At 36.9% G+C, this 72,089-nt stretch overlaps 2 protein-coding genes across 2 annotated transcripts; one reads left to right on the forward strand and one right to left on the reverse strand.

The window, feature by feature from the left end:
* The first annotated feature begins 6,084 nt into the window (after nt 1-6,084).
* On the forward strand, nt 6,085-28,137 carry LOC131874376 (period clock protein-like). Its single transcript, XM_059217719.1, has 2 exons — nt 6,085-6,262; nt 27,980-28,137. The coding sequence occupies exons 1-2, from the start codon at nt 6,085-6,087 to the stop codon at nt 28,135-28,137; spliced, it is 336 nt and encodes a 111-aa protein (XP_059073702.1).
* A 16,813-nt stretch (nt 28,138-44,950) lies between these two features.
* LOC131063301 (uncharacterized) lies at nt 44,951-45,340 on the reverse strand. Its single transcript, XM_057997082.2, has one exon. It carries the CDS (start codon nt 45,338-45,340, stop codon nt 44,951-44,953), a length of 390 nt encoding a protein of 129 aa, XP_057853065.2.
* Between the last annotated feature and the right edge of the window lie 26,749 nt (nt 45,341-72,089).

Raw genomic sequence — 72,089 nt, forward strand, 5'->3', positions numbered from 1 at the left:
TTATCAAAGAATGATGAATCTACATCTGTTGATGAGACACTCTACCGATCCATGATTGGAAAGCTACAATATGTTGTTCACATCAGACCAGACATAGCACATGCAGTAGGTATAGTTGCAAGATTCTCTGCAAATCCTAAGGAAACACACATGACAACAGTCAAAAAAAATTTTAGATACTTGAAAGGCACAGAGGATTATGGCCTAGTATACCAGAAAGGAAATGATTTTGATTTAAAAGTTTATACTGATACTGATTGGGCAAGCAACATTGATGACAGAAAAAGCACAAGTGGTGGAGCTTTCTTTTTAGGAGAAAGAGTAGTGAGTTGGCTTAGCAAGAAACAAGGATGTGTTTCACAGTTAACAACAGAAGTTGAATATGTTGTTGCAGCATTGAATTGTACCAACATTGCATAGATCAAACAACTATTGGAAGGTATAAATGAGAAAGCTACCGAGCCAGCAACTATATTCTGTGACAATACTAGTGCTATTAATATTTCAAAAAATCATGTTATGCACTCTAAGACAAAGCACATATCTATCAAATATCATTACCTTAGAGAAGAAGCTCAAGAGAAGATAGTGGTGTTGGAATATGTTAGCACAAAAGAGCAAATAGCAGATATCTTCACCAAGCCACTACTAAAAGACACTTTTAAATATCTCAGAAGTAAGTTAGGGGTCCTACCCCTATCTTCTACTCACTCACCAAGTTCGGTGAAAGCATCAATCCGATGACTCTATTGAATATCTTTTGGCAGTTGATGCTGGAGTTATACACTTTAGGATGTTTTCTAAAAGTGTACTGGAATTAATACTAGAAATAATACAGAGAATATTACAGGGAATAGGAATTGAAGACCAATGCTCTAACCGAGACTTAGTTGATACACAACAGTAGGAAATCACGTCTTAGAGAAACAAATTATGTTTTAGTTCTTTTCTTTTTGGCATTGTTGTCAAAGGGGGAGAATACCTATGAAAAAGGGTAGAATACCTATGAAAAAGGGAGAATACATATGAAAGGGGAGAAGAGCAGACTACAGATTGGAAAGAAGACTAAGAAAATAGGAGAAGTCTAATGTATGAGGGAGAGCATTTCCGCATTTCAGCAATCCGAATCTATTAAGGTCAAATCAATTGGTTTTGCCATCAATGCCAAAGGGGGAGATTGTTGGCAATATTGCATTATAACAAACAATGAAAGATTGTTGGCATTTCAATAAGGATATTGAGAAGGTTGTTGATGATTATGGATATAACTGATTAAAGATGTTTTACTATCTTGATATTATTATTTGTCATTGATGTCAAGAAATTGATTTTCTAATTCAGTATGATGTTGCCATATCTTTAGAAGTATGATATGAAGATTATAAAGAAGTCAGTAAAAGACACAGGAAAGAATATGATGAATAAAGGAATGAATAATGTATTCAATGGGCAACTACTGCCGAGTCAGACAATGATGAGATCATGAAGTTTTAGATTGTTTTAACATCATACATATGTTGTAAAATGTAAAGGTTAATACTATACTATGTTATCAGGCAAGGAACCTAGTCGGTAAACCCTAAGGAACCTAGTCGATAAACCCTAAGGTTATCGCTATCGGTTAATGAAGGCGGAATGTCTATCGAGTGAAGTTTAGTATTCACCGAGTTGTTACCAAGTTGTAACCGAGCTATAACAGAATGCATTAAATGTTTGCATGCGATATTTAATGAAAGAAGCTGATGAGCTGGAGCGGATCAATGATTGGTAAGCTGTGGAAGAAGTTTGTTAACGAATCTAAGGCAATGGAAAGTTGACATGAAGATCTACAGCTCAGATTGAACCGCAATACCCTGGCACAAGTTCTAAGACTATTATGCAAGTTCCAAGGCAGGGTAAAACATTTTCAGATCAAAAGATGCATTGAACCTGGACAAGATTGAAGATCTAATGGCTATGATTGATCATGGGAAATGTGATCAAGGAGATTAAGCAGTTACCTAATTGTTTATAAATAGGAAACTGTTGATAAACAATGTATGCGGGCAAGTGTATGCATAAGGATGCTACATAGTGATTACTGAGCACAAAAGCTTGAAGACCTGTTAGAATAACAGAGTATAGAAGCCCATCAGATAGACAAGATTAGTTCTATGTCTAGATTGTATTGAACAAATAAGAATCTGCTTTAGCATTTTAGATGTGAAGTTGCAGATAAATTTTTATTACTGTTATTTTGTGAAAGTGACAGAAAATCTCTTAACCGAGTGGACTTAACAGTCTTATATGTAAATCCTCTAACAAGGTCACATTCTGATTGAGTGCTTGAAATCCTTTGAGAAGGTCACTTCTAACAAAGTGAAGATCCTAACAGATTTGAGGGAAATCCCTTAACCGAGTCACATCTAGGAATGTGTTTGTAATCTTTAATAGGATTTGCTTTTAACCGAGCATACTCTAGAAGAGTATATTTCTTAGTGGGTCCGAAATCCCACAGTGGTTTTTACCTATTTGGGTTTCCACGTTAAATCTGGTGTTATGAGGTTTATATTGTTCATATGCTTTTGAGTTTGCATGTTTGATAATTTTGGTTATATGACTGATATATATGTTACCGAGGTTGAATCTGATGTATTTATGGATGATTAAGTTTGTATGATTCACCCCCCCCCTCTCATCTTGTTGGCTATTGGATCTGTACTTATATTAAGTATCAGAACTATCAGAAAGTGTATGCGGTGAAAATGGATAACAACAATAATTGAAAGGCTATAATGAATTCAACCACAAAACCCTAGCCTAACAACAACAAAGATCCACCATAACATATGAAGATTACCTAAGACAATGCAAATCAAATGAAATCACAAAGATTATACCATCACATGTCCAATAGGATTTGGATCTCCATTCTTCCTATCTCCATTGATCTTGCTTGATATATTTGCTCTCAGATTTTATATGTGCACAAGAGCTCAACAAAGAATGAAAATGTGGTTGCAAGTAGGATTGCATATGAAAGTTCAAAAGCGTAGTGTAGTCAATTGACCAATCAGTTAGTTAGGGTTCGATAATGAAGGAAGCATCTCCTTATATAGAAGACACTATATGAAATGGAGGGATAAGATTGAGAGGTGTAAAAGATAAATGGTCGGCTATGATTAGAGGGTAGGTAGAGGAAATAAGAAAATAATGAGAGGGTAGGTAGTGTAGGAATTAAGAGATGAATGACATGTGTCATAGGTAGAAAAGGCTAATGAATTAATTAAATAAATAAAGATTTATTTAATCAATAGAGGAAGTGAGATCAATTAAATAAATAAGATTATTTATTTAATTCAGGAAAAGGGGAATTTAAATAAATAAATGTATTTATTTAATGAGAAATAAGGCTAGAAGAGGGTAAATGAATTAATTAAATAAATAAAGATTTATTCAATTAATAGAAGAATTAGGCTAAAATAATTAAATAAATAAAGATATTTGTTTAATTAGACTGGACAATTTTAGGTGTCTACATTTTGCCCCTCTTTGAGACAATGCAGCTTGTCACGTTGTTTCAAAGAAGATAATATGAACTGATACAAAGTTGCCCCAAGATGGGAATGGTATGCCCCCTCAAGAGATTGGATGAAAATGTCTGAAAAGATCACAAACGATATCTCAATAAGAAAGAAAAGGTAGAATGGACTGACAAGATAAGATAGGGTGACAGAGTCACGAGATAATGAAGACTGACTCAGGAAACGAGGGCTAGGGCTAGGGCTAGGGCAGTCTATAAAATAGACCATGAGGGGAATACATCCTCATTGTCATCCACACATCCAAGAGATCAGAGTGGAGAGAGAGAATATAGCATCAACAGTGAGCAGCGATGGCATCGGTTCACAGATTTGATCACGTTCGCCAATTTCAGAGGCCAGCAGATGCAGGAGAGCTGGTGAGTACCACAAAACCTCCTTGTACTTTGTCATTAATGCATGTTAGATAATGCATTTAATGCATTTTAGAATATGTCAAACAAGGTCAAAAAATGTCGAGGCACGTCTGTGTTGGTGCCAAGCGCATCTAGGTTAGCTAGGTGCGTTTGTGTTTGTGCCAGGCGTGTTTGTGCAAGAAAAGGTGTCTATGTCAAATGTGAGCGTGTTTGCATTGTGCAGGTGCGTTTGTGCTATGTGGGCATGTCTGTGTAGAGTAGGCACGTCTATGTATTTCAGGCGCATCTGTGCAGAGCAAGCATGTTTATGCAATATGTAAGCGCATTTATGTCGTGAAGGCGAGTTTATGTCAAAAATGTGCATTTATGTCTTCTACAGCAAATCGACAGTTTTGTGATGAACATACGTTGTCAATTGGATAAGCTGCTGAGAGGATACACTCAAGCAGGTCCTCTAGGGAAGACTAGGATAGATCAAGGCACTTTGTGATGAACAGGGAGTACCAAGATATAGTACTTTGTGATGAACAGGGAGTACTAATATGAGCAGCACTTTGTGATGAACAGGGAGTGCAAATATGAGCAGCACTTTGTGATGAACAGGGAGTGCAAAAACACGTAGTACTTTGTGATGAACAGGGAGTACCACTAGGATAGAAGCAACACTTTGTGATGAACAGTGAGTGTCACTAGGATAGAAGAAACACTTTGTGATGAACAGTGAGTGTCACTAGGATAGAAGCAACACTTTGTGATGAACAGTGAGTGTCACTAGGATAGAGTATCATATGATAGATATAAGCACTAGGATAATAAGCAGCATTGTGATGAACAGTGAATATCACTTTAACTGACACAGTTGATTTGCTTGACTGCAGGAGTATCTACCTATGCTGGAGTCATGGGAGAGATTCCCATTGACTCAGAGGTTACGACCGGAGCTGACATTTGAGGACAGAGCCGCAATTGAGGTTATGGGTTTGCGATTCATTCTGTATGTGCCTGAGTTTCGGGTGAACATGGGGTTGCTGACTATGCTAGCTGAGAGATGGAACTTAGAGACGTGCACTTTCCATTTGACGATGGGTGAGATGATAGTCACCTTGGAAGATGTGTACAGGATTCTGAGGTAATCAATCGATGGGGAATTGATACCCTATGATCGAGATGGAGACAGGGATGCCCTAAAATGAGTGTTTCAGGATCCAGGACTAGAGATGAGGGCTGGACATGTGGCTTGGGATACCATGATAGCGGCAGGACTGGCGCTACCAGTGGTGCTAGGAGGAGTGATCTATGGGTTCCTGTATCTAGATAGGGCGACACAAGGGTTGGCTGTGGACTGGGGGAGCACATTGGAGACACTGGTGAAACAGCATACCAGATATGCCTGGGGACCGTGCATGCTGGCAAACTTATATTATGAGCTTCATCAGTTCGTATACCATGGATCCGTAGGATTGGGTTGTGGAGTGACACTATTGCAGGTATGGGCTTATGAGCATCTGTCGGACCCAATCGATACATTTCAGAGGCAGGGGCCATGGGCGTAGTTTTGTTCATTTATATGACATGATTACATCTCAGCCACAGATCAGGAGACTGGAGCACTGGCGCAGGGTCATTGATGAGATTGACACCATAGTATGGAGGTCGTACTGAGAGTGCGAGGAGTGGGAGGATGACGCAGAGGAGCTGCCATACACTTTCAGGAGTAGGTATCTAATTGGGTGAACGCCCTATGTACTGGAGAGGTAGTTGGTGGACAGAGTATGCAGGCAGTTTGATAGGATTCAGCGGATGCCACGGGGTTCCGGGATGTATTCTCGGATAGTCAGGGATCAGGCACACTTTGGGCCGTTGTTATCATATGATCAGGCAGTGATGCAGCTGGTAGAGATGGTGCCCATGCCTTGGGATATGTGGCTAGAGATAGAGGATGCCAAGATGGATGTAAAGTATACTACATATTTGGCTGAGCATCCATTTCCATGACTGACAGACCCAGGGGAGCAACTAGATGGACATGGTGGGGGTGATGAGGATGATGATGGAGATGGTGGAGGTAGAGGCCAACGAAGGAGGTGGGGTGTGATAGGGGAGAGTAGAGTGGCTCTGTAGAGAGAGGGTGGGGAGGAGAGATAGGCATGGGCGGTGAGAGGCCGAGGCAGATTGCCATTACAAGTGCCAGCAGCACAGGGTCCCAAACAGGTACAGGGAGAGGGACATGGACAAAGGCAGCCACAGGAGCAGCCACAGGTACATGGACAGGGGCAGCCACAAGAGCAACCATAGGTACAGCCACCAGTATAGGGGCAGCCACAGGTGCAGGGGGGAGGAGGAGGATGAGCTATTGGAGTTGAGGGAGATCTACCAGGGATAGGCAGATGAGATCTAGGATCTGGAGAGGGAGACAACTAGGCTTAGGCGACAGCTGAGGGACATAGAGTTGGAGCGGGATCAAGCCATCCAACGCTATACTGAGACTGAGATAGAATTGAGGGCTAGGAGGCAGGAAACATAGGACACAGGGGCTAGATACGCCTATGTTCTGCAGGTAGAGGAGGAGATAGGCTACTGGCGAGACCTATACTACGGGGCAGTGCCACCAGATCAGCGGGCTAGGAGCTTTCACAGACCATTGCGAACAGCGACAACCACTGGAGGGAGTCAGAGGAGACAGGTGTCTAGTGGTGGGGCTATGGGTCCTCCACCACCACCAAATAGGGGGGGCAGGAGAGATGATCCTGGGATGGGTCCTTCCAGGGCTCAGACTCCGTCGAGGCCAGGCGGCTCTGAGGGAGGGAGTTCATCATAGCCTTAGAGGGCTCCCTATGTATTAGTTTTGTACCATTTTGTATGATGATGTAGACACCTTCAGGTGATTGTAGCCATATGATTTTGACATCATTGTATCATGACACTTATTATTATATATATATGAGATTCATCCTTGTGGTAGCTATATGCATGTGTACCTATGTGATGAGATGTTTCATGATGTATGTTTCTATGTATATGATATGGATGCAAATATGTATATCATGCAATGCAATATTTTTGTTCTTTTATATTTTTATGTGTATGCATGATGCAAATGTGAATGTATGAAATGTTAATGAATATGATGAGAATGTAGAATGTAGGATGTGATGCAATTGTGATATTTATATGTATGTACGAAATGCTTAATATGTGGTAATGTAGGTGAAACTACATGAGATGCAAATGTTTTTGGTGTGTCATTATACTCAGTCGTGTGATATTAGGCTACATGGACTCAAGAAGGATGATGGAAGTCAATCAAGAAAGGGGGATGAAAGGTAGAAGATATGAAAGTGAAAGAGCTTCTTGTGCATTATCATCATTGAGCTTTATTATGGCAAAATAGGTGATGCTCTGCAAAAAGGATTAGAAAATCTGTTTGATGGCAACACACACAAGAGCACAAGAAACAAACGTTAGTGTTAGCAACAAAAGATTATCCTAAACAGGCATATCAAGAGAGATATTAAGCATGAAATAGAAAGCATATAAACATAAAATGAAATAGCTAATCAAGATGCTCATAGTTGCTCCTCCCTTGTTCCTCTCCTCTCCAAGTCCCAAATGAGTGTAGCTCTCAGCAGCTTTTTGCACTATGGATGCTTATGGAGGATTGAGATTTAATACTAAGCTTCAAATATGAAATGAAAAGCTAAATACTATGCTAGAGTAGATAGTGATGCTATGAAAAAGCTCTATGCTAATGCCAGTATAACAACAATACTCTAAAATGCTTCTCTTTTGCTTGAGGAGAAGGGTTCTATTTATAGAAGAAATGGGGAAATGAAGGGTTAAGATTGAATGGTTTAATCAAGGGCCAAGTTTGAAAGTTGGGGATCCATGTGCACAATTGGCACCAATAAAATGGTGACAAGTGTCAACATAGGATTGGGTTGAGAGAAGAGGTTGGAGGCATTAAAGGCCTGAGGAGACCTCATGGTTATCTAGAAGGCAAGGGTCAAGTCTAAATTAAGATTACCCACTGGATTAAGAGTTAATCCAAGGATAAACCTTTGTGCAAATGTTTAAGAGATAATCATGGTCAAAGCATTAATGGCCTGATGAGACCTTTGGGTTGGGTAGAGGTTGAGTCAAAACAAATGTTTTAACCATGTGGGAGGGTTGAATTAACCATTAATGGTTATTGGAGACTTTGGGGATTAAGTGGTTGAAGGTTGAAAGCTTTCAAAGGTTATCCAAGACTTTGAGCCATTTAGTGGTTGAAGGTTGGAAGCTTTCAAAGGTTATCCAAGACTTTGAGGGTTAATTTGTTGAACACACAAAGCATTAATTGCTTTTCAAAGACTTTGGAGTCTTTGAGAAGTGACTCCAATTTGCTTAGGAATGTGACAATATTTAGGGGATGGATTAGGCTAATTAGGAAGGGTTTAGAAGAATTTAGAAGGGGTTTAGGCATGCAAGTGGATTTTGTAGGAAAATGCAAGTGGGAGAAATTTTGGTATTTTCAATTAAAATAAAATCATTTATTTCAATTAAATGGTGTAATTTGCATTTGGATAAATATTCAAATAAATATTAATTTATTTAAATGAGAAAATGAAGATAAAGCATTTAAATGCTTGAAGACTTTGAGGGAAACCATTAAAGGCTTGAAGACTTTAAGGAAAACCATTAAAGTCTTAAGAAGACTATAGAAGGAAGCCATCAAGTTTGAAGACTTTAAAGCCATCAAGTTTGACTACTTTAAGGGAAACCATTAAAGGTTTCAAGTGGGTGAGGATAAATAGGATTTTAAATAAATAATTTATTTAAAATAGTTGTGCAACTTGCTTTTGTAGGAAAATGCAAGTGGGTGGAGGATAAAGGTGATTTAAATAAATGTTAATTTATTTAAATGTGAGAGGTGGGATTTTTGGGGGATTTAAATAAATATTAATTTATTTAAATGTGAGAGAATATTTAATTAAATAAATATGATTTATTTATTTAATTAATGGTCTGAATTTGGTTAAGTGAATTAAATCAAATAAATTGAATAATTTATTTAATTAATAGGAGAAGAGGGTTAAGATGAATTAATTAAATATTAATTTAATTAATTATTAATTGATGGTTAAATAATCAAATAAATACTAAATATTCATTTAATTAAGTGGACAGATTTATGTGACTACATTTGCCCCTCTTTGAGACGGTGCAGTTTATCGCATCGTTTCAAAGAAAGAAAAATAGGTGTGAAGAAATGCCCCATAAAATGTAAATTTAATGGGTGGTATGCCCCCTCGAGAGATGGGCCGAATTTTTTTTTGAAAAATTGGGCGATCTCTCGAAAAAGAATGAAAAGTGGAGGGGAAGTAGAATAAAAGAAATTAGAACTAATGATTAAAGAATGGGAGAAAATGGAGTGAATATGAAGAAACAACAAGCCAGCAAGTACCCTGAGGTCATGCAAGAGATACATAGCAGATGTAGTGTGGGGTTTGGATTGATGCTATACAATTGATCAAAATTGGTTGGACAATCTGGTGCAATCGGTTTAATTGCCCCGGTCAAGTCAAAGCGTGACAGTTGATGTCAGTTGGTCGCTTGGACATGATAAAGTCTGAGTAAGTGAATCAAAGTGACCTGATGGTGACTTAGACAATTGATGTAATTGTCCGATGAAGTCAAGGTATATGAAGCAAAATACTCGTTGAGACGTAGACAATTGATGTAATTGTCCGTTGGATTGTGTTTGATTGGTTGATCAATTGATAGTGTGTGCGTGTGATGGATGATTGTGGTGAATCATAGCAGCCCCGTTGAGACTAGGTCATTATGATAAATGCCTGATGTAGTCTAGGATTACCATAATCGATTACCTGTTGAGACCCGAAGATACTTGATCAGAGTATCTGTTGATAGTCTAGGTGTGTGGGAGTCGATGTATCTGTGTAGATAGAGTAACTGGCTTAATTTATTGGATGACTTATGATAGGAAACACAATCCCTCCTATTTAGAGATGGATGGTGATGAACGTGGCTTGATTAGGTTGATTGGGACACGATGTAGGGTATGTGATGCTGATTATTGAGATGGGGAGGGTGGGGGGGGTTCAATTTTAAATAGAAGAAATGGAGGACCTATGACTCATTCCTATGGAAGAAGAGGAAAATAGAGTATGCATTATTATGACTACGTATGCATGATATGCAGCTATTATGAATGTATGGATGGATGGAATGCAACGAAATGCAATATATATAGATGAGATGGAATGACGATCCATGGTGCTTTATTTTTCATCATTGAGCTTTAAAATGTTGGAAGAAAATACAAGCAACTTGACATAAAGATTCAAGATGACCAGAGTATTTCTTACATGGATTTTGATATAGCAAGTTAATACAAGCAACTTGATATAATGGATCAAGTTGACCTGAGTATTGCTTGCGGAACAGACAAGGATTATCTCCGTTCATGCATGACTTGGATCGTCCTCCTTGATCTTAGGCTGATCAGATCCTGAGACAAGTGCATACCGTACTAAGAAAATAAAACCTTTATCCAAATTGGATGAGAAGGAACCAAAGAATGAGCATTGTACCTGTAAACAAACAATATATACATAAAGAATAAAAGAATATGGATCCTTGGTAATGGTTCATGCTCATATGGTCAAGGTATACGCTGTAGTCAGCAAGCCGTAATGATCTATGACTGCATTTGGCATAAGATCACGTAGCTTAGTGAACTTCCCACGTAGACACCATTAGTACATGCCCCAGAACTTCATCGGAAATAATGCACAAACGATACAAAACAATGTTGAAAAGATCCCGATACAGATAAACAAATGAATTACTCACAAATCAACCAAGTATTTGACAGCCTAACAGAATTTTCTTGTCAAAGAAAACATCATCTTGTCTTTGTTTTGGTAAGGAAGGATGCATCCTTGTTTTAAAGACAGTTTTGGATTGTTGATGTGGATTGTGTGGTTGTTTGGTAAATGGTCATTGTGTGAGTAGTTTGTCGCAATGTTTGTTTTGGTATCTGCATGGATGAGTATGTACAAGGTGTTGCCATGTTTTTGTGTGATTTTTCAATGGTTTTGTCGATGTTTTTGGATTTTGAATTATTTTGAATGTTTTTGGTATTTTTGCGAGATATTTTTGAATGTTTTTGGATTTTTGATGATTGTTTGAATGAAGAACTTAATGAATCATAAGATAATGTAGAATCCACTTCCATCAATAGGTTAAAGGCATTGCCCCCGGTTTTAGACATGACTATGAAAAAGCGGGATGCAAGATGTATGGAGTACTATCATAATTGCAGAGGAATAACAAGCCATGGTTGATGGATGGATGGATGTATGTATGAAGTAGATGTGATCGCCACAAGTCTGAAAGATAATGGAGCCATAGCCTTTACGAGTGGTGCCTGTTTGCCAGGTTTTCACCATCGTTCTTACCCAAGGTGCCACCGGAGTGGTTGTTCACCGTTTGGATGCATGATTTTTCTTTACTTTTTTGAATGTTTTTATATTTTCTTCAGGACATTTTTCTGAATGTTTTTTGGTATTTTCTGATAGGCAGGGGAGCCTGATGCTCTGTACAGCTTATGTGTAAAACCGTTTGAGGTGCATGCTGTTGATTGGATCTGCGAGCGGTTCTCCGTCTGATGTAGCCAACTGATATGCCCCGGACCCGAATACAGCAGTGACAACATATGGGCCCAACCAGTTTGATTCAAACTTGCCTTGATGTTCTCTGTTTGGTTGGTTGCGAGGATTTTCTCGAAGAACAAGATCACCTACCTCAAATGTACGAGATCTAACTCGGTGATTGTAGCTTCTACTCATGCGCTGCTGATAGGCTTTGAGATGGTTGTATGCAGCTTGTCGCTTCTCATCAAGTAGCTCCAAGTCCTGAAGGCGTGAGACTCTGTATGCGTCATCATCAATGAGATTGTGCAAGGAAACCCTTAATGATGGTATCTTGACCTCAATAGGCAAGATAGCTTCTGCACCATAGACCAATGAATAAGGAGTTGCACCTGTAGGGGTTCGAATGCTAGTTCGATATGCCCATAGCGCTGGATTCAATTGAACATGCCAATCACGACCGGCATCATTGACTGTCTTCTTTAGGATCCTCAATATGTTTTTATTGGATGCTTCGGCCTGACCATTGCCTTGTGGGTAATAGGGAGTGGAAAAGCGGTGTTGGATATGAAATTTCTCACAAAGCTCACGGACATCCTGATTTTTGAAAGGAAGACCGTTATCTGTGACAATGGACATGGGCACACCATACCGACAGATGATGTAATTGAGGATGAATGAGGCGATCTGCTTGCCGGTGACTTGGGTAAGTGGAACAGCTTCGATCCACTTGGTGAAATATTCGGTGGCGGTAATAATGAATTTATGGCCATTGGATGAAGATGGATGGATTTTACCCACAAGGTCAAGGCCCCATTGACAAAAAGGCCATGGTGTTGTGATTGGTTGTAGTTCCTGTGCTGGTGCATGTATCAGGTCGCCATGAACTTGACATTTCTTGCATTTCCTGACAAAGTAGTAGGAATCCTTTTCCATAGATGGCCAATAGTATCCAGCTCGCATGAGTTTCTTGGCTAGTGACCAAGCCAGTTTGGTACAAATTTGCCCTTCTTCTCTCTGTCTTGCTGATTTTTAGGATTTTCTCTGAGAACCAAATCACCTACCTCAAATGTGCAAGGCTTGACTTTATGATTGTAGCTGCGACTCATTCATTGTTGATAAGCCTTGAGATGATTAAAAGTAGTTTGTCTTCGTTCGTCCAATAGTTCAAGTTCTTGTAAGCGAGAGACCCTGTAGTCTTCGTCACTAATAATGTTTTGCAAGGAGACTCATAAAGAGGGTAACTCAACCTCAATAGGCAAGATAGATTCAACACCGTAGACAAGCGAATAGGGTGTAGCTCTTGTAGGTGTGCGGATGCTTGTGCAGTAGGCCCAAAGTGCAGGATTAAGTTGGCTATGCCAATTGCAGCCAGCGTCGTCGACTGTCTTTTTTAAGATTTTAAAGATTGTTTTATTAGACGCCTCAGCTTGACTGTTACCTTGGGGGTAATAAGGTGTGGAGAAACGATGGGTAATATGGAAGCGATCACAGAGTTCATGAACATCCTGATTTTTGAAGGGAGGCCCATTATCGGTGATGATGGAAGCAGGAATACCGTATCGACAAATGATATAGTTGAGAATGAATGTAGCAATTTGTTTTCCAGTGACTTGTGTGAGAGGCACAGCTTCGATCCATTTTGTGAAATACTTTGTCGTAGTGATAATGAATTTATGACCATTGGAAGAAGGAGGGTGAATCTTGCCTATGAGATCGAGTCCCCACTGACAAAAGGGGCAAGAAGTCGCAATTTGTTGAAGTTCTTGTGTTGGCGCATGGATGAGGTCTCCATGAAGTTGACACTGCTTATATTTCTTGACAAACTGATATGAGTCTTTTTCCATATTGGGCCAGTAATATCCAATCCTGATGAGTTTCTTGGCTAAGGTAGGACCACTAGAATGTGGACCACATATCCCTTCATACACTTCACATAACGCAATCTGAGCTTCATCTCTTTCTAAACATCTAAGAAGAGTGCCATCTAGACTTCGATGATATAGGATATCGGCTAAAATGATGTATCGAGAAGATTGGCGAATGAAAGTGTGATGTTGGTTATTGGATAGATCAGGAGGAAGGGTATTGTCATGAAGGTATGTGAAAATGGGACCATATAACTGGGACTCAGGACTGATGACACATATCATCTCAGTAGGAGTGATCTCATACGAGGGAACCAAAAGGTTATCTACCAAGAACTCATAGCGGGTCTCATTCTGTGGTAGATCGATTAGTGAAGCAATTGTAGCCATGGCATCTACGGCTCGATTCTGCTCTCTTGGTATCTACTCAAAGTCTAACTTCGTGAAATGTTGTTTCAGGTCATCCACCATTCTTTTGTAAGGCATTAATTTATCATCCTTTGTTTGGTAGTCTTCAGTTGCTTGACGAATTACAAGTTGAGAGTCCCCAAAAACATGAAGTTCCTAGATCTTCCACTGAACTGCAATCCGTAATCTAGTTGTTAATGCCTCATGTTCCGCTATGCTATTAGTGTAGGGAAATGATAATCTATATGATTTTGGTATAGAACCCCCTTGAGGAGTTATGAAGAGGATGCCAGGTCCTGCCCCATGCTGTGTGTATGAGCCGTCAAAGTATAGCTGCCAAGGCTTTGCATGTGACACTGTTAAGATGGCTTCATCTGGAAATTTTGAAGTTAGAGGAACATCATCTATCATGGGAGCATCTACTAACTGATCTATGATAGCTTGTCCTTTTATTGCTTTTCTGTCCACATACTCAATGTCAAATTCACTCAGGAGCATCACACATTTGGCTAGTCGACTAGTAAGCGTTGCCTTATTGAGAAGGTATTTCAATGGATCGATCCTTGCGACCAACTTAGTTTTATGAGTTAGCATGTAATGTCACAATTTCTATGAAGCAAAGACCACAGCAAGACACGCACACTCGATTGGTGTGTAGTTTAGCTCATATCCCACCAATGTGCGACTGATGTAGTAGACTACCTTTTCTTTGCCCTTAGCGACCTATTGTGCTAAGAGTGCCCCTAGTGTTGTTGAAGTAGCTAATATGTATAGTAATAGAGGTTGATCTGGAACTGGTGGCATCAAAACTAGTGGATTTAGAAGATAATCTTTGAGTGCCTGGAAAGCTTGTTGACAATTATCATCCCATTTGAATTTGATGTTTTTATGTAGCAAGTGCTGAAAAGGATTACATTTATCTGCAAGTTGTGCTATGAATCTTCATATGGACTGGAGTCTCCCTTGCAAAGATCGAAGTTGACTGATATTTCTTGGTGGTTGCATCTCTAGGATGGCCTTGACTTTTGTTGGATCGGCTTCGATTCCTCTTTTTGAGACAATGAATCCCAGGAGCTTCCCGGAGGTTACTCCAAAGACACGTAATTTGTCTTTTTCCAACCGATCAAAAATGACTGAAAGTATGTCCAAATGTGTATCTCTATCTATTGATCTGCCCAAGAGGTCATCAACATAATCTTCCACAGTAACGTGCATGAGATCATGAAAGATAGTAGTCATGGCTCTTTGATATGTAGCGCCTGCATTTTTTAGCCCAAAGGGCATTACATTCCAACAGAAATTTCCCCTAGGACAAGTGAATGTTGTTTTGTTCTGATCCTTGGATGTGTTTTTTATTTGATTATAACCAGAGAATCCATCCATCCCAGATAACATTGCATGACCTGCTGTGAGATCTACAATCAGGTCAATGTTTGGTAATGGAAAGTCATCCTTAGGATAAGCTTTGTTGATGTCTCTGAAGTTTGTACATATTCTGATGCTACGATCTAGTTTACCGATAGGCACTAAGTTTGAGATCCATTCAGGATAATCAATTGGGTGTATGAATCTGACATCCAATAATTTTTTAAGCTCTGCCTTGACTAATAATGCCACTTGTGGATGCATCTTTCTTAACTTTTGTTTCACTAGTTTTGCCCCCAGTTTAATTGTCAAATGATGCATTACCAAATCCAAATCTAATCCAGGCATATCAGCATATGACCATGCAAAATTGATTTTTCGTTCTGTGAAGGAACTTATGAATTTTGATCTTTCTGTCTCTATCAGAGATTGAGCCAGGAATATGCTATGTGGACTTTCTTCTGTACCAATGTTTGTTTTGATGGTTTCCTCTACCAACATAGATGATTTTTCTTCATATGATGCTGGGACAATGTCAAGCCTTCCATCCTCGGGTTCCTCAGAGAGGTTTTCGCCCTTAAATACATCCTTTCTTTTTACTTTTTTGGGGTCAGACAGTGCCACAATGTGGTTTTTGCCATAAAACCCTTGATTTGTTTTTATTTTTATGTTTTTACGACTAGAAGTTCCGACACCCTCACCAAAATATGCCATGCTGTTGAGTTCTATAGTTTATCCTGCTTTATGGTCCCCAGGGGGAAGATCATCTCGTATGCCTAGATAATTAATAAAGGCTTCATCATTTTGGAATGTGTCGAACTGTGCAGGTCCTTCATTGTCCCAGTCAATAAGTTGGTGGTGAACAAGGGGAAGGCCTTTGATGTCTTCAAAGTTAGTGGGGCTAAGAGTAAAAATGCAGTTATATTCAAGTATGTCGAGGTAATCATCGAGGTTGTCGTTGGCACTCCCCTCATCTATCTCGATCGTGAACAAATCCAAATTAACATTACTAGTAGCACATTCTAGGACAGGTGTTCTCATTCTATGTGATTTCGACCTAGAACCTAGAAGCAAGGATTGTGTGGGATCCTCAGGGGTTGTTTCTTGACCAACCTTGAATTTTCTATAAAATTCCTCTTCTTCTGTGGGTTCACCTGGTTCTCTGAATGTCTCGGCGAGCTCATAGTCATTGAAGGATTTGTTTGAATCCCATTCCCATTCATTGGAGTTTGTGGAATAGCGATTCTTTTGTTGAATTCTGGCAACTTTGATTTGTAATGCTTCTCCTGTCTTTTGAGTGTTTACCTTGGAAGTCATGAAACCAAGTCCTTTAGAGCGTTCTTTTTTGAATGTCAATTCAGGTTGCAAAGGTCCAATGATGCCTTCCTTTCTTAAGCCAAGAGGACTTTTGCCATCATACCCAAATTTTTGCAGGATCTTGAACCCTTTGCCATATTTTTCACATGGTAGGCTAATGTGATCTTGTGTATCCTTTTCAGGGTCCTTGTAAAGCATTTTGTATAAGCTTTCTTCTTCCAGTTCACCCCATCTTTGAAAGATAGTAGGGTCCCATTTGAGTATAATGATAGATACCTGCTTATTAGGATGTGGTCTTCCATATTCTTTTGGTGAACTCATAACTTGTTGTAAGCACATGGTTTGATCCAAGGTGTATTCACCCATGCTCTTGTCCTGAAATTTCCCTTTAAGTTCACCTTGTTTTGATGTCGAAGGTTTTAATGATTCAGGATCAATGTATGCAGAAGAAGGGACAACTTCCCTATTACTTGGAATGATCATCTTAGTTTTCGGTCTCAAGTTATTGCAGTATATGAATGGATTAGGATCACCATTAACTGTTATTTCAACTCCGTTGTGAGGAAACTTAATGCATTGGTGATATGTAGATGGGACTGCCCTCATTTCATGAATCCAAGGACATCCTAGTAATATATTATATGTGAGATCTAGGTCTAGGACTTGACAAGCCACATCCTTTGTAACTGGCCCAACTCTGAGGGGAAAGGTGACTATGCCTTTGGATGAACGCTCTTCATCATCATATGCCTTGATGGCAATTTTGTTTGTAGAGTTCACATCTTTATCAGAATATCCCAATTGTTTAACAGTGCTCAATGTACAAATGTTTAGACCTTCTCCTCTATCTATCAGGACTCATTTTATTTGATGTTTGTGTATGAAGGCCTCAATGTGTAACGGTGCATTATGTGGTTGACTTACGGAGGTGTCATCAACTTCTGTGAATGTAAGGGAGTGTGGAACAGAAAGGTATCCCACCATGGCTTGAAACTGGTCCACGTTCAGATCAGTAGGGACAGAAGTGTCTCTCAAGATTTTGTCAAGAAAATCTTTATGTGCGGGGGATATGTGTAAGATCTCAAGGATTGAGATAAGCATAGGTGTCTTCCCCAACTATTCTACAAGGTCATACTCAGGCTTAGTTGATGAGGAAGCAATTTTTTTAGTTGGAGCACCCTGCAAAGTAAATTTACCTTGACGAGTTGTAACATGACATTCAGAGGTAGGTTCAAAAGAAGATCCAATTCCTTTTAGGATGATTTTGGGTCTTTGGGTAGAATTCTCAGGCGTTTTGTCCTTGATGATAATGGTAGAGACACAATTATCCATTAAAATGTGATTGATAGTTTCATCGTAGTTATAGGATGCTCTGGTATAGTTGGTTTGGTCATCTATGGCTGTAGCTTTTCCCTTGTCATGTTTTGGGAATGGTTCCTTAAACATCTCATGTTCTTGATTGGATGAGTGTCCTTCAATCTCAATGTCACCTCTATCAATGAGATCTTTTTTGATGTTCTTCAGTTGATGACAATTACCTATTTTATGACCTTTGCTCTTATGAAATTCACAATATTCATCATCATTCCACCAATTTGGTTTGACCTTTGGCTCATACGAAGGAAAATCTGGAATTGTGATTATCTTGTTTGCCACTAGCTTTTTGAAAATAGACTCAAGTGGTTCTCCCAATGAAGTGTACTTCCTTCATGACTTGGAAGTTGTTGGAGTATTCACTTGATTGTTTGTAGAGCTTGATCCAAAAAAAATGATTTTGGATCGTACTGTATTGGCATCCACAACACCATCATTGACTACGTTCTTGTTTTTATTCCAAAATCTTGGCTTATCTTTTCCTTTAAAGTCATCTTTGTTTTCCTTGAATATTTTGATGACTCCTTGTTCAATTAGGACCTTCTCTGTTGCTAAGCCTTTTTCAATGACATCCTTGAAGGTGGAAAAACAAGATTTTCTTAGGTCATAACCAATGTCTTTGTTGACATTCTGGGTGAACATCTCTACCATTTGTTTTTGTGGAATTTTACAAGAGCTCTGCTGGTTAGATTTCTCCATCTTTGTAAAAATGATGAAAAAGATTCTCCATCCTTTTGCTTGGTATTGCACAAGGTAGTTACTGATATGTTTGTCTCTATGTTGTATGAGAAATGTTGGATAAATGCATCTGCTAAGTCACCCCATGACTTAATTCCATGTGGAAGTTGGGAGAACCATTCCATAGCTTGATCACCTAAGCTTTGTGGGAATAATCTCGTCTGACATGTCTCTTCTGCTGCTACCTCAATGCAAGCTATGAAAAACTGTCATATGTGTGCCTTAGGATCCCCTTTTCCTCTATACTTATCAAACTTAGGTTTCACAAAGTGTGTAGGAAATGGAGGCATTGGAATGCTTTTGTCAAATGGATAGGGACATATGTCTCTCATTGTGTAAGTTGGCTTCGGTGTATTTATGTCCTCCATTTTCTTTTACAAGTCCTTGATTTGCTATTCCAAATTGTTCTTAGGTGGAGACCAACTTCTTGGACCATACCCCATGCCTGAACCACCGGGTGGAGGAGGAGCATGTTGCATATATGGATGATATTGATCATATACATGTTCATATGGAGGAGGTTTATAATGATGCTGCGTATATGGACCACTTGGTATAGAGTCATGATGAGGAACAGAATATCAGCTTTGTCCATGTATACCATACTCTATAGGAATGTCATGAGTTTGTTCTAGTGTGTTGGCCCCAAATTTGACATGGGGTTTCCTTGTGTCCAAATTTTGAACATGCCTTTGAATATCCAATTGCTTTGGTGGTTGATCATTAGCATTGGTATGTGATTGAGTATATTTTTCTACATAAGACTTCCATAATGGTCTATGAAGGTGAGTATCATATGCTTGACCATGTGTGTATGGGACCTCTGGTTTTTGAAACAAAGATGATCGTGATTCAGGCACAAGATGTGGTCCTCTATTTCCTCCATTATTAGGCCTCCTTTGATCCATGTTGAGGTGAGGTTGTTGCAAAGGTCGATTTTCCATTATTTGAGACATGTCAAAATCATGAGGGATATTGGCTCCACTTTGTGCCATCACTTGTAAGAAGTATTGTCTATCTCTCCTCAATATATCCTCAACCAATAGATTGAAATGGGGATCCATAATGGTATCTTCCACTTCTACTGAATGTATGAAAAATTTGTCCATATTATCATTGTGTGTATCATTGTTGTTTGTAGTGTCCATGTGCTCAACATTTGGAATGTTTCTATAGGCATCCATGTCAGGTAATGTAGTATGATCAGAATTGAAAAAGATATCATTATCAAACTCATAGGAACTCATGTTTGTGGACTCTTGAGCCTCTTTAGTTTCTCTCCTAGATTTTTGGGAACGAGTTTCAACCATGAACTAGGTATTGACCAAGATGTGTGAGACTAGATGAAAATGGAAAGATATGAAAGACCAAGAGTTGGATGGAATGTAAATGAATCTAAAGTTTATTTGCAATGTCCAAAGTGTAAGCTCAAGTATGTATGTAGTAGATTAGGTGTGGTTTCCAAAGAGATGATAGTTTCTCTTGATGAGGTAAGTTGACCTTGACTCTAAGTAAGACCAAATGAGAGCCAAAGGTGATAGACCTTGATGAGGGACCACTTAGCAAAATGTTGTTGTATGTAATGTGTTGACAAAGTATGAGGACAAGCAAATGACCTTTTGACTCAAGTTTAGACAAATGTGAATGTAATGAAAGGTGTAAAGCAATGATGGACTTTGTAAGACTTAAAGATAAGTTGAATGCTAGATGAAAACCCAGAGAGATAACCTAGGAAGCTCAATAAGTTTGAAACTGACTGTTCTTGTTTGCCGAATTATGAAAGTTTTCAATCCTAAACACAGATGTGCCTATATACTTCACAGACATGCTTAAAGGACATAGACGCTATTCTGTCAGACACAGACACGTTTCTGAGATGTTGTAAATGAAATGTTTCTCAAAAGACACAGATGTGTTTCTGCCCTTCACAGACGCATTTAGATGACACAAACGCGGTTTTGTGAGACACAGATGTGTTTCTGTAAACTTTGTGCAATTTTTCCAATCTGTGAAATTGTTTTGTTGTGACCAAATTTGAATGTTTGACTATTTTTCGTGACAAGAGGACACAGTGTTGATGAAGACTCAATGTTTGTAGGTGTTTAGACTCAAAATGACTCAAAAGAAAGTGTGTTGTTTTGATGTAAAATTGTTTTGCATACACTTGAAGACACAAAAGACATAATGTTTTGATGTTTGGTCTTTGAATGTTTGATTGTTTAAAATAAGTCAAGCACAATTATTATGGCTAGCCAGGACAATAGTTGTTGATTCCAACATGTGATTTCCCCCGAGGCTACGCTATTCAAGGTGGATACTTAGATGCTTGACCCACTGGCTCCACCATCAGCACTCACTTCTCAGGGCAGCCAAGCATCAATCCCCAAGAAAAATCCTTGTGGTGAACTTTGTATCTCTACTAAGAATCGTATGTGTGTGGGCCGCTCCAGAGGTCCAACCTCCTGCCCCAACAACTAGAAGGATTTTGGCTTCTAAAACAAAGAGGTGCTAGTAAGGGCATCCGCTCATGTGGCCATACATGTAACACTTTTAGCTCTATAAATATAGAAGGCTACCAGCTGGTAGGGGTTACGCCCTACAAATGATCAAATAAATTTGATCAAACGGGTTTATGGGGAGACATAGTGTCGGTATGAACTAATCAGCACACATTATCCATAGTTTTCACCATGGATACAATTGTTTATAGTGGTTCGGAAGAGGTGGGTTTTCCTCGCTACCACTTGGATTGTTCTCTCCTCACTAGTAGTCCTAATGACCACATGGAGAAACAGGCCCTCTAAAGATTAAACAAAAAGAGCCTATTGCTCAAGACACAAAAGACACTGGTTCAATTTTAGTGCACCAATTGAAGCGTTTGCTAGTCTATGAAAATAAGGCACACAATAAAGATAAAAAACCCTTGCCAAAATTCTGCAACAAAGATTTGTTAGTAGTTCTACAATAATACCCCTCCTGCAAGCACACAAGTTACGTAAATCCTTCAACAAAATGATTTTGCTTTCAAAACAAGCTGCACCAATTTCGTTAGCTAGATCTGAAGATGTTAGCTCAAAATAAACCAGATCTGAAACCCGAATGACTAAAAACCAAATCAAAGAAACACAGACACGGTTATTAGAAACACAAACGTTATATAAATTCACAAACGTGGTTCAATTTGACACAGGTGCGGTTCCTGAACACAGACCCGACTAAGGAACATAGACGCGTTCCCAAAAAATCTGCAAAGAAAAAATAAAATACTGTCAAAGGTGTGGACGCGATTCTAGGTGTCACAGACACGACAGAAAATCAAAAATGCGATCTGGGAGTTTGCAGACGTGAAAATATCACAATGTCGTCGAAAATGTCAGATCTACAACTTCAAAAACACAAAATTTGCAACAAAATATGTTAAATACAAAAGGGACAGGAGTCCCACCGGGCGTGCCAAAATGTATACGGTGAAAATGGATAACAACAATAATTGAAAGGCTATAATGAATTCAACCACAAAACCCTAGCCTAACAACAACAAAGATCCACCATAACATATGAAGATTACCTAAGGCAATGCAAATCAAATGAAATCACAAAGATTATACCATCACATGTCCAATAGAGTTTGGATCTCCATTCTTCCTATCTCCATTGATCTTGCTTGATATATTTGCTCTCAAATTTTATATGTGCACAAGAGCTCAACAAAGAATGGAAATGTGGTTGCAAGTAGGATTGCATATGAAAGTTCAAAAGCATAGTGTAGTCAATTGATCAGTCAGTTAGTTAGGGTTCGATAATGAAGGAAGCATATCCTTATATAGAAGACACTATATGAAATGGAGGGATAAGATTGAGAGGTGTAAAAGATAAATGGTCGGCTATGATTAGAGGGTAGGTAGAGGAAATAAGAAAATAATGAGAGGGTAGGTAGTGTAGGAATTAAGAGATGAATGACATGTGTCATAGGTAGGAAAGGCTAATGAATTAATTAAATAAATAAGATTATTTATTTAATTCAAGAAAAGGGAAATTTAAATAAATAAATGTATTTATTTAAATGAGAAATAAGGCTAGAAGAGGGTAAATAAATTAATTAAATAAATAAAGATTTATTCAATTAATAGAAGAATTAGGCTTAAATAATTAAATAAAGATTTATTCAATTAATAGAAGAATTAGGCTTAAATAATTAAATAAATAAAGATATTTATTTAATTAGACTGGACAATTTTAGGTGTCTACAGAAAGCACATATAGGGTACCACTTAATAACAAAAAAAAAATCTCTAGCTTAAAAAAGTAGAATACTACCACATGGTAGTTGTAAAGTACTATAATGATGATTTTTTAGGGTTTCCACACTTAGATTTATGAAAACCACTAATTTTTTAACTTAGGGACCATTACATTAAAGAGGGGTGTAAACCCAATCGATCTAGCTGTTAGAATTCATGATTATTGAATTCCCAAAATCCCAGTTATCTTCTATAAGAATACCTATCACACAATAAGAGAAAATTGAACAACAAAGAGAATTGAAGACAATTAACAATAATTGAACGTATTGCTTATTGCTTAGTTACAATGAAGGATATGACATGCTTATAAACAAATCTAACTCTAAAGATATATATCCTAAATGGTGGAGTCTACAAGATACTAAGAGTTAAAATAGAATGCATGAATTCGTCATGTATGCACAAAAAGCATAATAGACTAATTAATGCATGAAACTCTCGAAATTCTAAACATAGTTTGTTTTTCCTATTTTGTATTATGCATGGAAATATATATTAATTAATTATTCATAATTAATTAATTAACTAACTAATAAATGCCAATAATTAATAACTAACTAAGACATTGAGTATTTAGTAAATTAATATAATTAAGTGAATAATTAATATATAAATTATTCATTCCAACACCCCCCCTAAATGCAAAATTGGTAGAGGCAAAGATATAGGAAAAAGCATGCAAAGATGAATGCATGATGGGTCCCGACCTAAAGCCTAATGAGGTACCCATGAACAAACATGCAAGTTTTTTTAGAAACAGAGCAAAGGAGAAAACCCTGAATAGGAACAAAACTCCTCTCCAAAAGAGAAACAAAAAGACAAGCATGAAGAAACATTGAATCATGAAGAAGTTGCAAACACTGTCATAGAATGACTATTATGATGCTGAAAAAAGAACCTCCGAAAATAGGAATGATAGAGTGTCGATATGGTAAGTATTTCATCTCACCGACAATGCATGGGTAAATGGCCGCGATGCATCTTATAGTAAATAGGAATAATACATAAGCAATCCATCTCATAGACAATGCATGGGTAAATGGCCCTGCATCTCCTAGTACATAGGAACAAGTACTGAATACAAAGAACACTCCAACGTGAAACCAAGGAAGCATTAGCAACAATAGTAGAAAACCCCTCATAATGCTGACAAGGGAGAGTAAGACACATACGTGGAATCTGAATGCTATTCTCCATGATGCTAAAAAGAATAGAGATGTGTGCCAAAAAGATGGAGCTCCGATCACAGGAGGACAAAATAGGGCCAAGAAGTCAATGATTACTTTGGAAAAAAGAGGTAGTGGGCTGGAAATCTATCTACAAAAGTGAACCTGAGATTTAGATAGAGCGCTGAATCACCTTTCCGATGATATCTCGTTTGCAAAAAATAGAGTCTAGATGGACAAGATATGCCCCCGGGAGTGCAAACTGTAACTTTTGACTTAAACTGGCAAAACGAAAAAATCAGAAAAATATACATCCATCTCTGGAAGGGCTCGGAAAGAGATTTCCAACTATTTATGGTGAAATGGATACAACAATAACAATATTGAAAGACTAAATTGATTCAACCACAAAAACCCTAGCCTAACAACAACAAAGATCCACCATAACATATGAAGATTACCTAAGACAATGCAAATCAAATGAAATCACAAAGATTATACCATCACATGTCCAATAGGGTTTGAATCTCCATTCTTCCTATCTCCATTGATCTTGCTTGATATATTTGCTCTCAGATTTTATGTGCACATGAGCTCAACAAAGAACGGAATGTGGTTGTAAGTAGGATCTCATAAGAAAAGCGTAGTGTAGTCAAGTAGTCGGGTAGTTAGTTAGGATTGATAATGAAGGAAGCATCTCCTTATATAGAAGACACCATATGAAATGGAGGGCTAAGATTGAGAGGTGTAAAAGGAGGTCGGCTATGATTAGAGGGTAGGTAGAGAAAATAATAAAATAATGAAAAGGGGGTAGCTAGTGTAGGAATTAAGAGATGAATGACATGTGTCATGGGTAGAAAAGGTTAATGAATTATTAAATAAATAAAGATTTATTTAATTAATAGAGGAAGTGGGATCAATTAAATAAATAAAATATTTATTTAATTTAGGAAAATGATATTTTAAATAAATAAAAGTATTTATTTAAATGAGAAATAAGGCTAGAAGAGGATAAATGAATTAATTAATTAAATAAAGATTTATTTAATTAATAGAAGAATTAGGCTAAATTAATTAAATAAATAAAATATTTATTTAATTAGACATGACAATTTTAGGTGTCTACATTTTGCCCCTCTTTGAGACAATGCAGCTTGTCGCATTGTTTCAAAGAAGATAAAATGAACTGATACAAAGTTGCCCCAAGATGGGAACTTTATATAAATAAAAGTATTTATTTAAATGAGAAATAAGGCTAGAAGAGGATAAATGAATTAATTAATTAAATAAATATTTATTTAATTAATAGAAGAATTAGGCTAAAGTAATTAAATAAATAAAATATTTATTTAATTAGACATGACAAGTTTAGGTGTCTACATTTTGCCCCTCTTTGAGACAATGCGGCTTGTCACGTTGTTTCAAAGAAGATAAAATGAATTGATAGAAAGTTGCCCCAAGATGGGAATGATATGCCCCCTCGAGAGATTGGATGAAAAAATGTCTGGAAAGATCACAAACAATCTCTCGATAAGAAAGAATGGCTAGCATGGATTGACCAGATAAAGTGACAGAGTCACGGGATAATGAAGACTGACTCGGGAAACGAGGGCTAGGGTAGGCTATAAAATAGACCATGAGGGGAAAACATCCTCATTGTCATCTACACCTTCAAGAGATCAGAGTGCAGAGCGAGATAAAGAAGCAGCAGTCAGCAGCAATGGCAATGATTCACAGATTCGACCTGTTCGTCAATTCCAAAGACCAACAAATGCAGGAGAGCCAGTAAGTACCACAAAACCTCCTTGTACTTTGTTGCATTTATTGTTGTCATTAATGCATGCTAGATAGAGTAATAAATGCACTCTAGGATAGGGTCCAAAAAATGTCAAAAAAGTCCAGGGGCGTCTGCGTTGGTGCCAGGCGCGTCTATGCTCGCTTGGCGCGTCTGCGTTGGTGCTAGGCGCATCTATGTATGGAAAAGCTGCAGGTGTGTCTGTGAAATTCAAGCACGTCTGTGTAAGGTAGGCGCGTCTATGCAGAGCATAGGCACGTCTATGTTTTTCAGGCACGTCTATGCAGTCTATAAGCGCGTTTATGTCATGAAAGCGCGTTTATGTCATGAAAGCGCGTTTGTGTCTAAAAATGAATTTGTGTCTTCTAGGTCAAATCGATAGTTCTGTGATAAACATACGCTATCGATTGGATAAGCTGCTAAGAGGATACACTCAAGTAGATCCTCTAGAGAAGAATAGGATAGGTCGAGGCACTTTGTGATGAACAATGAGTACTAAGACATAGTACTTTGTGATGAAAAGGGAGTGCAAATGTGAGCAGCACTCTGTGATGAACAGGGAGTGCAAAACATGTAGTACTTTGTGATGAACAAGGAGTACCGCTAGGATAAAAAGCAACACTTTGTGATGAACAGTGAGTGTCACTAGGATAGAGTACCATAGGCACTTAGATAAAAAAGTAACATTTTGTGATGAACAGTGAATGCCACTATGATTGACATGATTGATTTGATTGACTGCAGGAGTTTTTGCCTATGCTGGAGTCACGGGAGAGATTCCCCTCGACTTAGAGGTTGCGACCTGAGTTGACATTCAAGGACCGAGCTGCGATTGAGGCTATGGGATTGAGACATATTCTGTATGTGCCTAAGTTTCGGGCGATCATGGGATTGTTGACTGCACTGGCGGAGAGATGGCACTCTGAGACTTGCACGTTCCATTTTCTGATGGGTGAGATGACAGTCACCCTAGAGGATGTATACAGGATTTTACAGATATCGATCGATGGGGAGCTGATTCCTTACGATCGAGATGGAGACAAGGATGCCCTGAGATGAGTGTTCCAGGATCCGGCATTGGAGATGAGGGCTGGACATGTTGCTTGGGATACCATGGCAGCGACAGGGTTAGCGCTACTAGCGGTACTGGGAGGAGTGATTAGTGGGTTCTTGTGTCTGGACAGAGCGACACGAGGGTTGGCTGTGGGCTGGGGAGGTGCACTAGAGACACTAGTTACTCAGCACACTAGATATGCTTGGGGACCGTGCGTGCTAGCACATTTATATTATGAGCTGCATCAGTTTGTGTACCACGGATCAGTGGGATTGGGCTGCAGAGTGACATTGCTATAGGTGTGGGCATATGAGCATCTGCTAGTGACACGACCGATACACTTCAGGGGCAGGGGCCATGGACGCAGTTTTGTGCATTTGTACGATATGATCACCTCGCAGCCATGGATTGGCAGGTTGGAGTACTGGCAGCGGGCTATTGATGATATTGATACGATGAAATGGAGGCCATACCTGGGATGCGAGTAATGGGAGGATGATGTAGTAGAGCTACCCTACACCTTCTAGAGTAGGTATCTGATTGGGCGGATGCCCTATGTACTGGAGAGGCAGCTGGTTGATAGGGTGGGCAGGCAATTTGGCAGGATCCAGCGGATGCCATGGGGTTTTGATATATACACGCGGACGATCAGGGATCAGGCACACTTTGGTCCGTTACTATCATATGATCAGGTTGTTACATAGCTAGTGGAGATGATGCCCTTACCCTGGGATATGTGGCCAAAGATCGAGGATGTCAGCATGGATGCAGAGTACACAGGGTATTGGGCCGAGCATCCATTCCCATGCTTGACAGATCCAGGAGAGCCGCTAGATGGAAATGGTGGTGGGGATGGTGATGATGATGGAGATGATGGGGGTAGAGGCCGACGGAGGAGGCGGGGTGTAGTTGGAGAGAGGAGGGTGGCGCCGCGAAGGGAGGGTGGAGAGGACAGATAGGCTTGGATTGTGAGGGGTCATAGTGGATTGCCGCTACAGGTGCCAGCAACACGGGGTCCCAGACAGGTGTAGGGACAGGGATAGAGGTAGGTACAAGTACAACCATTGGTACAGGCATAGGCATAAGGACAGGCACAGGCACAGGGACACGGGGAGCCACAGGAAGAGGCACAAGGGGCCGAGGTGGAGGAGGATGAGCTGGTTGAGCTGAGGGAGATCTGTCAGAGAAAGATAGATGAGATCCAGGAGCTGGAGAGGGAGAGGGATCGACAGAGGAGACAGCTCAGAGATACTGAGCGGGAGTGGGACCAGGCCATTCAGTGCTACACAGAGGCTGAAACAGTACTGAGGGTTGGGAGGCAGGCGGCAGAGGACATAGGAGCTAGATATGCCTATGTCCTTCGGGCAGGAGAGGAGATAGGCTACTAGCGGGATCTATATTATGGTGTAGTGCCACTAGATCAGCGGGCGAGGAGCTTCTGCAGACCATCACGGACAGCGACAGCTACGGGAGGGAGCCAGAGGAGACAGGCGTCCAGCGGTGGGGTTATGGGTCCTCCACCACCACCAGATAGGGGGGACAGGAGGGATGATCCTGGGGTGGGTCCTTCCAGGGCTCAGATTCTATTGAGGCCAGGCGGCTCCAAGGGAGGGAGTTCATCATAGCCATAGAGGGCTCCCTATGTATCAGTATTGTACCATTTTTGTATGATGATGTAGACACTTGCAAGTGATTGTAGTCATATGATTTTGACATCATTATATCGTGACACTTATGATTATATATATGAGATGATTCATCTTTGCAGTAGCTATATGCATGTGTACCTATGTGATGAGATGTTTAATGATGTATGTTTCTTATGTGATGAATGCTTATGATATGGATGCAAATATGTACATGAGAAAATGCAATATTTTTGTTCTTTTATGTTTTTAATATGTTATGCATATGTGAATGTGAATGTATGGAATGCAGATGAATATGATAATGCAAATGAATATTTACATGATGAGAATGTAAAATGTGCTAACATGTGTTGTGTGGAGGATGTGATGCAATTGTGATATCTATATGTATGTATGGAATGCTTATATGTGGTAATGCAAGTGAAACTACATGAAATGCAAATATTTTTGGTGTGTCATTATACTCAGTCATGTGATAGCAGGCTATGTGGACTCAAGAAGGATGATGGAAGTCAATCAAGAAATGGGGATGAAAGATAGAAGATATGAAAGTGAAAGAGCTTCTTGTGCGTTATCATCATTGAGCTTTATTATGGCAAGTAGGTTATGACAATCGAGGCATATGTTCGACCCAGAAAGTCATTGTACCCATTTGCATGGAGATAAGATAGTCACAAACAAGGAATGCCCCAGTTCATACTAGACTCACAGTGTCCTCATGTCCTTGGACAAGTCATAGCATTACTAAGAGACAATCCACAGATAGCAAAAGAAAAATAGGTGACGATACCCCATCATCGCCTTTCTAGTCAAAGACATCCTAGAGATAAAATCTCTAGTCAGAGACATCCTGGAAAAGCTAAAAGACATGTCACCAAAAAGATAAAATCAAAAGAAAACCAAGACTCGACACCAACATTCACTATAGTCCTCAAGTTTAGTGTCTCTTGTCACTTGTATAAGTCTTATTTGATTGTGGTCACAATTTTTACTTTCACAAAAAGGATAGATTGCACTGAACCATAATGTTGTCTGAGTCTGTTGAAAGATTTGATTTGTTGAAGCCCATTGTTACTACTGTGTCTCATCTGAAACTGACTAAATCCATGCAACTGATACCATATTGCGGAGAAGATGAAACTTTATTGCAGATTGGCGATGGATGTTACTTTATTGCGGATTGTGCGTGGATAGACTGAAAAAAAGTGGAAGAAATTGTACTCCTCGAAACATGTGATGCTCTCAATTCCACACCCATTACGAGACGTAGGATTTTCCTTAGCCACAGATAGGAGCTGATTTATTATGAATGGAAAGGGGTGAAAAGGGAGGTTTTATTATGAATCGCCAACCAATCTTAGGTAGATCAATAACAGGCCATGATGGGAATGGGTAAGTTTATTATAAATGGATAGGTTGTGAGTGTGTGCAAAGTGAAAGGATGAAAGTGAATCTTGAAGGAGGGAGGAGCAATGTCTCTACGCATGGCACTGGTGATCCAGTTTTCACCATGGTACTTGCCTAGGGCACCATCGAAGTGGTTTTCACCATTGGACGAAATTATTTCTCTTTACTTTTTTCGATTTTTCAATTTTTTTGTGTCACAAGGCGTTTGTTTGCCAGGTTTTCACCAAGTAACGATTTTTTTTTTGTATTTTTGAATTAGGATATTTCGAAGAGCTATGTGTAAAACCTGCGAAGGTGCATGCTATTCATAGGATCCTCTAAAGGTTCACCCTCTGTGGTTGAGAGTTGATATGCACCAGATCCATATGCTGCTGTAATGATGTAAGGACCAAGCCAGTTTGGTTCGAACTTGCCCTTCTTCTCTGTGTCTTGCTGATTTTTGGGGTTTTCTCTGAGAACCAAATCACCTACCTCAAATGTGTGAGGCTTGACTTTGTGATTGTAGCTACAACTCATTCGTTGTTGATAAGCCTTGAGATGATTAAAAGTAGTTTGTCTTCATTCATCCAACAGTTCAAGTTCTTGTAAGCGAGAGACCCTGTATTCTTCATCACTGATAATGTTTTGCAAAGAAACTCATAAAGAGGGTAGCTTGACCTCAATAGGCAAGATAGCTTCAGTTTCGTAGACAAGTGAATAGGGTGTAGCTCCTGTAGGTGTGCAGACACTTGTACGGTAGGCCCAAAGTGCAGGATTAAGTTGGATATGCCAATTACGGCCAGCATCGTCGACTGTCTTTTTTAAGATTTTAAGGATTGTTTTATTAGATGCCTCAGCTTGACCATTACCTTGGGGGTAATATGGTGTGGAGAAATTATGGGTAATATGGAAATGGTCACAGAGTTCACGAACATCCTGATTTTTGAAGGGACGCCCATTATCGATGATAATGGAAACAGGAATACCGTATCGACAAATGATATAGTTGAGAATGAACGTAGCAATTTGTTTTCCACTTGCCTGAGAGGCACGACTTTGATCCATTTTGTGAAATACTTTGTGGCAGTGATAATGAATTTATGACCGTTGGAGGATGGAGGGTGAATCTTGCCTATGAGATCGAGTCCCCACTGACAAAAAGGCCAAGGAGTCACAATCGGTTGAAGTTCTTATACTGGCACATGAATGAGGTCTCCATGAAGTTGACACTGCTTACATTTCTTGACAAACTGATATGAGTCTTTTTCCATATTGGGCCAGTAATATCCAATCCTGATGAGTTTCTTGGCTAAGGTAGGACCACTGGAATGTGGACCACATATCCCTTCATGTACTTCACGTAACACTATCTAAGCTTTGTCGCTTTCTAAACATCTAAGAAGAGTGCCATCTAGACCTCCATAGTATAGGACATCAGCTAAAATGACGTATCGAGAAGATTGGTGAATGAAAGTGCGATGTTGGCTATTGGATAGATCAGGAGGAAGGGTATTATCGTGAAGGTATGTGAAAATGGAACCATATAACTGGGACTCAGGACCAATGACACATATCATCTCAATAGGAGTGATTTCATATGATGGAACCAAAAGTTTATCCACCAAGAACTCATAGCGGGTCGCATTCGGAGGTAGATCGATCAGTGAAGCAATTGTAGCCACGGCATCTGCGGCTCGATTCTGCTCTCTTAGTATCTGCTCAAAGTCTATCTTTGTGAAATGTTGTTTTAGGTCATCTACCATTCTTTTGTAAGGCATTAATTTGTCATCCTTTGTTTGGTAATCATCAGTTGCTTGACGGATTACAAGTTGAGAGTCCCCAAAAACACGAAGTTCCTGGATCTTCCACTGAACAGCAATCCGTAATCTAGTTGTTAATGCCGCATATTCTGCTATGTTATTAGTGCAAGGAAATGATAATCGATATGATTTTGGTATACAATCCCCTTGAGGAGTTATAAAGAGGATGCCAACTCCTACCCCATGCTGTGTGTGTGAGCCATCAAAGTATAATTGCCATGGTTTTGCATGTGACACTGTTAAAATGGATTCATTTGGAAATTCTGAAATTAGAGGAACATCATCTATCATGGGAGCATCTGCTAATTGATTTGCAATGGCTTGTCCTTTTATTGCTTTTCTATCCACATACTCGATGTCGAATTCACTCAAGATCATTACCCATTTGGCTAGTCACCCAGTAAGCATTGCTTTATTGAGAAGGTATTTTAATGGATCTATCCTTGCAACCAACTTAGTCTTATGAGTTAGCATGTAATGTCATAATTTTCATGAAGCAAAGACCACGGCGAGACATGCACGCTTAATTGGTGTGTAGTTTAGCTCATATCCTACCAATGTGCGACTGATATAGTATATTGCCTTTTCTTTGCCTTCAGCATCTTGTTGTGCTAAGAGTGCCCCCAGTGCTATTGAAATAGCTAATGTGTACAGTAATAAAGGCTGATCTGGAACTGGTGGCATCAAAACTGGCGGATTCAGAAGATAATCTTTGAGTATCTAGAAAGCCTGTTGATAGTTATAATCCCATTTGAATTTGATGTTTTTATGTAGCAGGTGCTGAAAAGGATTACACTTTTCTGCAAGTTGTGCTATGAATCTTCCTATGGACTGGAGTCTCCCTTGCAAAGATCAAAGTTGACTAATATTTCTTGGTGGCTGCATCTCTAGGATAGCCTTAACTTTTGCTGGATTAGCTTCAATTCCTCTTTTTGATACAATGAATCCCAGGAGCTTCCTGGAGGTTACTCCAAAGACACATTTCTTGGAGTTTAATCTTACTTTATATTTTTCCAACTAATCAAAGATGACTGAAAGTATGTCCAAATGTGTGTCTCTGTCTATTGATTTTCCCAAGAGGTCATGAACATAATCTTCTACAGTAACGTGCATGAGGTCATGAAAGATAGTAGTCATGGCTCTTTGATATGTAGCGCCTGCATTTTTTAGCCCAAAGGGCATGACATTATAGCAGAAGGTTCCCCAAGGACAAGTAAATGCCATTTTGTGTTGATCCTCAAACGCAATCTTTATTTGATTATAACCAGAGAATCCATCCATCAAAGATAACATCACATGACCTACTGTGAGATCAACAATCAAGTCAATATTTGGTAATGGAAAATCATCCTTAGGACAAGCTTTGTTGATGTCTCTGAAATCTGTACATATTCTGATACTCTGATCTGGTTTACTGACAGGCACTAAGTTGGAGATCCATTCGAGATAATCAATTGGGCGTATGAATCCGACATCCAATAATTTCTCAAGTTCTGCTTTGACTAGTAATGCCACTTGTGGATGCATCTTTCTTAATTTGTGTTTCACTGGTTTTGCCCCCGGTTTAACTGTCAAATGATGCATTACCAAATCCAGATCCATTCCAGGCATATCAGCGTATGACCATGCAAAGTTGATTTGTCGTTCTTTGAAGAAACTTATGAATTTTGACCTTTCTGGCTCCGTCAAAGATTGGGCCAGGAATATGTTGTGTGGAACCTCTTCTATAACAATATTTGTTTTGATAGTCCCTTCTACCAACATGGATGACTTTTCCTCATATGATGCTGGGAGAATGTCGAGCCTTCCATCTTCAGGTGCCTCAGAGAATTTTTTGCCCTCAGATACGTCCTTTCTCTTTACTTTTTTGGGATCAGACAGCGCCACAGTGTGGTTTTCGCCATAAGACCCTTGGTTTGTTTTTATTTTTATATTTTTGCAACTAGAAGGCCTGACACCCTCACCGAAATATGCCATGCTATTGAGTTCTATAGTGTATCCCGCTTTATGGTCCCCAAGGGGAAGATCATCTCGTATGCCAAGATAGTCAATAAAAGCTTCATCATTTTGGAATGTGTCAAGCTGTGCAGGTCCTTCATGATCCCAGTCAATGAGTTGGTGACAAACGAGGGGAAGGCCTTTAATGTCTTTGAAGTTAGCGGGGCTAAGAGTGAAGATGCAGTTATATTCAGGTATGTCAAGGTAATTATCAAGGTCATCATTGGCACTCTCCTCATCAGTCTCGATCATGAACGAATCCAAATTATCATCACTAGTAGCGCATTCTGGGACAAGTGTTCTCATTCTATGTGATTTTGATCTAGAACCTAGAGACAAAGACTATATGGGTTCCTCTGGAGTTGTTTCTTGACCAACTTTGAATTTTTCATAAAATTCCTCTTCTTTTGTGGGTTCATCTGGCTCTCTGAATGTCTTGGTGAGCTCATAGACACTAGAGGATTTGTCTGAACCCCATTCCCATTCATGGGAGTCTGTGGAATAATGATTCTCTTGTTGAATTTAGGCATCTTTGATTTGTAATGCTTCTTCTGTCTTTTGAGTTACAAAACCAAGTCCTTTGGAGCGTTCCTTTTTGAATGTCAATTTAGGTTGTAAAGGTTCAATGATGCCTTCCTTTCTTAACCCAAGAGCACTTTTGCCATCATACCCAAATTTTTGTAGAATCTTGAACCCTTTGCCATACTTTTCACATGGTAAACTGATGTGATCTTGTGTATCATTTACAAGGTCTTTGTAAAGCATTTTGTATAAGTCTTCCTCTTCCAGTTCACCCTATTTTTGGAAGATTGTAGGATCCCATTCAAGTGTAATGATAGATACCCGCTTAGTAGGATGTGGTCGTCCATATTCTTTTGGTGAATTCATGACTTGTTGTAAGTACATGGTCTGATTCAAAGTGTATTCACCCATGCCTTTGTCCTAGAATTTGCCCTTAAGTTCACCTTGTTTTGATGTCGAAGGTTTTAATGACTCGGGATCAATGTACGCAGAAGAAGGAACAGCTTCGCGATTACTGGGAATGATGGTCTCAGTTTTTGGTCTCAATTTATTGCACTATATGAATGGATTAGGATCTCCATTAACTATTATTTCAACTCCATTGTGAGGAAACTTGATGCATTGGTGATATGTAGATGGGACCGCCCTCATTTCATGAATCCAAGGATGTCCTAGCAATATGTTGTATGTGAGATCAAGATCTAGGACTTGACAAACCACGTCCTTCGTAACTGGCCCAACTCTGAGAGGTAAGGTGACTTTGCCTTTGGATGAATGCTCTTCATCATCATATGCTTTGATGGTGATTTTGTTTGTAGAATTCACAGCTTTGTCGGAATATCCCAATTGTTTAATAGTGCTCAATGTACAAATGTTTAGCCCTGCTCCTCCATCTATCAAGACTCATTTTATGCGATGCTTGTGTATGAAGGCTTCAATGTGTAATGGTGCATTATGTGGCTGACTTATGGAGGCGTCATCAGCTTCTGTGAATGTAAGGGAGTGTGGAATGGAAAGGTATCCCACCATGGCTTGAAACTGGTCCACGTTCAGATCAGTAGGAATGGCAGTGTCTCTCAAGATTTTGTCAAGAATAGCTTTATGTGCGGGGGATATGCGTAAAAGCTCAAGGATGGAAATAAATGCGGGTGTTTTTCCTAACTGTTCTACAAGGTCATACGCAGGCTTGGTTGATGAAGAAGCAAAGTGAATTTACCTCGACGGGTTGTAACATGACATTTAGAGGTAGGTTCAGAAGAAGATCCAACGCCTTTCAAAACAATCTTGGGTCTCTGGGTAGAATTTTCAAGGGTTTTGTCCTTGTCGATAATGGTAGAGACATAATTGTCCATTGAGATGTGATTGATAGTTGAATCATAGTTATAAGATGCTCTGGTATAGTTGGTTTGGTCATCTGTGGCTTTAGCTTTTCCCTTGTCATGCTTTGGGAATGGTTCCTTAAACATATCATGTTCTTGATTGGATGAGTGTCCTTCAATCTCAATGTCACCTCTATCAATGAGATCTTGTATGATGTTCTTCAGTCGATGGCAATTTCCTGTCTTATGACCCTTGCTCTTATGAAATTCACAATATTCATCATCATTCCACCAATTTGGTTTAACCTTTGGCTCATATGGAGGAAAATCTGGAATTATGATTACCTTGTTCGCCACTAGCTTCTTGAAAACTGACTCAAGTGGTTCTCCCAATGGAGTATACTTCCTCCATGATTTAGAAGTTGTTTGAGTATTCACTTGATTGTTTGTAGAACTTGATCCTGAAAAAAAGAATTTAGGTCGCACTGTATTGGCATCAACAACACCATCATTGACCGTGTTCTTGTTTTTGTTCCAAAATCTTGGCTTATCTTTTCCTTTAAAGTCATCTTTGTTTTCTTTGAATATTTTGATGACTCCTTGTTCAATTAGGACCTTTTCTATCACTAAGCCTTTTTCAATGACGTCCTTAAAGGTGGACAAACAAGCTTTTCTTAGATCATAGCCAATGTCTTTGTTAACATTCTACGTGAACATTTCTACCATTTGTTTTTGTGGGATTTCACAAGAGCATCTGCTGGCTAGATTCATTCATCTTTGTAAAAATGATGCAAAAGACTCTCCCTCTTTTTGCTTGGTGTTGCACAAAGTAGTGACTGATATGTCTGTCTCTATGTTGTATGAGAAATGTTGGATAAATGTCTCTGCTAAGTCACCCCATGACTTAATACCATGTGGAAGTTGGGAGAACCATTCCATAGCTTGATCACCTAGGCTTTGTGGGAATAATCTCATCAAATATGTCTCTTCTGAAGCTACCTCAATGCAAGTTGTGAAAAAATGTCGTATGTGTGCCTTAGGATCCCCTTTTCCTCTATATTTATCAAACTTAGGTGTCACAAAGTGTGTAGGAAAAGGAGGCATTGGAATGCTCTTGTCAAATGGATAAGGACATATGTCTCTCATTGTGTATGTTGGCTTCGGTGTATTTATGTCCTCCATTTTATTTTGTAAGTCCCTGATTTGTTGTTCCAAATTGCTCTTAGGTGGAGATCGACTTCTTGGACCATACCCCATGCTTGAGGCACCAATTGGAGGAGGAGCATGTTGCATATATGGATGATATTGATCATACACATGTTCATATGGAGGAGGTCTGTAATGATGCTACGTATATGGACCACTTGGTATAGATTCATGTTGAGGAATGAAATATCTACTTTGTCCATGTATACCATACTCTACAGGAATGTCATGAGTTTGTTCTAGTGTGTTGTCCCCAAATTTGACACGGGGTTTCCTTGTGTCCAAATTTTGAGCATGCCTTTGAATATCCAATTGCTTTGGTGGTTGATCCTTAGCATTGGTATGTGATTGAGCATATTTTTCTGCATAAGATTTCCATAATGGTCCGCGAAGGTGAGTATCATATGCTTGGCCATGTGTGTATGGGACCTCTGGTTTTTGAAACAAAGATGATGGTGATTCAGGCACCATATGTGGTCCTCTATTGCCTCCACTATTAGGTCTCCTTTGATCCATGGTGGAGTGAGTTTGTTGCAAAGGTCTATTTTCCATTATTTGAGACATGTCAAAATCATGAGGTATCTTGGCTCCACTTTGTGCCATCATTTGTAAGAAGTATTGTCTATCCATCCTCATTATTTCCTCAATCAATCGATTGAAACAGGGATCCATAATGGATTCTTCCACATCTGCTGAATGTATGGAGAAGTTGTCCATATTGTAATTGTGTGTATCATTGTTGTTTGTATTGTCCATGTTCTCAACATTTGGAATGTTTCTATAGGCATCCATTTCGAGTAATGTAGTATGATCAGAATTGAAAAAGATATCATTGTCATACTCATAGGAACTCATGTTTGCGGACTCTTGAGCCTCATTAATTTCTCTCCTAGATTTTTGGGAACGGGTTTCAACCATGAACTAGGTATTGACCAAGATGTGTGAGACTAGATGAAAAATGTAAAGAGTATGGAAGACCAAGAGTTGGATGGAATGTAAATGAATCTGAGGTGTACTTGCAATGTCCAAAATGTGAGACCAAGTAGGTATGTAGTAGAGTAGGTGTGGCTTCCAAAGAGAGGATATTTTCTCTTGATGAGGTAAGTTGACCTTGACTCTAAGTAAGACCAAATGAGACCCAAAGGTGATAGACCTTGATGAGGGACCACTTAGTAAAATGTTGTTGTATGTAGTGTGTTGACAAAGCAAGATGAGGACAAGCAAGTGACCTTTTGACTCAAGTTTAGACAAATGTGAATGTAATGCAAGATGTAAAGCAATGATGGACTGTGTGAGACCCAAAGACAGGTTGAATGCTAGGTGAAAACCTGAAGAGATAACCTAGGAAGCTCAAGAATTCTTAAACTAACTGTGTTTATTTGCTGAACTGTAAAAGTTTTTCAATTTTGAACACAGACGCGCCTGTATATTGCACAGACGTGATTTCCTGATGCAGACGTGGTTCTGCTTAACCCAAACGTGATTCTGAGACTTTGTAAATGCAATGTTGATTCTGGGAACACAAACGCATTTCTGCCCTTCACAGACGCGGTTATACGACACAGACACTATTATATCAGACACAGACGTGTTTCTGCAAAATTTGTGCAATTTTTTCTAATCTGTGAAGTTATTTTGTGACCAAATCTGAATGTTCGATTGTTTTTCGTGACAAGAGGACACAGTGTTGATGAGGACTCAATGTTTGCAAGTGTCTAGACTCAAATGACTCAAAGAAAAGTGTGTTGTTTGATGTAAAATTGTTTTGCATACACTTGAAGACACAAAAGACACAATGTTTTGATGTTTTGGTCTTGAATGTTTTGAATGTTTAAAATAAGTCAAGCACAATTCTTATGGCTGGCCAAGACAATAGTTGTTGATCCCACATGGGGTTTTACCCCCGAGGCTACGCTATTCAGAGCGGATACTTAGATGCTTGACCTCACTGGCTCCACCCTCAACACTCACTTCTCGGGTCAGCCAAGCATCAGTCCCCACGAAAACTCCCCGTGGCGAACTTTGTATCTCTACTAAGAACCGTATGTGTGTGGGCCGCTACCAGAGGTCCAACCTCTTGCCCCAACAACTAGAAGGATTTGGGCTTCTAAAACAAAAAGGTGCTAGTAAGGGTATCCGCTCGTGTGGCCATACATGCAGCACTTTCAGCTCTGTAAATACAAAAGGCTCCTAGCCGGTAGGGGTTACGCCCTACAAATGATCAAATAAATCTGATCAAACGGGTTTATGGGGAGACATAGTGTCGGTATGAACTAATCAACACATGTTATTCATAGTTTTCACCATGAATATAGTTATTTATAGTGGTTTGGAAGAAGATGGCTTTTCTTTTGCTATCACTTGGGTCGTTCTCTCCTCACTAGTGATCCTAATGACCACACGGGGAGACAGGACCTCTAAAGATTTAAACAAAAAGAGCCTATTGCTCAAGACACAAAAGACAATGGTTCAATTTTAGTACACCAATTGAAGTGTTTGCTAATCTATGAAAGCAAGGCACACAATAAAAATCCAAAACCCTTGCCAAGGACCTGCAACAAAGAGTTATTAGTAGTTTGGATTGTTTCAAATGATCACCCCTTCCTGAAGCACACGAGTTAGGTAAATTTTAGATCCAAAAGACTTTGTGAAAATAGGGGTCTTCAACAAAATGATTTTTCTTTCAAGGCAAGCTGCACCAATTTCATTAGCTAGATCTGCAAATGTTAGCTCAAAATAAACCAGATCTAAAAATAAAACCGAACGACTAAAAACTTGAACCAATAAAATCCCAAAATGCAAATAAGTGTACATAGATGCGGTTACCCCAAACATAGACGCGACTCTCTGACGTAGACGCGCTTCTGTGAAACACAGACGCAGTTTTAGAACACAGACGTGGCTTCTGGACACAGACGTGCCTAAAAACACCATAGACACGACTAAAGAACACAGACGTGGTTTTCAGAATCTGCAAAAATAAAATACTGTCGAGGATGTAGACACGATCCAAGATGTCGCAAATGTGGCAGAAAATCATAAACGCGATCCGAAAGTACGCAGACGCGAGAATACCAGAATGCCGTCGAAAATGCCAAATCTGCAACTTCAAAATACAATATCTGCAATAAGGATGTTAAATGCAAAAGGGACAAGAGTCCCACTGGGCGTGCCAAAATGTTTACAACAATAACAATATTGAAAGACTAAATTGATTCAACCACAAAAACCCTAGCCTAACAACAACAAAGATCCACCATAACATATGAAGATTACCTAAGACAATGCAAATCAAATGAAATCACAAAGATTATACCATCACATGTCCAATAGGGTTTGAATCTCCATTCTTCCTATCTCCATTGATCTTGCTTGATATATTTGCTCTCAGATTTTATGTGCACATGAGCTCAACAAAGAACGGAATGTGGTTGTAAGTAGGATCTCATATGAAAAGCGTAGTGTAGTCAAGTAGTCGAGTAGTTAGTTAGGATTGATAATGAAGGAAGCATCTCCTTATATAGAAGACACCATATGAAATGGAGGGCTAAGATTGAGAGGTGTAAAAGGAGGTCAGCTATGATTAGAGGGTAGGTAGAGAAAATAATAAAATAATGAAAAGGGGGTAGCTAGTGTAGGAATTAAGAGATGAATGACATGTGTCATGAGTAGAAAAGGTTAATGAATTAATTAAATAAATAAAGATTTATTTAATTAATAGAGGAAGTGGGATCAATTAAATAAATAAAATATTTATTTAATTTAGGAAAATGATAATTTAAATAAATAAAAGTATTTATTTAAATGAGAAATAAGGCTACAAGAGGATAAATGAATTAATTAAATAAATAAAGATTTATTTAATTAATAGAAGAATTAGGCTAAAGTAATTAAATAAATAAAATATTTATTTAATTAGACATGACAATTTCAGGTGTCTACACCAACAATATATGGTTTTCCCAATTTCGACTCCATATGACCAAGTTATGGCCAAAACAAAAAAAACACCTCTTTTAGGGCACAAAGAGGGTCAAAGAAGAAGGGCCATGCATGTTGACTGTACTACTGACGTCAGCAGCCAAAAATAAAAATCCATTTTTTTTTTTTGACGAAAAAATTCTGACACAAGTACAGGTACGACCGTATGGATTTTCGTGCCTTGAAAAGCTTGCCAATGAAATTTTTTTCCCCTGATGCTCTCATCACCAAAAATAGACAAATTATATATCAAAATTCATGGAATCAGCCTTTTGAATCCAATCCATGAGGTCCTTTGGGCCCAAAATGCTCCAAATTTTCAGGTACTCTCTAGAACAAAGAAAACTCTCAAACTTCAAACCCTTACAAAATGGACTCTATATATCAGATTTCAGGGAAACGAAAGGCAATCGTAACTTTCTCGAGCCTTCTGGAACTAATGGTGAGCTCCAAAATAACCCAAGATGAACAATTTATTGTATAAATACAAATAATCTCCAAAAAAGCGAACATGAATCTTCATATCTAGAGCTCTGATACCATGTTAGAATTCGTGAAATGCGAATCCCACAAGCCCAGTTATCTTCTACAAGAATACCTGTCACACATTAAGAGAAAATTAAACAGGAAAGAGAATTGAAGACAATTAACAATAATTGAATGTATTTCTTTGAAATTGCTTATTGCTTAATTACAATGAAGGATATGACATCCTTATAAAGAAATCTAACTCTAAAGATAGAAATCCTAAATGCTGGATGTTACAAGATAGGGTTGTCGTTGCACCAAAAGATCAACCTCTAGACTTATAGAATCCGCAGGAGGCTATTAAACCATGTCGCAAATCCCCGCAAGGGACGTTGGCCCACTACCAACAATCCCCCTCCTAGCGTCACTCATCGCGGCCTGCATGATTTGAACCTGTGACCAAGCTCTGATACCACCACTTGTTACAAGCTAGGGTTTTCGTTGCACCAAAAGATCAACCTCTAGACTTATATAATCCATAGGAGACTGTTAGACCATATCGCGAATCCCCGCAAGGGACGTTGGCCCACTACCAATAGTGGAGTCTACAAGATAGACTAAGAGTTAAAATAGAATGAATGAATCAGTCATGTATGCACAAAAAACATAATAGACTAATTAATGCATGAAACTCTCGAAATTCTAAACATAGTTTGCTTTTCCTAGTTTGCATTATGCATGGAAATAAATATTATTAATTAATTAATTAAGTAACTAACTAATAAATGCCAATAATTAATTACTAACTAAGGCATCAATTATTTAGTGAATTAATATAATTAAGTGAATAATTAATATATGAATTATTTATTCGAACACTAGCCACAAATCAACAAAGATGTGTCAATTGGTTTGATGGGAGGAAGTTTCAACACAATTTTGTTCAATAATTGTGTCATAATTCTATGCAAACATTTAGAAAGAGGGGTAAATTCTTTTTCTTAAATACTTGGATTAAAAAGGCACGCCTATTGTTGCAATTGCTATGTGGGTATTGTTGTTGTCATTGAACTTGATGAATCCCTTGTTTGGTTTAAACTTCGCAAAAGGTTGTTGAGCACTTTCATTCTTATCAATTGGAGCCATTGAAGGAGATTGTTCAAATTGAATCACTTGAAGTTGATAGTTATGAAGTAATGTGCACAACTAGGTAAAGGAAGTAAACTAAAAAGAGAGAGCTTATCTCTAATGTATTTTTGTAAATTAAAAATGAAAATTCTTTGAACATCTTGATCAAGCATAGGATAAGAAATTTGAGGATACAAATGCTTGTATCTACCAATAAAATCAGTCACTTTTTCTTTAACACCTTGCTTACAATGCATCAAACCAGTCAAAGTAATCTTAGGACCAATATTATTGTGAAATTGTTGAATGAGAAAATTAGCCAATTGTTGAAATTATGTAATTGAATAAGGAGGCAAAGGATAATACCATTGCAAAGCTTTATCCCTAAAATGTTCTAGCAAACAATTTAGCCAAAAGTCTTTAATCATAAGCAAAATCACTACACAAAGTTTGAAATGTTTTCCCATGAGTTACGAGATCACCTTTTCCATTATAAAAATCCAATTGAGGGATTTCCACATGTTTAGGGGGAACAACACAAACAATATCATTAGATAATGGGCTCGCTACATCAAATGTGAACACATTAAACTTTGATTGACTCGTGGAAGCTATTTGTTGTTGCAAGGATGACACGGTTTGAGATAGGCTATTATTGTTGCTTCGGTTGATGGATTGAAATTAGACATGTTGATTGGGATGGAGGAGTAACATTGTTAAATGAAGGAGGAGGTTGAGAATACGGAGGTGGAACACTATGATAGGTAGGTATGTGAGATGATTGGGTGAAAAATGGAAGACTCATAGAAGGAGGGATAAACAAGTTTTGATTAGCAATGTTGCCCCCTTGACTAACATGTGTAGGAATCAAATTTTGTGTGGAAGTTGTCATGATGTTGGATGTGAAATTAGGCACACTAGTGATAGAAGTAGTCATAGGGATTTAATGATTAACTTCACTAGAAGGTTGGGTGTAACCAAGGACTTCAACACAACTTTTCAAAGGCATAAATAAGTGTCAACATTATGAGCAAGGCCATGCAACAAATCAATGCCAACTTTGTTAGAATATTTAATCTTTACTTAGCTTAGGTTTATTTTTATTTAATTTAGGATATTCCTTTGGAATTCCTACATGTAATTTGTCCTCTAGTACATGTGTGAGGACAAGTCATTTCTTTTATTTTCCTTTATTAAGGAATATTAGATTTCCTCCATAAGAGGATGTGAACACATGGCACACACATTTTATGAATGGTGGCATTCATAGATTTGGAGTTACTTTGTAACTCCTCTCCTCATCTCTATTTAAGAGATGCCTCCTCTCTCATTTCTTCTTAATGACAATATTGTAAAGAGCTTCTTGCTCTCTCTCTCTCTCTCATTTTTAGGCATTGCCTCATTCATAATATCACAAGGGGTTTTTCTTTGCTTTTCCCCTTTCAAAAGTTCTTGTGCCTCCTTCTTTACATTTGGGTGATGCTCCAAGGTCTTTGCTTTTCTCATGGTAACTATTACTTCATCATAAACTTTCTTGGATTAATTTTCCTTTCCTTGCTCTTTTATTTCCTCTCATGGTATCAGAGCAGGTTTCTAATCCTTGTTTTAAGTTAACATTGATGAAGGTTACCATTCAGTGGAGTTCACCTTGTTGGAGGCATTCTTGAGAGGAGAAGAAGTTCTTTTACTAATATTTTCTATTGTGCAGGTTTTGGTTTCAAATTTTAATTTTTTTTTTCAAACTTGTTAACAAGTTTGCCTGCAGGTTTAATCTCCTATTCTAGTTAGTTTTTTAAAAAAGGGCTTTGGAAGGCTTGCCGCCAAAGTTCCTTCTTTCTAGTTTAAATTTAATTATTTTTAAAGTTTTGGAAGGCTTGCCGCCAAAACTCCGGTGCTAACTTCTTTTCCTGCATACTTTAGATTTCATATTCATTTAGTTTGGAAGGTTTACCGCCAAACTCAGTCTTCTTAATTTATTTGGTCGGCTTGCCGCCAAAACTAATTTATTATTAAATTTCATTTCTGATTCACTTGCAGATTTTAACTCTTTTTCTTGCTTACAACTATTCTGATTCAATTTGTTTGAATCTGCCATTCAGTCATAACATCTTTATTTGCAGGTGTTATTGATAAATAAAAAGGATAATCTTTATTTAAACTTAAATTTGTTCTTCTTGTATGATTGTATCTGTTTTGTTTTTCAAAGTTCCTTCAAATTTAATATCTATATATCTAAGTCAGTAAGTCTTAGCATTCCACTCATTATTTTTTATAAGGATTGACAGAAAGAAAGATTTAAATAAAGGAAACTTTAAAAACAAGAAGAAGAAGATTACAAAAGAAAATATATTTATTCGAACTTCTGGTAATCCGTTAAATGTTGTAGCATCAGTTCTGTTGGTGTTATAAGCATATAAATCAGAGTCTTCTGTAAAAATATATTTTTTGATCTGTCTCTCTAATCTTTTCCTTTCATAGCAGCCCAACTGTTCTTAATAAATACCAGTCTTGACACGGATAACAGCTAGCGCATTGCTAGCAGAAAGCTTCGACTTACAAAACTGATCCCAGGCATCATTTTTGGGCATTGGTTCTGCCACTTCTTGTGCTTCATGATTAAAAACAAATTTGTCATATACAGCTCGAAGCTCCAAAGCAAGTGTGCGAGCTGCCTCGCATGCTTCAGGAAGTTGATCGCTTAGTTGTGAGGCAGCTATTTGGAGTATCGTGTCTAAGCCATAGTCTCTGATTCCCTCCAGACCCAGCCTCTGAACACTCTTGGATATACACATAGATGCCTTTGCTCGAATCCGTGGATTTTTATGTTTAACATAAGGTTGCAACTTATGCACCAATAGATTAGGAGAAATACACATAGTCATTGTAATCACTGCTTTTTCAGCTGCTTCAGCTACAAACCGCTTGTCTTGACAACTTCAAACCGTATGTATAGTTCTATTACACGTCAGGCGAGGGATTCAAACTGGTAAACTTCCTATCAACAGGGATTGCATCTTTCCGTTGTTAAATGTTTTTTTTCTGTGCAGAGTTTACTTTGGTGGCTGTGAAGCATTATAATTGAGAATTATTTCTTTGTTGTGCTGTCGAGAATCTTTTATATCCAATCAATATTTAATAGAAATCATTCGTAGTGTTTTGTTTATGCAAATTAAGTCTTTCAGATTTCTGCATGGAGGTTAAGGTATCCTTTAATGATCATTTTCTACTGTAACTTCCCTGTGCTGCACTGTATATTCCCTGCAAACTTATCATAACCTGCAAAAACGTTTCTGTCACCTGTGCCTCTGCATTTTCTACAAATCAGTAACGCCTCTGCCTTTCATTTGAGGCGTTTCTTCATATTAATAAGTTCTTTTCTTATTAATCCACACATTAAAAACGTTTATACATATTTTTAATATATATAAAAACTTTTTTTTAAAAGATTTTTAAAACAAAAAAACAATTTTTTTAATTATATAAACCTTGTTTATATAAATAGTTTTTTTTTAATTAAAAATTTAAAGTTGTTTTAATATAGTTTGTTTAACTAAAATTTAAGTTTTTTAAAATTTATTATTACAAATTTTTATTTTATTCTACTTTCATAAATATTTTTAAATATTTTGTTATTTTACAAAATAAAATAAAATAAAATAAAAATTTTTGTTAATCAAATTTGGTTAGTTTTTTAATCAAGGAGGTTAAAAAAAAATTTATTTTTTTTATCCAAGAGGGCATTTTTTTTTATTAAGCATAATTTGTTCATTATTTTGCTATCATGTCTACATTAATTCCAGAAATTAAATTAAATAGTTCCAATTATCATTCTTGGAAAACACATATCTCGTTTATTTTTTGTTTCAAACACCTTTTGGATGTTGCGACTGATAAGACATTTGAACCCGCTACATCTGCTCCTCAAGCCGACCTAGATAGATGGAAGGCTCAAAATGACGAAGCACTTGGTTTAATTGGTATTTCAATGGTTCCTGATTTGTATGTTTTAATTGGACATTGTACAAAAGCGCATGAAGCTTGGGAAATTTTAAAAACCACTTATGATAGCTCAAATGAATCCCGAAAAATTCAACTTCAAGATCAACTTGAAGATCTAAGGTATACAGATTTTAAAACTATGGATGAATTCTTATTAAAGTTTGATTCTGTTAATAGTCAATTAACTGGTTTAGGAGTTACTCTTGCTGATTTACGTTTAATTCATCTCATTCTCAAACAATGTCTTCCTCGTCAATTTCAACAATTTATTATGAATATTCATGCTCAACTTGCTATTCCTAGCTTAGCTACTCAATTAACATATGATATTTTTCGTAATTTATTGCGTCAAGAGGAAGCTAAATTAATTCAATTTGGTACTCTTAAAAGTAGCGAACATGCTTTTATGTCTAAAAATCAAAATCATAATAATAACTTTAGATCCAACAATAATAAACATAATCATAATCATAATAATAATCATCATAACAATCACAAATCTTCTAATTATCAATCTCATTCTAAATCCTATCATAATAATTCTCATAATAATAATCATAATAATAATCACAATAATCAAAGGAATAATTCTCAAACAAGACCCCATTGCACATATTGTGGGAAAGATGGACATATTACTAATAATTGTTTTAAGAAACAAAATGGTAAAAAGCCCATGAATCAAAATAATCAAAATAATCAACATAAACCTCATTATAAGAAGGGTAATAATAATAATGGTAATTCATCTCGTCATGCATTTACATGTACTTATAATGTTTCTCAACCACTTGAGTGGATTATTGATTCTGGTGCATCTCAACATGTTACTTCTCATAAAGAATGTTTTGAATCTTTGCATCCCGATACTTCTAATATTCCTGTTCAATTAGCTAATAATCATAGTTGTAAAGTTGAAGCTATTGGTGATGTGAATGTTCCTAATGGGAAATTACATGATGTTCTTTATGTTCCTGAATTAAAATCAAATTTGATTTCAGTTCCTAAACTTTGTCAAGATTATAAGATTAACTTTTATAGGGGCGTATGTTATATCATTGATCCAAACACTAATCATGTTATTGCTACTGCTAAAATGGATAGTGATAACTTATTCAAGTTCTATGAATTTGCTCCTCCAAAGTATTCTTTGCTTACTACTGTTGATTTTACTATATGGCATGAAAGACTTGGCCATCTCAGTTCTGATTATATTTCATTGATGCAAAAAGCAAATATGGTTGATGGATTGCCTACTATTGTTCCTTCTCAAATTGTTTGCAATGGTTGCATGAGTGGTAAGATGCATAGGGAACCCTTTCCTCATGGTCAATCTTGGAGGGCATACACTAAATTGCACCTCGTTCATAGTGATCTCTTGGGTCCCATGGAGAATCCCTCCATCCAAGGTTCAAGGTATGCACTTACCTTTGTTGATGATTTTTCCAGAAGAACATGGATATATTTCCTTCATAGTAAGGATCAAGTGCTTGATGTTTTTACTGAATTTCATATGTTTGTAGAAAGGCAATCTGGTTCTAAAATTAAGATTCTTCGTACTGACAATGGAAGAGAATATGTCAATAATGCATTTAATGCTTATTTAAAATCTTTTGGAATTAAACATGAGCTTACCGTTCCTTATACACCACAACAAAATGGTGTGGCAGAACGGAAGCATAGGACAATTGTTGAAATGGCTAGATGTTTATTGCATGCTAAAAATATGGATTACAAGTTTTGGGCTGAAGCTATGGCTTGTGCAACATATTTAATTAATCGAACACCTACCAAAGCCTTAAAGGATAAAACTCCTGAAGAAGCTTGGTCTGGTAGAAAGCCTAATTTGCAGAATTTAAGAATTTTTGGTTCCATAGCTTATGTTCACAAACCTAAGGAGAAAAGGAAAAAATTAGATGCTAAATCTTCTCCTTTTATTTTTGTTGGTTATGATGAAAATACTAAAGGTTATAGAGTTTACAATCCTATTACTAACAAGGTAAAAGTTGCAAGAGATGTTTGTATTGCAGAAAAAGGCATTCATGATTGTTCTAAAGTGAAGGATGATGAACTTGGTCAAACCAAAGTTGTTCTTGTGGAGGACCAACCTCCTTCTCTTAACCCTACTCCTAATGCATCTCTTTCTATTCCTTCTAGTGATAGTGATGATGATAATAATAACTCTACTCCTCATGACTCTTCTTCTAGTGATGAATCCATTACTTCTAAAAGAATACCTAAATGGTTTAAATCTTTAATTCAAGATAGTGATGAATACTTAGCTAGAATGGATAAACTTCAAGCTAGGAGAGTTAATTATTGTAATTATGCTTTAATGACTACTATTATGAATTCTAATGATCCTAAAACATTTGATCAAGCTAAAAATCAACCACATTGGCAAAAAGCAATGAAGGAAGAATATGATACTCTAATTTCTAACAAAACTTGGGATTTAGTTCCCTTGCCTCATGGCAAAAATCTTGTTTCTTGCAAGTGGCTTTATAAAACTAAATTGAATGCTAATAATCAAGTTAGTAAATTTAAAGCTAGATTAGTTGCTAGAGGTTTTTCTCAAATTGAAGGCTTAGATTATACTGAAACTTTTGCTCCTGTTGCTAAAATGCCTACAATTAAACTTGTGCTTGCATTAGCTTCTAGAATGAATTGGCCTATTCACCAAATGGATGTTAAAAGTGCTTTTCTTAATGGTGATTTACATGAGGAAATTTATATGTCTCAACCTCCTGGTTTTATTAAAGAAGGTAATGCACACTTAGTTTGTAAATTAAAGAAATCAATTTATGGATTAAAGCAATCTCCTAGGGAGTGGTATGCAAAGATTAATGAATTCTTTCTTTCTCAAGGCTTTATTAGAAGTAAAAATGATCCTAACTTGTATATTAAACATAGTGAAGATGATATTATAATTATTATCTTGTATGTAGATGATTTGATTCTTACTTCAAGTTCCAATACTTTGATTTCTGATATTAAGTTTCAACTTAATCAAAAATTTCAAATGACTGATTTAGGTCTTTTACATTATTTCTTAGGAATGCAAATTTGGCAAACCTCTAAAGGAATTTTCCTATCTCAAAGTAAATATGCTCAAGATCTCATAGATAAGTTTAAAATGAATGATGCTCATCATGTTTCAATTCCTATTGAATTAGGCACTAAGTTAATGCTTGATATGCAAACTCCTCTTGTTGATGCTACTTTGTATAGACAATTAGTTGGAAGTTTAAATTATTTAACTCTTACTAGGCCCGATATTGCTTATAGTGTTGGTTTGGTTTCAAGATTCATGTCTAAACCTCAACAAACACACTTTAAAGTTGCTAAAAGAATTTTAAGATATATTAAAGGAACAATTAATGTAGGTTTGTTTTATGATGCAAATTCTGATTTTACTTTAAAAGGTTTTACTGATTCCGATCTAGGTGGAGATCCCAATGATGGGAAATCTACTTGTGGTTATTGTTTTTTTGTTGGTTCAGGAGCAATTTCTTGGAATAGTAAAAAGCAACAATCTACCTCTCTTGGATCCACTGAAGCTGAGTACAAAGGATGCACTAATGCTTCCAAAGAAGTCTTGTGGCTCAGAAGACTACTTGAAGATTTGGGTCTACCTCAACACGAACCAACTCCATTGTATTGTGACAACCAAAGTGCCATTGCCTTGGCTAAAAATCCAGTTTTCCATGCAAGGACAAAACACATTGCTCTCCAACACCACTTTATTAGAGAACAAATTGAAGACAAGCAAGTTTCACTCCTCTATTGCAAGGGGGAAGGCCAAGTTGCAGATATTTTGACCAAGCCACTTTGTAAAGAAAAATTCCAATTTCATTGTAAAAATCTTGGATTACAACCCATTGAAGGGTTTGATGTAAGCTCCCCAAGTAAAGCTTAAGGGGGGGTGTTAGAATATTTAATCTTTACTTAGCTTAGGTTTATTTTTATTTAATTTAGGATATTCCTTTGGAATTCCTACATGTAATTTGTCCTCTAGTACATGTGTGAGGACAAGTCATTTCTTTTATTTTCCTTTATTAAGGAATATTAGATTTCCTCCATAAGAGGATGTGAACACATGGCACACACATTTTATGAATGGTGGCATTCATAGATTTGGAGTTACTTTGTAACTCCTCTCCTCATCTCTATTTAAGAGATGCCTCCTCTCTCATTTCTTCTTAATGACAATATTGTAAAGAGCTTCTTGCTCTCTCTCTCTCTCTCATTTTTAGGCATTGCCTCATTCATAATATCACAAGGGGTTTTTCTTTGCTTTTCCCCTTTCAAAAGTTCTTGTGCCTCCTTTACATTTGGGTGATGCTCCAAGGTCTTTGCTTTTCTCATGGTAACTATTACTTCATCATAAACTTTCTTGGATTAATTAGCAATGTTGCCCCCTTGACTAACATGTGTAGGAATCAAATTTTGTGTGGAAGTTGTCATGATGTTGGATGTGAAATTAGGCACACTAGTGATAGAAGTAGTCATAGGGATTTAATGATTAACTTCACTAGAAGGTTGGGTGTAACCAAGGACTTCAACACAACTTTTCAAAGGCATAAATAAGTGTCAACATTATGAGCAAGGCCATGCAACAAATCAATGCCAACTTTATCACTTTAAACCATTCTTTTTAATCCTTCAATCAATGGGATAACCTCACTTTCCAGGTATTGTTGACTCATCCATTGTTGAAGAATTTCAAATTCATTATCGATCTTCTCCAATTGGTTAATGAAAACCCTAGTTAGTGATTCACCCTCATCATGAGAATTATGTAAAGAACAAGGATAAGTAACATCAATTGTTGGAATAGAAGAACCACCCACATTCTCATGAAATAAGTTATCCAAATTAGGATCCATTTCCTTAGTAATTAAACCTTGGGAAACCTTAATTCTACAACTTCTTCCCACTGAAATATTATAGGTAGGAATAATGGTAGTAAAACTCATGCACAAAGGAGGTAAATTTGAATTTGAATTTGAAAATTATGATTAAGAAATACTTTTTTTTTTTTAAATGATTGATTAACCAATTAATTAAGCAATTTGATTTGTGAATTTAAAAGATAAATGCATCGAGATCATAACATAAAATTCATAAAAGATCAAATATGAAAATTAATTTTAAAAATTACACAATCCACATGATAAATTTTAGAATTATAAATTAGGATTTTTGTAAATTCAACCACTAAGTTTACGTAATTCAATTTTAAAATAAGATCTAGGAGGGAAAATTTGAATTTTAAATTAAATGAATAATTAAATCTAAAATAATAAATCCAAATTAGACAAACCACAAGCTCAATTTTTGAATTAAAAATTAGGGTTTTTGTGAATTCAACCTCTAAATTATTAAAATTCACTGAACAATTAAACTTGCAAATGTAAATTTGAAATTGCATAAACACTTAGATCTGAGAACATAAATCAGAATTGCAGGTGTAAGGAGTCAAATTCACTAAAATTTAATGGTGAAATTTTAGGGTTTCCATAATTAGATGTATGAAAGCCACTAATTTTTGAACTTAGGGACCATTACTTTAAAGATGGGGGTAAACCCAATAGATCTAACCACAAATCAGCAAGGATTAGGGCTAAGAATTCTATTGGATTTACCAGGTTTGAATTAGACAAGATTGAATTGCAAAATTATTGAAATTAGGGTAAATGTGTTGGAATTGATGTAAAAATGCACGAACAATAAGCTACAGTCATTGGATCTAGCCACAAACATAGACTTGAGAATTGCAAGAGGATTCAAATATGTTCCCAAAACGATCTCTTGATTTGTTGGGATCGGATGATGGTTGCTCTGGTCCTTTGCACTTTTTGCACTCCAATGAGGGATTGATTCGTTACAGTAAATAAACCTTATTATGAAAATCACAACTCTGTACCTGCTCCTGCACACAATAGACAAGGGCAATAGGTTCAGAATAGGGGTTTGTCTTAGCTCAAACCCCAGTTTTGGAATTAACCATGAAATAGAAATGAAATATAATTGATCTGCAGTAATGGAAATGTTCTCCTTTTGAGGGAGATGTTGAATAATTATTGAAACGCAAATGCTATACCACTTTGTGAAGTTTTGTTTGTCTCCACATAGAATTAGGGTTTCATGAAGTCTTCAATAACATAGAACATGAATGTCAACTCCAATGCTTGAAACTTGACTTTATCTCTGCTCCAATGCTTAAAAGAAGACTAATTGCTTTCTCACTTGAACTTTAATGTTTGATTGCTTGTTGTCAAATTTAATTCCATGTGTGTGGATGCTAAAATGAGAGAGGTAGACCTCCTTTTATACTTGCTCATCAAAAAACAACTTGATTTTTTGACATGAGTTGACTCGGAGCCAAAATTCTTGCTCAAATCACATGACCATTAAGGGGCCCAAATTTGGGTCCTAATTGGAAGGGCTAGGGCACTAGGCACTTTGTTCTTGAGGGAACCAAGGCACTATGAAGTGGTCCTGCTCAATTAGAGACCAAAATTTAAGGGCAAAATGAGGTGTGAAGTGAAAATGGTGATAAATTTGCATATCATGAGCAAAATCAGGTCCTATTCAAGCCCCAAAGCATGAACGCTAAGGTGAGGGCCTGAATGCAAACAAAATTATAATGGGGTACAATTTAGGACACTACAAGTACTTATTTATCATGATCTAAGATATTTTTGTTATGGCCTTGCATGTCATTTTGGTTAGCTTCCAATATTAAGTATACTAATCTATCTTTAAAATATAATGTTTGCCTTCAATATTTTTGCACTCATTGTATATTTTGATAAAGATAAATGATGACCATAGTACTTAAAGTAACTAAGCTTGGTAGGAATATAGGCCTCTAGATTAAGATGTGGAAAACAAACATGTTAAACAAATAAAACCTGCACCAAATATACACAAGAAAACATAAACCTATAACATTAACACATTATAAACTTAAATGTGCTAAAAAGAAAAATATATATGCATATCATATGTAATCCAAGTTACATGCAATACATACCAAAGGGTAACAACATAAATTCATGTCACACTTTTATAAAGGAAATGGCTAAAGTTGATTCAACTTTTTAAATTGAATCAATAGAAAGTGAAATATATGTTTTGAATTTTGAAATGATGTTGTATGCGCGGAATGAGGGTGACAAAAGTGTAAAAGTCAGATTCAAAAGACCCACACACCAATGAGACTCTTGGTGCAAGTTATAGGAACTATTTGAAATAGTTCAACTTCCCAAGGGGTGTCCCATTTTTCTCTATCTCACAGGGTCCCTAAAATCAATATTTTTGCTCTCAAATCACTAAGCAAAGTGACTTAGGAATGACAACTCCAAGAATGAGTGATGTTTGATTTATATGCATAAATGCATTCTAAGATATGTATGATATTGAAACTATGATGATTAAGCTAGCATAAAGATGATGATAAGATCAAGGATCAGTAAATTTATCCTAATATGATATACTAGTCTAGCATGGATATTCTATGATATTAAAATGCTTCTAAATGCTATTATGGTGATTTAACAAAGAGAGGCTAAAATGCTTAGTAAAATGACTATAAGTTTGATGCACAAAAGACTTGGATATTGAAAATGAGGAATGAGAGCTCTATTTATAGGGAAAATAGGGCAATGGATGGTCAAGATTGGATAATCTTAACAAGGGCCAGGATTGAAAGTTAATCAATCCATGTTTGCAATTCTCACTAATTAAATGGTGACAATTGTCAACAAAAGGTTGCTTGAGAGGAGATTAAAGAAGCATTAAATGCTTGAGAAGACATGAAGGTTACCCTAGGAGGTAAGGGTTAAGGTTAGGTTAGGGTTATCCATTGGATAAAGCTTTTACCCAAGGGGTAAACTCTTGTGCAAGGGTTAAAGGGATAACCAAGGTTAAAGCCATGAATGCTTGATGAGATCCTTGGGTTAGATGAGGGTTGAGTTAGAGAGAAAGTCTCTAATCATGCAAGAAGGTTGATTTAACCATTAATGGTTATGTAAGAGCCTTAAATGGTTTGGAAGACTTTGGAGGCTTTGAGAAGTGACTTCTCTTTGCTTAGGATTGTGACAATAATTAGGAGATGAATTAGGCTAAATTGGAAAGGATTAGAAGAATCTAGAAGGGGTTTAGGAGGCAAGTGGGAGATGTAGGAAAATGCAAGTGGAGGGAAAAGGATTGTAATTAAAATAAAATTAGTTTATTTCAACCAAATAGATGCAACTTGCATAAATACAAGTGGGAGATTTAAATAAATAAATTAGATTTATTTATTTGCAAGGATCAATTTAATCAAATGTAAATTTAATTAAAAAGGGAGAAAGGGGAATTAATTAAATAAAGTGATTTATTTAATTAAAGGATAGAAAAGGTATAGGTGAACCTAATTAAATAAATTGAGTAATTCATTTAATCAAATAGATGAATATGAAGAAATTAATTAAATATAATTTAATTAATAAGAGGAATGGGGTTAAACTAAATATTAAATATTCATTTAGGAAAGTGGTCAGATTTATACGTCTACAGATGTAAACTAATAAAATGTATATTTTTTTTTGTGTATTTTATGTTTTTAATTTTAAAAAAAATTAGAAAATAATTTGAATATAGTATTTTATAAAGAAAACACTATAATTTAGTTGTTGATAAAATGTTGAAATTGAAGTTACACAAGGTGCCACACTTTATATAGTAAATTTTACCTTTTTTTCATTCATTTTTTTGGTGTATATTGATTACTTGAAACTTTAGTGCATGGATATATTTTTAAGTATTTATTTATAAATATATATCTCTCAATAAATTTAAAAAAATTGTGTGTATTGAAATATTACTTTTTCCAGTTGGCCCCACCTTTTATCTTAATTATTTATCCAAATTAGAAAAGAATTATATCATCTTGACATAGATTCTTTTCTCTATTGCATCATATTATTTTTTCAATTTTAAAAAATAATTTCTAGTATTTTTCCCTGACAAGATAATCAACCTAATATTTTAGTGTTAATGACCTACTTTCAATAAAAATAAAATATGAAATATGAAAACTAATTAAAATATTAAAATATATATTTTAGAAAATTCACTTGTAGATCTATAAAAGGGTGTTTTTACATTTCAAAAAAAAAAATATTTATAAGAGTAGGAGTTGCTGAAACATTGATTTTTTAATTTTATTTTTTTTGGTAATTAGGCCCAAAGTGGTATAAAACATACATTTAGTAGATGCTTCCAATTGGAAAAGTTGTGGCCCATACATAAATTAGCTATAATGAATCTATATAGATGATATGTTTGACTAAAATTAATTTTTAGTTAGAATTACTTAAATTCACTTGTGTCGATAAGTTGGCCTAAAATGTAACATAGTTTTGTACTTTAACCCAAAAGATAACTAAACAACATATATGTTAAAATAAAATGGGAAACATATACATAGACATATAAATACACATACATGAAGAAGAAGAATGGAAAAATTGTAGCATGCTTTATATCTAGAAAATGGAGAGAATGTAATGAATCTAATCAAGTGCAAGTGTGATATTTTGCTTAGTGATTCACACACGGACATAAAATAATGGATCAAAAGTACTAGAATACTCTACTACTAGGGAACATTGATAAAAATGGACATGTCCAAGCATATTGTGTACTTAGGGCCATAAGGTACAAATGCTAGGAAACCATGCTAATAGTGTAAATGGGTATATGGATATAGTATATGTCCCTTTTTAAAAATTACATAAGGAGTGCATGCAATTGATTTTAAGGAAGATACAAGGGGATATAAAAAATAGTTTTTTCTTATGAAGGAAATGTGGGATGTATGCCCCTAATGTTGATATCTGGCCCTCAGAATAGGTAATATAAGAGAGGTTGTGTTGGGATCCATTGCATAGGAAAGGGGAATATAAATGAAGATGTTTGTGTTATTACCAAGGAATATGGTTATTCTATAATGAAGAAAAATAGTTGCACCTAAAAATTTTCCACCACTAAATAGAATCAAACAAAGAGATAATGTTGTGTCACATAATAGGTATTGACACAACCAAGTGAATCATCGTGGGAGTAGAATCAAAAAATACTATAGGTAAAAGGATCTAGTGTCATTGTGGACTATATCTTAAAAGGAGGAAGAAAATCTTTGAAGGGTGAGATGCACTACTAGTGAATATAGAAGGTATATCAGAAATGTTACTATGGATTGAAACTACTTCTTATTAGAAGATGTGAAAATTTTATTAATTATATTAGGAGGTGGAGACACAATTATCATAGAAGATGCTTTAGGAATGTTAATGGGCTCCACAAAAATAATAGGGGAAGATAAGAAAGCAATGGATATAGGAGGATTTTTATAAGCTTTTTTTAATAAAAAAAGTAGTGGTTTACATTATGTGTACATCAGAGATATAAGGTGTATCATGTTTTGAAACTTTATCATTTATAAATAGAACACTATCATAAAGAGATACTAAAAGAGGTGTCTCATTAGAAAGAGTGATATCATCTTCATTAATATATTAAATTTTAGATTTTAAAGCCTGATAGTGATTAGTGGAGTAATTAAATCATATTATATGAACACTGTTGGCAAGAGACACTACATAGATGATCAAATGTTGTTATTGATGGCAATTGGATTTAGTATCATATCTACAGTTCATGATTTGTTCATACCGGAAGACAGATCGAGTTATGGTGAGGTTTAATGAGTTTGAAGTAGACATTCGGTAGAGTGTGCAATATTTTAGTTGGTGTTTCATTTTGGTTGAATTTTTTATGTTGCGGATCTTGAAGAAGAATTGCAGATGTGTAATCTACCTTTTTCCAGGTTCGTGGCATCCGATGATAATTCTTGAGTGAGTTGGAAGGTCCGATATACACGTTTTTGGTTAAAATAGTGTTCATCACCAGTAACATGTGGATATTCATTGTGTGGATCGTGCAAAGTAATTTTGGTGATCATTTGTGTGTTTGAGGATGTTTAGCCGACATGTGGACAATTATTTTTGGTCTGCATTTGCATTGGACTTTGGATTGAGCCAACTTGGTATACATGTTTCACTTGTGTATGATGTGTTTTTGGGCCGACATGTAGGAGACCTACTTTAATGTTGTGGATATATAAGAGCGATTGATATGATCATTTTTGGTATATACTATTGTGTGGAAAAAATTTGTGAGTGATTGTGCATAGTTTCACGTGCACAAGTAAAGGATTTGTGCTCTGGAATACAACAAAACAACATAACAAAGCAGTATAATAGAGTAGAGTACTTTGTGCATAACTGGAACTATAATTTGGCATTTGCAGATGTTGTTTATTAGTTCAGACATTCCAATTACCCTTTTTAATCATTTTGTAAGGCAATGATCCTTTTGAGGTTGTAGCCATTATTGTAATTTGAGCAGCGAGCTCTAGGCACTATCCCTGAATGCATGTGCATTCCCCTTATGTAATATTTCTATACTTTTGCAGAGTAATTTGATTTTGTGGGTATCATCTCCACCATATTTTTTCCCTTAATCAGGTTTCCACATAAAAATCCTAGTTGTATGGTGTTGTTACTGATTGTTTTGTGTTTTTGCATCTTTCTTTCATTTATTTGCATTAAGTGGTTAAAAGGATAAGTTAACAAAGTTAAAAATTATAGAACACTGATTCACCCCCCCCCCCTCTCACTGTTCATTGATTCCAACAATTGGTATCAGAGCCTATTTCCTCATAAGAAGCCTAACAACTTGAGGAGGATCCAAGAAAATGAATCAGTGTTTTCCAATAGTATTCAACACCAGCTTATTATGGCACCTGAGGATCTTGATCAAGCCCATGCTGAGGTCCAACAAGTGAAAGCAAACCTTAGGGGTGTTGAGGACTTCACCGGATCATTGAAATATCAATTGAACAAGTCAAGAGAAAAGAGAAAGGAACTTATTGACAAGCTAAAGGAGAAAGATATCCAAAGCATTGATGATCAAGCCTTGAAGGAGAAGATAGAGGAATGTGAGAAGCTTGCTAGAGAGAATGCAGTTTAGAAGAATGAGATGGAAGCCATTGTGATGAAGCTGACAAAGGAGATTGAAGCAATAAAGAAGAATGAAGAGATCCTTAATCAGTCCCTGAAAGATAGATCTAATGAATGTTGTAGACTCAATTATGAAGATGATCAGCTAAAGCTTGAACTACTACAATCCAAGAACAATGAGCAAGAGCTTGAGAGATAGATTATCACGCGTAGAGATGAACTTACTACTGCAAATATATATATAAGGAGAAATTTAAGATTATCATGCTTAGAGATGAACTTGATACTATAAATGAATATAAAGAGAAATTCAAGATTAGTTCAGCTAAGCTTGATGAAATGCTTGCAAGCTAGAAGAGTGGAGATGACAAACGAGGACTTGGATTTGATAAAGGTGAAAGCTTCGGATCTGGTCAAGGAAATACCAAATCAACACATCAGAAGAAAAATTATAGAAGGCCTCCAGTAAGGAAGCCTAATGCTCATAAGTTCAATGATAACTACTTTGTTTGCAATAAATTGGTCATATGGCTAGTCAATGCAAAAATAGGATGAATAATACTAGTCCATATTTCTTTAGTCAATGTTTTAAATACAATAAGTATGGTCATAAGGAAAATGAATGCATAAGTGTGATGATTAACTTTCAAAATAGGAGAAATGTCAGATGTTATGCATGTGGTAGGTTTGGACATGTTGCTAATCAATGCAGATCAAGAGGAAACCAGATGAACTATAGGCCTATGCAAGGAAATGTTTTTTTCTATGCTTGCAACAAATTTGGTCACATTGCTAAATACTGCAGAAGCAAAAAATATGAATAGAAGAAGTCCAAAAGACAAGAACAAGAATGTAAAGGAAAATGATAAGAGAAAATAAATTTTTGAAGAGATCAGAGATCAAATGAAGAAGACATGGGTGAAGAAGAGTGATAATGATGTAGGAAGTGGGTCTACACCTTATTCGGGTGTTGGAACTACATCCAGTAACTAAGCTAAGGCATTTGACCTTGGGGGTGTTATCATGAAAATCTTACAAACCCCCTATTTGAGATCTGTACCTGATTTTAGCAAGTTGCAAAAGTCAAAATTGATGATGACTAATCTATATGAAGGATTTTTGAAAGAGTTTGAGTAGTTTGGAAGATCTGGAAAGAAATTCTTGAGGATACAGAGCATCTAGAAGTATTAGGGAAAGCATTTATTACAATGAAAAGTTAGGTATGTGTAAGATAAAAAAACATTTTTATCACTTCATTTATCACTTTGCATTCGAAGAGAAGAAGAGAAGAGAGCTCTGCAGTGATCAAATTGTGAAAGAAGAACTCTCAAGCTATTTGACAAGTATACCAAATTTGGTGGTAAAGGTATTTATCAGTGAAACCCTTTTTAATTTGAAATTTAAAATTTCCAAAATGGTTGCATCTGGTACTACTACCTAGTGCAGGAGCACCTAGTTGAATAAAACTCTCATTTTTGAGTATTTTATGATTTCATGTTTGTAATGTCTTGTGTTAGGTTTATAATGTTGTTTTAGGTTGTTATGTGTCTTTTCTAGTGGTTTTGATCTCATTTTGGACTCAAGAGGTCAAGTTTTTCCTTTCAGGCTTTGAGTTGATAATTTTTGGCAAAAATGTGCAAAATTGCCTTAGAGGTCTCCAAATGCTTTCCAAAGCATTGAAACATGTTTACTAAGTGGTTTTAAGCATTTCTAAGGTATTTAGATGATTTGATGAGGTTAGGTTGTCAAAACTATCTTTTGGAGCAAGAAATGTTGTCATTTGGGCTCTCAAGCTCTACTTTGACCAATAATGCGACTTGTGGATGCATCTTTCTTAATTTCTGTTTCACTGGTTTTGCCCCCGGTTTAACTATCAAATGATGCATTACCAAATCCAAATCCAATCCAGGCATATCAACGTATGACCATGCAAAGTTGATTTGTCATTCTTTGAAGAAACTTATGAATTTTGACCTTTCTGACTCCGTCAACGATTGAGCCAGGAAAATTTTGTGTGGAACCTCTTCTGTGCCAATGTTTGTTTTGATAGTCTCCTCTACCAACATGGATGACTTTTCCTCATATGATGCTGGGAGAATGTCGAGCCTTCCATCTTCGGGTGCCTTAGAGAGGTTTTCTCCCTCAAATACGTCCTTTCTTTTTACTTTTTTGGGGTCAGATAGTGCCACAGTGTGGTTTTTGCCATAAGACCCTTGGTTTGTTCTTATTTTCACATTTTTGCGACTGGAAGGTTCGACGCCCTCACCAAAATATGCCACGCTATTGAGTTCTATAGTGTATCCCGCTTTATGGTCCCCAGGGGGAAGATCATCTTGTATGCCAAGATAGTCAATAAAAGCTTCATCATTTTGGAATGTGTCAAACTGTGCAGGTCCTTCATGATTCCAGTCAATGAGTTGGTGGTGAACAAGGGGAAGGCCTTTAATGTCTTCGAAGTTAGCGGGGCTAAGAGTGAAGATGCAATTATATTTGGGTATGTCAAGGTAATTATCGAGGTCATCGATGGCACTCTCCTCATCAGTCTCGATTGCAAAAGAATCCAAATTATCATCACTAGTAGCACATTCTGGAACAAGTGTTCTCATCCTATGTGATTTCAACCTAGGACCTAGAGACAAGGACTGTGTAGAATCCTCATGGGTTGTTTCTTGACCAAGTTTGAATCTTTTATAAAATTCCTCTTCTTCTGTGGGTTCATTTGGCTCTCTAAATGTTTCGGTGAGCTCGTAATGACTGGAAGATTTGTCTGAACCCCATTCCCATTCGTTGGAGTCTGTGGAATAGCGATCCTCTTGTTGAATTTTGGCAGCTTTGATTTGTAAGGCTTCTTCTATCCTTTGAGTGTGGACCTTGGAAGTCAAGAAACCAAGTCCCTTCGAGCATTCCTTTTTGAAAGTCAATTCAGGTTGTAAAGGTTCAATGATGCCTTCCTTTCGTAACCCAAGAGGGCTTTTTCCATCATACTCGAATTTTTGTAGGATCTTGAAACCTTTGCCATATTTCGAACATGGTAGATTGATGTGATCTTGTGTATCATCTTCAATGTCTTTGTATAGAATTTTGTATAAGTCTTCCTCTTCCAGTTCACCCCATCTTTGAAAGGTAGTAGGGTCCCATTTGAGTATAATGATGGATACTTGCTTGTTAGGATGTGGTCTTCCATATTCTTTTGGTGAACTCATGACTTGTTGTAAGTACATGGTCTGATTTAAAGTGTATTCCCCCATGCCCTTGTCTTGAAATTTGCCTTTAAGCTCACCTTGTTTTGATGTCGAAGGTTTTAATGACTCAGAATCAATGTATGCTGAAGAAGGAACAACTTCGCGATTACTGGGAATGATGGTCTCAATTTTTGATCTCAGGTTATTACAGTATATGAACGGATAAGGATCACCGTTAACTGTTACCTCCACTCCATTGTGAGGAAACTTAATGCATTGGTGATATGTAGATGGGACTGCCCTCATTTCATGAATCCAAGGACGTCCTAGCAATATGTTATAAGTGAGATCTAGATCTAGGACTTGACAAACCACATCCTTCGTAACTGGCCCAACTCTGAGAGGTAAGGTGACTGTGCCCTTGGATGAATGCTCTTCATCATCATATGCCTTGATGGTGATTTTGTTTGTAGAATTTACAGCTTTATCAGAATATCCCAATTGTTTAATTGTGCTCAATGTACAAATGTTTAGACCAGCTCCTCCATCTATCAGGACTCATTTTATCCGATGTTTGTGTATGAAGACTTCAATGTGTAATGGTGCATTATGTGGTTGGCTCACAGAGGCGTCATCGGCTTCTGTGAATGTCAGTGAGTGTGGAACGAAAAGGTATCCCACCATGGCTTGAAACTGGACCACGTTCAAATTAGTAGGAACGGCAGTGTCTCTCAAGATTTTGTCAAGAATAGCTTTATGTGCGGGGGATATGCGTAAGAGCTCAAGGATGGAGATGAGTGCAGGTGTCTTCCCTAACTATTCTACAAGGTCGTACTCAGGCTTGGTTGATGAAGAAGGGGTGTTTTTGCTTGGAGCACCTTGCAAAGTGAATTTACCTCGACGGGTTGTAACATGACATTTAGAGGTTGGTTCGGAAGAAGATCCAACACCTTTTAGGACAATCTTGGGTCTCCGGGTAGAATTCTCAGGGTTTTTGTCCTTGATGATAATGGTAGAGATGTAATTGTCCATCGAGATGTGATTGATAGTTGAATCATAGTTGTAGGATGCTCTGGTATAGTTGGTTTGATCCTCTGTGGCTTTAGCTTTTCCCTTGTCATGCTTTGGGAATGGTTCCTTAAACATCTCATGTGCTTGATTGGATGAGTGTCCCTCAATCTCAATGTCACCTCTATCAGTGAGATCTTGTATGATGTTCTTCAGTCGATGACAATTTCCTATCTTATGACCCTTGCTCTTATTAAATTCACAATACTCATCATCATTCCACCAATTTGGTTTAACGTTTGGTTCATATGGAGGAAAATCTGGAACTGTGATTACCTTGTTTGCCACTAGCTTCTTGAAAACTGACTCAAGTGGTTCTCCTAATGGGGTGTACTTCCTTCATGATCGGGAAGTTGTTTGAGTATTCACTTGATTGTTTGTAGAACTTGATCCCGAAAAAATGAATTTGGGTCGCACTATATTGGCATCAACAACACCATCATTGACTATGTTCTTGTTTTTGTTCCAAAATCTCAGCTTGTCTTTTCCTTTAAAGTCATCTTTGTTTTCCTTGAATATCTTAATGACTCCTTGTTCAATTAGGACCTTCTTTGTTGCTAAGCCTTTTTCAATGATGTCCTTGAAGGTGGACAAACAAGCTTTCCGTAGATCATATCCAATGTCTTTGTTAACATTTTGTTTGAACATCTCTACCATTTGTTTTTGTGGAATTTCACAAGAGTATCTGCTGGCTAGATTTCTCCATCTTTGTAAAAATGATGCAAAAGACTCTCCCTCTTTTTGCTTGGTGTTGCACAAAGTAGTGACTGATATGTCTGTCTCTATATTGTAAGAGAAATGTTGGATAAATGCCTCTGCTAGGTCACCCCATGACTTAATGCCAGGTGGAAGTTGGGAGAACCATTCCATAGCTTGATCACCTAAGCTTTGTGGGAATAATCTCATCAAATATGTCTCTTCTGTTGCTACCTCAATGCAAGTTGTGAAAAATAGTCTTATGTGTGCCTTAGGATCCCCTTTTCCTCTGTACTTATCAAACTTAGGTGTCACAAAGTGTGTAGGAAATGGAGGCATTGGAATACTCTTGTCAAATGGATAAGGACATATGTCTCTCATTGTGTATGTTGGCTTTGGTGTACTTATGTCCTCCATTTTCTTTTGTAAGTCCCTGATTTGTTGTTCCAAATTGCTCTTAGGTGGAGATCGACTTCTTGGACCATACCCCATGCTTGAGGCACCAATTGGAGGAGAAGCATGTTGCATATATGGATGATATTGATCATAAACATGTTCATATGGCGGAGGTCTATAATGATGCTGCGTATATGGACCACTTGGTATAGATTCATGGTTAGGAACGCCATATCTATTTTGTGCATGTATACCATACTCTACAGGAATGTCATGAGTTTGTTCTAGTGTGTTGTCCCCAAATTTGACACGGGGTTTCCTTGTGTCCAAATTTTGAGCATGCCTTTGAATATCCAATTGCTTTGGTGGTTGATCCTTAGCATTGGTATGTGATTGAGCATATCTTTCTGCATAAGACTTCCATAATGTTCTGCGAAGGTGAGTATCATATGCTTGACCATGTGTATGTGGGACCTCTGGTTTTTGAAACAAAGATGATGGTGATTCAAGTACCATATATGGTCCTCTATTACCTCCACTATTAGGCCTCCTTTGATCCATGTTGGAGTGAGTTTGTTGCAAAGGTCGATTTTCCATTATTTGAGACATGTCAAAATCATGAGGTATCTTGGCTCCACTTTGTGCCATCATTTGTAAGAAGTATTGTCTATCTCTCCTCATTATTTCCTCAATCAATCGATTGAAGCAGGGGTCCATAATGGATTCTTCCACTTTTGCTAAATGTACAAAAAAATTGTCCATATTGTCATTGTGTGTATCATTGTTGTTTGTAGTGTCCATGTGCTCAACATTTGGAATGTTTCTATAGGCATCCATGTCAGGTAATGTGTTATGATCAGTATTGAAAAAGACATCATTGTCATACTCATAGACACTCATGTTTGTGGACTCTTGAGCCTCTTTAGTTTCTCTCCTAGATTTTTGAAGATAAGTTTCAACCATGAACTAGGTATTGACCAAGATGTGTTAGACTAGATGAAAATGGAAAAAGTATGGAAGACCGAGAAGTGGATGGAATGTAAATGAATCTGAGGTGTACTTGCAATGTCCAAAGTGTAAGACCAAGTATGTATGTAGTAGAGTAGGTGTGACTTCCAAAGAGAGGATAGTTTCTCTTGATGAGGTAAGTTGACCTTGACTCTAAGTAAGACCAAATGAGACCCAAAGGTGATAGACCTTGATGAGGGACCACTTAGCAAAATGTTGTTGTATGTAGTGTGTTGACAAAGTATGATGAGGACAAGCAAGTGACCTTTTGACTCAAGTTTAGACAAATGTGAATGTAATGTAAGGTGTGAAGCAATGATGGACTGTGTGAGACCTAAAGACAGGTTGAATGCTAAATGAAACCCTGGAGAAATGACCTAGGAAGCTCAAGAATTCTGAAATTGACTGTGTTTATTTGCTAGACTGTAAAAAAAAAAAAATTCAATTCTGAACACAGACGCGCCTGTATACTTCACAGACGCGATTTCCTGACACAGACGTGGTTCTGTTTAACACAGACGTGTTTCTAAGATTTTTGTAAAGTGCACTGTTGATTCTGGAAACACAGACGCATTTCTGCCCTTCACAGACGCGGTTATACAACACAGACGCTATTATATTAGACATAGACGTGTTTATGCAAAATTTGTGCAATTTTTTCCAATCTATGAAGTCATTTTTGTTGTGACCCAATCTGACTGTTTTACTATTTTTCATGACAAGAGGACACAATGTTGATGAAGACCCAATGTTTGCAAGCGTCTAGACTCAAAATGACTCCAAGAAAAGTGTGTTGTTTGATGTAAAAATGTTTTGCATACACTTGAAGACACAAAAGACACAATGTTTTGTTGTTTGGTCTTGAATGTTTTGAATGTTTAAAATAAGTCAAGCATAATTCTTATGGCTAGCCAAGACAATAGTTGTTGATCCCACATGAGGTTTTACCCCCGAGGCTACGCTATTCAGAGCGGATACTTAGATGCTTGACCTCACTGGCTCCACCCTCGGCACTCACTTCTCGGGTCAGCCAAGCATCAGTCCCCATGAAAACTCCTCATGGCGAACTTTGTATCTCTACTAAGAACCATATGTGTGTGGGCCGCTACTAGAGGTCCGACCTCCTGCCCCAACAACTAGAAGGATTTGGGCTTCTAAAACAAAAAGGTGCTAGTAAGGGCATCCACTCGTGTGGCCATACATGTGGCACTTTCAGCTCTGTAAATACAGAAGGCTCCCAGCCGGTAGGGGTTACGCCCTACAACTAATCAAATAAATTTGATCAAACGGGTTTATGGGGAGACATAGTGTTGGTATGAACTAATCAACACACATTATTCATAGTTTTCACCATGAATACATTTATTTATAGTGGTTCGGAATAGTTGGGTTTTCCTCGCTACCACTTGGGTCGTTCTCTTCTCACTAGTAGTCCTAATGACCACACGGGAAGACAGGCCCTCTAAAGATTAAACAAAAAGAGCCTATTGCTCAAGATACAAAAGACAATGATTCAATTTTAGTGCACCAATTGAAGTGTTTGCTAGTCTATGAAAACAAGGCACACAATAAAAATCCAAAAACCCTTGCCAAGGTCCTGCAACAAAGATTTGTTAGTAGTTTGGATTGTTTGAAATAATCACCCCTTCCTGCAAGCACATAAGTTAGGTAAATTTTAAACCCAAAAGACTTTGTGAAAATAGGGGCCTTCAACAAAACGATTTTGCTTTCAAGACAAGCTGCACCAATTTCGTTAGCTAGATCTAAAAATGGTAGCTCAAAATAAACCAGATCTGAAACCTTAAATGAAAAACCCAAAACCAAATCAATAAACCAAAAAAAAAATTGAAACTGGTGCACACAGACGTGGTTACCTTCGACACAGATGCGACTTCCTAACGCAGACACGCTTCTGTGAGACATAGATGTGGCTCCAGAACCCAGACGCGACTTCTGGACACAGACGCGTCTAAAAACACCACAGACGCGAATGAGGAACACAAACGCAGTTTCTGGAATCTGCAAAATAAAATACTGTCGAGAACATAGACGCGATTCCAGATGTCGTAGACGCGCCAGAAAATCAAAAACGCAATCCGAAAGTACGCAGACGCGAAAATATCAAAATGCTGTCAAAAATGTCAGATCTGCAACTTCAAAACACAAAATCTGCAACAAGGAGTTAAATGCAAAAAAGAGACAAGAGTCCCACCAGGCGTGCCAAAATGTTTATGGTGAAAATGGATAACAATAACAACGATATTGAAAGGCTAAATGAATTAAACCACAAAAACCCTAGCCTAACAACAACAAAGATCCACCATAACATATGAAGATTACCTAAGACAATGCAAATCAAATGAAATCACAAATATTATACCATCACATGTCCAACAGGGTTTGGATCTCCATTCTTCCTATCTCCATTGATCTTGCTTGATATATTTGCTCTCAGATTTTATGTGCACAAGAGCTCAATAAAGAACGGAATGTGGTTGCAAGTAGGATCGCATATGCTCAAAAGCGTAGTGTAGTCAAGTGCATAAAAATGATTAGGGTTTGATAATGAAGGAAGTATCTCCTTATATAGAAGACACAATATGAAATGGAGGGATAAGATTGAGAGGTGTAAAAGGAGGTTGGCTATGATTAGAGGGTAGGTAAAAGAAATAATAAAATAATGAAAGGGTTAGGTAGTGTATGAATTAAGAGATGAATGACATGTGTCATGGGTAGAAAAGGCTAATGAATTAATTAAATAAATAAAGATTTATTTAATTCATAGAAGAAGTGGGATAGTTAAATAAATAAGATATTTATTTAATTTGGGAAAATGGTAATTTAAATAAATAAATGTATTAATTTAAATGAGAAATAAGGCTAGAAGAGGATAAATGAATTAATTAAATAAATAAATATTTATTTAATTAATAGAAGAATTAGGCTAAAATAATTAAATAAATAAAGATATTTATTTAATTAGATTGGACAATTTTAGGTGTCTACACATAGATCTTAGGCTTTATTGAGTGAGAGAAAATATAAATTTTGTTATTTCATTACATTGTTCTTATTTTACATTATTCATATTTTCATATTTCACATTTTGGCAATGCCCAATGGGACCCATGTACTCAATTTTTAACAATATTTTTACAAGAAATTGGTATTTTTTTAAGTTACAAGTTCAAAAAGTTGCATTTAATCCAATATGCAATGCATTTGAGCTGACACAAGGCACAATTGATATATATTATATCGCATCCTTATTTGTAGATGAACTATTTCATATTCAACCATAGATATGTGCTTTTGATAGATATCTTCAAGAATTTGATAGATATCTTTGTGTATTTGATACATATCTTTGTGCATCTAAAAAATATACATGAAAATCTAACAAATATGTTCACATATCTAATAGACATATTTACACATCTAATAGACATCTTTGTGCATCCAACAGACATCCCCACGTAGTTGAGCAAACTTGTGACACATATGAGATGGTCCCTACTATTCTCTTAAGCTAACTTGTGGCACATTTGATTTGAAGGCACATCCAATACAACTCATTATGCATTTGAGTCTATCTATGATTTATTCAATCCGGCTCATGGTGTAATTGTTGATTAGTGGATGGTGAGAAATTAAAAAGTTGATTCTAATTGATTTTTATCTACAAAGTTTTGGATTCCTAACATTTTTGACAAATATGAGTATCTTTGACCTACATCTAAACTCTAACCAAGCTATCATTCATTTCTAGACTTTTTTTTTATATTTATGTGCAAATATTGTCAAATTTTTAAAGTGTTGAAAGCTAGTGTGGAGCTCTTTATAGTGGGTCAAAAGGGTTTTTCAAATTTGGCATTTACAATTGGGTATATTAATTCAAAGTCACCCTCTCTTTTTAAATTTCGAATACACATAGCTTTTTTATCTATTAGAAAATTATAATAAATCTATTGTTCGCTATAAACAATCCAGTTTGGTGTGTTTTTCTCACATTTGAAGTTTGGTCTAAAATCAATTTTTCACATTATGATTTAGAATCTAAAATAAATTGTTGTCTTTTAATCTCCAAGATCTACTCATGTATTCAATCCTTTCGTTCCCTAGGGTGATCTTGTGGATCATTAATAAGTGACCTTGTTTTCTTTTTTAGTGGTCCTACCTAAGGATTTCACCACCTTAAGGTATGACCTCAACTCACATGTTTTGGCGGAGTCTAAAGAGTACATGGTGAATCGAAAAACATGCCTATTGGAAGTGGAATGATATCAATTTTTAGGCTAAAAATTTAAGAACTTTATATACTTTAGATAAGTCAAGATGGAGAGTGGTTTGATAACTCAATGATGATCACCGAGTACCAAACCAGTACTGAGAGGGGGGGGGGTGAATTAGTACAGACACAAAAACTTTTCCTGAACCGGTTTTACTGCGAACAGTGAACTTGACTGGCAATCACTAACACCGGTTATAAACCAAATTACTACCGGTTAAGCACAATGAGATTGTGAAATATATAAACCAGAAACACTTATCTTTCCACACAACCTACACCCTCGTTTCCACATTATCCTTGTGCATAAACAGGTAATCTATCATCAGAAATATACAGACTTGCTAAATCAACATGATTCACCGCTTGACAGAAAACAACAAAGCATCACATGAAAAGACATTACATATGACACACATATTTTTCACATGGAAACCCAATTGGGAAAAACCACAGTGGGGATGAATACCCACAAGCTGTTCTTGAACTCTTTAGAAGTCCGCTCTGTTAGGATCCTAGTCCGGTTGAAGACTGTTACAACAGGTTCTGTTAGGAACCGATCTTGTTAGGGATCGCCTGGTTAAGGGATGGCTAGAATACCCAGTTAAGGGTTAAACCCTATTAAAGGTTACCTTGTTAGAGGATTTTAAGAACTCAATGACTTTGAGTCACCTTGTTAAAGGATTTACAGTAAGCTGGTTAAAGCTACCATGTTAAGGCATTTTCCAACTACTAAAGTGGTTAGAGATCAACAGGTATTATAATGATCTGGTAATAGCACTCAATGCCAATGTAGATCCGCTTTAGTTCCTTCCTTCTGCACACACACTCTGCAGGTATCAATTCTCTTATTTGGTCTGGCAAGGATCACATATCTCTACACTTAGATACACACACAACATTTGCTAACAACAACAACATGAAACACAACATCAACCTTATAGGAAACAGATAGGTTGGTAGCATAAACCCTAAACCCTAAACATTTAGGTTGAGCAATTCAGTCGGTTCAATCCTGACCATTGAATACTTTGCATTTAAATACAATGGTCTTGAACAAATCTCAAGACATTCTCCATCATTTGTTCTTCACCACTTCTTAGAGGCGATAACCCATCACGCGTTCTCCACCGTTTGCAGACTTCACAAATTCCTCAAGTAGATAGGATCAATCTCCTTCATGAAAGATCCTTCACGTGCACGAGGCTGACGTGGCAACACGATTTGATCTCCATTACACTGCTAACTCATCACACAATGCCATCGGTTGAATCACGCAGGCTTGAAACACTTCAACCGGAAACCCTGAAGCTGAGACTACCAACCGGTAGTCATACCATATTAAACCTTGATAGAAAACATTCCATATACCGGTTCACCATTCAATATACCGGTTTACTTGAACAAACAATCCGGTTCACTATTTCACATATACCGGTTCTCAATAGCATATTGGTTCACTTTGCCAATTGCTAAACTTTAATAAACCGGTTCACTCTTCAGCATATTACCGGATATATTGGTTCACTCTTCAGCATATTACCGGTTCACTCTTTAGCATATTGACATCAATGACAACACAATATCATCATGTCAACATACTCTGCACATATGCCAACATGGTTTACCCCTCCTTATTATTTGGTAGTATTTATTTTCATCAATAGATTAGGTCACGCATACCCTTGTGATATATAAAAGATACCCCTAGTTGATCTTGTGAAGCTTAGTGGAGACTTTTGGTCATCTTTTTCTTATGGTGTTGTGTTCCTTCAAGGATTGATAAACCTACTTGAGTAGCATTATTCATTTATTTTGTGTGTTTCAGTGTTTAAACCACTCTCTCCACTTGAAACTAAAAGGGGACACTTATCCAAATTCAACCTTAGGAATTTTCTAAAATGACATTATTTATTTGTTTACATTTTTATCTTTAATAAAAAAATATTTTAAAAAAAACATAAAACTCAAAAATAAGAAATCTTTTCTCTTTGTTTTCTTATATTTAGGATTGTTAATGGGTTTGGTGTGCTCTCTTTAAGAAAATTAAGTTGTTTGTGCTTTGAAGAAGTCAACGACCATCTTGCTTGATTATTTGTATCTCTTGCCAAAAAATGTCCAATAAAATCAAAATCATGTTCTAATAAACATAGCCATGCCATTGACCTGAAATTGCATGCATTTAATTGATAAAACAACTCTTTAAGCTTATTCTACAATGTATCTATAATTTCAAGTTTGTTTTTTTCATATTTGATTGACATAATTGCACTTCTAAATCTTTTCTCTACACTTGTGATTTAGCTTGTGGCACTTTTGAATTACCCTTTCATGCATTTGATCAATAGAGATGGTTCTAAATCACTTTCTTGTGATATTGATTATTTATATGGTGTTTTTCATTCAACCTGTAACACTTTTAATCATATATGTCTCTTTTGACCTATATTATTATCTCCTAGTATTTTTTAAATTATAACAAAAAAATAGACTTCCAAATAAGAAGACCAGAAATAGACCTTAAAACTATTTAATTGATAAGATATGGAAGAGAACATAATTTTTTGGAGTTTTTCATATCATTGCCAAATTTCTCTAGAATCCAATCTATATCTCTTCTCTCTTATCTCTAACTTGCTTTTTATCTTATAAATTTGTCTATTCTAAGTAAGGAGTTAAGTTATCTCATATCACTAGTAGATATAGTAGCTTAGGAGCTCTTGTCAACTCTTGAGCTGGTAAATTTCACTCCTTGCCTATTTTATTGGGCTCATAAAGCTAGTTCAAGTAGAATGATCTTACTAGATCCATTTTCTTGGGCTCACAAAGCTAGTTCAGTTAAAATAATCTTACTATATATTTTACTAGATTCACAAGGCTAGTTCAAGTTAAACAATATCAATCTCAATATTTATCA

The sequence above is a fragment of the Cryptomeria japonica genome, chromosome 3, assembly GCF_030272615.1.
Source record: "Cryptomeria japonica chromosome 3, Sugi_1.0, whole genome shotgun sequence".
NCBI lineage: Eukaryota > Viridiplantae > Streptophyta > Pinopsida > Cupressales > Cupressaceae > Cryptomeria > Cryptomeria japonica.

What these genes read in the sequence shown, in the direction of transcription:
- LOC131874376 (XM_059217719.1), top strand. Translation starts at nt 6,085, where the DNA reads ATGGGCGGTGAGAGGCCGAGGCAGATTGCCATTACAAGTGCCAGCAGC. An exon ending in CAGTATAGGGGCAGCCACAG is followed by an intron (nt 6,263 to 27,979) that starts GTGCAGGGGGGA and finishes TTGCCGCTACAG; the next exon opens with GTGCCAGCAACACGGGGTCC.
- LOC131063301 (XM_057997082.2), bottom strand. Translation starts at nt 45,340, where the DNA reads ATGACTATGTGTATTTCTCCTAATCTATTGGTGCATAAGTTGCAACCT.